We start from the raw sequence: 72,089 nt of genomic DNA on the forward strand, positions 1-72,089 counted from the left end.
ACAAACGCAGTAGGAAACAGAAGGGTAAACTGAGGCTCAAAAAGTCAGCAAATGTCAATGGGCCAATTTTATCCTACTAGAAAATTACTACAGTTAGTCATTCCCAAAAGTTGGACTCTGGACCAGTGTTGCTGAAAGTCAGTTTTGATCAGCATAGCAAAATGAACAAATAAGAGCAATGTAGTAAAAAGACATCATTAAGCTAGAGCTAAATTATTCATCTAATTTGTTATTATGAGATTATGTCCTTCCTACTTTTATCAATTTAAATGCCCTTTTATTAAAAAATAATATTTGAGCGTGGTCAATTTTTGTAATGTTTAATGTGTTTATTCAACAAAATTGGAAGTTGGCAAGTCTATGTCCACCTCCAATAATCTTCTGAAATGATACTGGTCCCATAGCCATAGCGTACAATGTGCAGGTGGTACAATGTAAAATACCAGGAGATGCCTTTTCATCAGTATGTGAGTTGGGTAGAGCCCAAACAATATCAGGCAACCCTGCTGTGAAAACTAAAGTCTGGGAATCACTGACTCTCAGAGCATTCCCTTCCCACTTATACCAGAATGTTAGCAAAACAAATAGAAAAAATGGAAATCTGACTATATTCTAGATAAATGTAAGTGCTTTTCAGTTCTGTTAAGGCTTTTAAATCTAAAACACACCCAGGAGTTAACACATACAACAAATATTTATAAATATCATAAATCTATGGACCACCTATATATGCCAGGTATCCTACAAACTGTCAGAAACATACGCATGAATACCATCTTTATCCTCAAGGTTCTCACAGTCTAATGGATAACCTACTTAATAGAAATATATACTTTATACAATTAATATAACCTCACTGATTTTCAAATTAGCCTTGTGAGGCAAGTATTATTCCCATTTTTTCAGATGAAGAAAATCTCAGATAAATGACAATATGATCTCCAAGCAAACAAGGGATAAAGCAGGAATTCACATTAAGCTCTTCTGGTGACCTCCCCAGTGTGAGTGTGTGTGTGATAGGGAGAGAGGCCGTGAGAAGTATTTGGATTATATGCCTAATATAATACCAGATACTGTTAGTACAAATCTACTGGCTTACACTGCTGTTGATGATTTCATGGGTGAAAAAAATTACGCAAATCCTCTGCTGCTGGTACAGTTCTAATTAATTACAGGTGCTTATTACTCTTCTGGATCTCAGCTCTCAGCCTCTAGACATATCCCCATTTTAATAACCCGGAGAATATTACAGTGAGAAATGCTACTGTCGGACTCCCTCCACCCCTCTCCCCACCCAAAATGATCTCTCTTCAGCACATCCCTGAGGATGGTGCCCAGGTAAGGGAGCTTACTACAGTAGTGTCCAACATAGGGTCTTAGAAGGAGTTGTAGTAAAACAGAAATAGTTGTTATTCTTGAGAACTTCATCAACTGGCAGAAGAAGGAAAAGCAATTGCAAACCTGAGGTCAGATTTCCTTATTCTTCTATCAAACTATCTAAATGTCAACATTTTAGTGCTGAAAAAAAAATTGAAAGAAAAACCATTAAGGAGAGTGTTGTTCAGTTAGATTTCATTTCCAGAACTATATTCCTATCAAGAAACAATCGGTTTTCTATAATAGAGCCATGTGCAAGCTAAGAGACTTCAGAAGGCAGAAAATGATCATGAGAGCTGAAATGATTGCTTCTCTGAGTGAAATGAGTGGCCTTTGATCTTTTCTCTTGTTCTAAGGCCATCATGGATGCCATCGGCCTCAAGATCTGTGAATCCATACATAGTATGTTTTGTTGTCATCGCAGTTGTGGCGATCCTGGCAGTGACCACAGGTTTACTTGTCCACTTTTTAGCTTTTGGTAAGTACCAGAAGATTGGATATACCACTCTTCAGATGAATTAACTAAATATACTTTCAGATTAAAAGTTTGGCATTCTCACTTTTATTGCCACTTCTATTTCTTAATACAACATAATTATATATTTATTCATATACCCCTGAATATATGTTCATGTCTATATTTTCTCTAATTCAGTAGTTTTTCTCTTCTTTTTCTTTTGGGCTTTTTTAGTATACTAAACAACATTAAACCCAGACAAGAATTATTCTAGCCAAGGGAAAAAACTCAATATTTTTCTGATGCTAGAGTTCACTTGTTTTGTTCTTTCATTAATACCATGATTTCCTTCTTCATTTAAAATTTGCAAAGGACCTTAAGTTTCAACATCTAAAAGTTGGATGTATCTAAATATTTGTTAATTCACGACCTGTCTCCCGAAAATAATCTTAGGAGCAGAACAATTATGATAGGAGATGAATTTGAAGTTAAGAAGTAGAAAGAGGTTAAAAACAAACTTTAAAAAGGATTCTGTTCCTTTTTTTCCTCTTAGTTTAATTTTTCATTACATCATAAAAGTAGGAAACAAAGAAATAATATAAAGAATGCATATACCCTGCTCATTCACAAACAATATCTCAGTGAATATTCTTTCAGATGTTTTAATGTAGATAAAATGTGCCATATTTCACTAGATAATATATGTTATAATCTGTTTCCTTTACCTGAAAAAACACTTTGAGTTTGTTTTTTTTTTTAAATTTTGCTATAGTCCTGTTAAATTATTTAAATCATTGGGGCAGGGTGGGGCAGAGTGTGAAGGCATATGGGTATGTATGAGTGTGGAGACTGAGCAAGAACAAATTTATTTATTCCAGTAACTAGGAATAATCTTTTCAGTCAATCTATAAAGTCATGGCTAAATTTTGCTTTTGACTACATTTTGCTATCAAATCACATAGAGACAAATATGTCCAAGGTGAATTACGGAAGAGTGAAAAGCAAACATCAAGTTTCAGATTAAACTAATGAATTTTCGCTCTTAACAGCACTGTATTGTCACACTTAAACACAAAGGGTGAAGCCTTAAATAAGTCCTCTTCAAAGTGTATACCAGTGACCACTTATGGCCCTAGAAAGACTTGTCCTTCTGCCACAAAGGACCACACAACCCTATCCCCATGATCTCAAATGCTTTCCCTGATTGAGGTATTTCTCTGCATAAATTATGTATGTGAATGATCAAATGGAAGCATGGAATTTTTTCCTGAGACAGGTTAGGTATGTCCATGTTCATAATGTTCCTAAGGTAAGGACAAGTATGTTTTAGGAATTTTTATTTCCTTCACATAGCTTAATATATCCATTGGAAGACGCTTTGTGATGCAAATAGTTCACATTGAACAACCAGATTAGCTTTCTTGTCAGAAGTTATTTTCTAGCTTAATCCAGAGAACCAATAAGTCACTAATCCCTCTAAAAAGAATAGTATTTGAAATAATTTTTAAAACTATTCAGAATTACTTTATTCCTTAATTATAAATGAATAATAGTGTATTATAGACATTAATATTTCCTGAATGAATAAATCTGTAATCACAAATCTCCCTATAGTAAGAATGAAAATTATGATACTACTGAACAATTTAACTTCTCAAATAATGCTGCTCTGATTTTTATGTATTTTTAACACAGCATTGCCAATCTTTTTAAAAACTGAAAGAAAAATAATTTTATTATAGTTACATTATATTAAGTTTAGAGTTTTCTTTCAAGGGAATCAAATATTTTTTAATTGTACAACATAGCCTCCCATAATCCTGTATAAAATACAGATTAAAGTACTTAGTAATGTGAGATTGATCCTGCCTTTTCTTTGTTTACAGGGGAAAAAGATTACTTTTACCGTAGCAGCTTTCAAATCCTAAATGTTCAATGTACTGATGAGCTACGTTCACCAATTACACAGAAATGTAGGTCTTTGAGTGAAAAAATTGAGTCTGAGGTAAGTTAATATTTGCATTTCCTCTTTATTATATCATAAAACAATTATGATAATAAACCTAATATTTTGTGATATATTTGCAACTCCTAGACGCTCTGCATATTCTCCTCCCCGAATGGTGAAAGATGTGTTTCATTGTGCTTTTTCCAAGTCAATTTGCTTGTACACTTGTTTTTATTCATATTTTCTTACATCATGAGTGAAAAGTTTTAGGTCATGAGTAAACATATTTTTTATGATTATGACTTCAAAGATTGGAAGTCTATTGTTTATGCAATTTGAGCATTTTTCCTACCCTCGAGATTGTCTTTTTAAATCCTTTTCATTTTGCCTTCTTTCCTTTTTTCTTATCCAACTAAACATACAGGTAGTAGGTGTTAAAATACATATTAACATAGTTTGGAGAATGTCATACTTTGGTTCAATGATCGACATAGAAAATATACAAAGAAAGCCTGGGCTCTCACTTGAAAAGGCCCCCAGGCTGCTTACCAGGAAACCTCACAAGCAGACCCTTAGCACTGGTTTATCATCACAGACCAGGGTTTGGCCTTCAGCCCTGCAGTCAGAGCTGAACAATCTCAGGGTTGCTCACTTACCCTTAACGTTTTCTAAGATTCCTAAGGTTATAAATTAATCCAATGGTTCTAAAACTTTAGCAAAATCACCTGGAAGGCTTATTAAAAATAGAGTTCTCGGCCCCAGTGTCAGAGTTTCTGATTCAGTATTTAGAATTTGCATTTCTAACAAGTTCCCAGGTGATGCTGATGCTATGGTCCAGGGACCACACTTTGGGAACCACTGAGTTAATCTATAATGAGAATTATCATGGCTGGGGGACTGAATCATCTACTTGTCTAACACCCTTTTCCCCTAGGGGCAAACTACACTAGGAGCCAAGTATTGAGAAAAGTGCTTGGTGAGCATTAAATTAGAGCAAGGGAAGTTAGTATATAATTTAAATGTTTAATCAGAATAAGCAGCTGAATCAGAATAATCTGGGAACAGAATCTAGGCCAGGAGGCAGTGGTAGGGTTAATATTGGGGAACATCAGTTTATTATGTCAGAAGTGGGAGCCTCCTGTTCCTTCAATAAACTTTTATTAAACATCAATACTGTCTAATGCTGTGGACATACAAAAAGTGGAGTAGATATTGGATCTGCCCTCATGGAGGTTAGTCTAACATGGGAGATTAAACAAGCTTACAGATATTTATAATATAAGGTATGCAGTGAGTATGTGACATGAGAGCAACACAGATGTAAGTCTGTGGTAAAAGGATAAATGATATCCAATTATGGAGATCAGAGACAGCGTCTTATAAAAGATGACTCTTTTCAGGTTAGCTTTAGAATGAGTAGGGCACACCACAGCTAAAATATGAGCCAAGGCATAGGGAGGAGAATGTGCTTAGCTAAAATGTTTGGGTTTTGTCTTGTAGAGAGAAAGTCTTGAGCTAGAGGCAGAATGATGCAAACAGGATCTGACAGATTCATGTTCCGAATATAAAAATTATACTATAAAGAGAAGAGCCTGCACACAGTAACGCTAGTTAGAAGCTCATTACTGTGGTCCAGAAGAAAGCCAAGGGGTTGAACCTTGAATTAGGGCATATTCCAGAAGATGTGGAAATGCACATAAAACTTCCATTTTAGGCTTACCAAAGCAATCCACCTCCCCAACTTCCTACTTTCTCTTCCCAACCTGCTCTTAAAAAATCAATAGGAATATTTATTTATATCATTTGCATCATGAGAGCCCATTGTTTAGACTTCAAACCAAGAGACATTCTTTTTTTTTTTTTTTAGTATTTAAAGAATATCCTTAAATTTATTCACATTTATTTAAAAATGCCAGTTTTTAAAAACTTTGGTACTTTGTCATTAGTAATGAATTACTTCACGACTGACTGCCCACACAGTTTAGACGTTGAAAGGTGCTGATTTATGCAATAATCGGTGCTTGGGTTAGTAATACTACTCTGAGGCTGGACCCCACAAATACACACACAAATACAAACTACACAGACAAATACAAAGAGCCTGTGAGTACCTCTGTCTCAGGCAGAGGGCAACATGCAAATCTGAACAGATTTTCTTGTGATTAACACTGCAAGAGACATTCTTAAATTTCTTGACGAAGACACTAGAGACAAACATCTCAGGAGGCCAGTCTGAGGACAGTTATTCATAATGAAGTCCTCACATCCACACAAAGACATCATGTAATGTTTCAGCTATTTACCCAGTCTAATAAAAGGGAGCAAACTGTAATTATGTATATTGAGAATCCCAGCTTCATTATAGGGAATTAGAACCCAACTATTTGTCATTAAAGCAAGATGCCAGAGACATCCTCAGCCCTAAAGAGGTCACTCAGTTCCTGCCAGACAGATCAGATATGTCAGGTCAGCGCATCCTTCATAGAGCATATGTAAAATTGCAAAAGACTGATATGGAGAGAAACGGCATAAGGCATAAAGCACAACGTACATATTCAGCAATGTGAAAAACATAAACTAAGTTTCTTTTCAAAAGTACTACCAGCACATTTGGAAGATATTCAGTAAGTCTTTAAAACCCAATCCCAATGACAAAAAAATTATACAATCTAATTTGTTATTCTTGAATTACTCTCAAAAGTGGTCTATAAAGTAAATTGTAATGTATAAAGTGTTATCAAAATGAAAATAATTTTAATATTGTCTTTTGTTGTAAAGATAATAAAAAAGTAGAAAAGTCAAGGCATTCAAGAAATATAAAGAGAAAGAAATATGCACAAAATCTCAATACTCATATATCCATTTTTAATATTTTGATGTTCCAAGTACTTTTCATGAAAACTGCATAATCATCCATGCACAAACACATATAATTTTCTGTCAATGGAATAAGACTATACATGCTTGTTTACTACCACTTTTTTCTCAAAAAATATGTCATAGAGGTATTTAAATATCAATGAAGAAATACTCCATTTTAAATAACTAAATAGTATTATAGTGCATAAAGGTACAATATTTTATTTACCCAGTCCTCTGTTGACAGATGTTCAAATTGTTTCCAGTTTTTCACTATTATATCCAATATTCTGATGACCAGTCTTGTTGATACATCCTTGCACACCTGAGTGATTATATTCTTGGGACATATTCCCAGAAGTAGAATTATCAGAATATAGGGTTTATGCTTTTATTTCTCTCTAGAGATTTTTAAATTTCTTCAATTTTAATAAAGATTTTATTTTAGAAGCATTTTAGATTTATAGAAAAGGTGCAAAGATAATATAGAGTTCTCATATACATCACACCCAGTTTCCTCTATGATTAACGTTTTATATTACAATAGTATATTTATTGCAATTAATGATCCAATATTAATACATTGTTATTAACCAAATTCTGTATTTTATTCAGATTTCCTTTGTTTTTACTTAATGTTCTTTTCCATTTCCTGATCCCATCCAGGATAGCAAATTACAGAGTTGTCATGTCTCCTTAGGCTCTTGTAGACTATGACAGTTCCCCAGATTTTCCTTGTTTTTGATAACCTTGACAGTTTTGAGGAATACTAGTCAGGTATTTTGTAGAAATGTCCCACAATTGGAGGCCTTCTGATGTTTTTTCTTACAGTTAGACTGGGGTTTGGGGTTTTAAGGAGGAAGACTATAGAGGAAAAGGGTCATTTTCATTACATCATATGAAGTGGGGTACATAATATCAACATGACTTACCACTGTTGACCTTGATCACCTGGCTGAAGTAGTGTTGGCCAGATTTCTACACTGTAAAGTTATTCCCTCCCTTTTCCATATTATACTCTTTGGAAGAAAGACACTATGTACAGGCCACACATAAGAAGTGGAGGAGTAACGAGTTATGCTTTGAATATTTAAAGAATATTTGAAATTCTTCTGTTTGTCTAGTTTCTCCATGTACTAATTCAACCATTTGTTTATATCAATATAGTGATCTATGCATTTTTAACATTTATTTTAATTTCTAGATTGCACTCCAGAAGTGCCCCAGTTTACATTCTTACCACCAGTATATAAGTATGCATAGGTATGCTTATTTCCCCTACAGCATTAACACTATGCATTGTAAACCTTATTAACTGTTGCTAATTCAATAGGTAAGAAGTGATATCTCACTATTATTTTGGTTTGCATTTCTTTGATTACTAGTAAGATTTAATCTGTCTCCCTATAGTAATAGGTCATTTTTATAATTTCATTTGTGAATTGCCTGGTCATGACCTTGCCCATTTTCTTACTGGAGCCTTTGTGTTTTTATATAAATCTAGGGAAAAAAATTCTTTCCTTGTTAAAATATTAAAATTTGCCTGTCATTCATTTGCATATATTTCTCTAACGAGATTTGACTTTCAACCTTGTTTATAATCTAGGGGGTTTTTTTTACTGCCATATAGATTTAATTTTTTAGGTAGCCAAAATTATCAATTTTATCTTTGATTCACCTGTAATTTATTTTGTAATAAGATAGAGATCCAGCTTTTTCCCCTAAAAGAGCTAGGTGGTGGTACCAAAACAGTATATTAAATAGTGCAATGGATTTATTTGTTGTGCCATCTTTATCATACACTAAATTCCTCCTTTTCTTTTTTCTGTACTCCCCTCTCTTTCACTGACTAGTCTTCGCCTGTACCAGTACCCAGCTATTTACTGTGGCTTTATAATTAAACATCTGGCAGAGAAAGATTCCCCTTGAAATTTGTTTGATGTATCATTTCTACAGTTAATCTCATTTATTCGTACTTCTGTAGAAACACTTTGGATAATACTCTAATGTAGTGCTTTATAGTTCATAAAGCACTTTTACATATATCATCTAACCTTCAACTCACAATGGGCATGTAATTTTTATAGATGGGTAAGTGAATACTGTGAGAGATTAAGAAACATGACAAAGGCCATTCAACTGGAAAGTGATAGAACAAAAATTCAAACCAAGGTCTCCTGATTTCACGTTCAAGAATCATACCACTTACCAGTGGTAACATGAGTACCATCATTATCCTTGTTCCATAGTCAGCAGTGTTAATTAATACTTAATGAGCAGTGGAATAATCCCAGAATTTCTATTATATTAAGCAATTCACTTTTCTGGTTCACAGTTTATTCATTAGTAAAATAAAATCATTGAACTAGATGATTTTTATAGTACATTCTACCTCAAAAAGTCTATGATTATGTGATTTTCACACAAGATATCCATGCCACCGAATCACCTGTTTTTCTCATCGTGCCTCTCTGGCCACTCCTTCTCCTCTGTATCTTTTATAGATTCACCCTCCTCTACACTAACATTAAATGTTGAAATTCCCCAACTCTTTGACCTATGCGCTCCTCTTCTCTCACATTATTTTCTATCTCTAGATGATCTCATCCATGACCATTACTTCTACCAACACTTATATACTAATGACTCATGCTGTCGTCAGCCCAGACTTTTCTTCTGTACTTCAGACCTTTTCCCCCAACTGCCAGCTTAATATCTCTACTTGGCTGTTGTAAAAACATCTCAAATATATTATGTCCCTAAATCAAACTCATGATCCCTCCACGCCATACTAGCCTTCTTCCCATAATCCTAACCCCATTGATGATAATACCATTTATTCAGTTTTCCAAACCAGAAACCTAGAATTCATCCTTGACATACTGCTCTATGTCATTCCAAATATCCAATCTATTACCAACCCCTGTAGGTTTTATCCCCTGTATTTCCCTCAGATCCATTCATTTCTCTCCGTATCTGCTACCACCATAACCATCCAAGCCATGACCTCTACACTGAAGTGCCAAAATAGCACCATAACTAATTTACGTTATTTTGTACCTAAAATTGTTTATCCACATGCAACCAGAGAGATTGTTCTCAAATTGCAAATCTGATTTTATTATCCTCTGATTTAAAACACTTCAGTGACTTCCCATTATGATGATAAAGACCAAATGCTTCACACACTAACAAGACTTTCATGGTCTGGCCTTTCTATATAACTCTAGCCTCCTTGCTTTCTAGGCTACAACTGTCCTGGCCTTTGATTCCTTAAACACAATCTGTTTGTTCCTACCTCAGGACTTTGTATGTGCCATTCACTCCACCTGTGAGGCTTTTCCTTTCTCTTCAACCAGCTAACTCTGATTCTTCCTGAAGATCTCAGTTTCATAAGCATTCCTCTGAGAAGCCTCTCTAATCTCACTGACTGGATCAAATCCCTCTACTATATTGCTGCACTTATCACAGTTATAATTCTGCTTAAGTGTGGATGATAATATGATTAGTGCGTATCTCCCCCATTAGATGTAAGCTCCATGATGGCAAGGACTGTCTATTTTCTCCACCAGTGTAACCCAGTGCTTGAAAGAGGGAGCGTGAAGCATAAGAGGTGCTCAAAAACTGTTGAATGAATGAAAAAATGAATAAGGTGATTTCGAAATAATGAGAGCATCTGTTTGCAAAATATGTGTATCAAAACTATGAGTGCATTCTGATTGAATGGGCCTCTCCAAATAAAACAAGGGACTTCAATCAGGATTCATACCTGGGATCAACTGAACCATTGAAACTCCCCTTTGGCATCAGGGGTGGTATTGCAACAGATATTGCAACAGATTCTGCAAACAACAATTGCCACATTTTTTCCAAAATATACCTAATGACTGTACCATGAAAAAAAACTAGGGCACAGGAAGAGAAAGACAGCAGTATCAATTTACAATTAATCTTATCACATCCCTTATACCATCAGGGCTTTTAGTACAGCCATTTAATAAGCACTGATTGCTGCCTAACGCCTAAAAGAGAATTTGGTACATAGCTGGCATTCAAATATTTGTTGAATGAATGAATAAATGATACATTCTATCTGTTGGTTCCTGTGCTAAGTGCTAGGGACACAAAATAAAGATGTCATTGCAGTCAGGATGAAGCCCACAATGGTCTCCAAGATGGAGTTGTCATACCAGGGAGGGATTCACAATAATTTTACTGGAGTCATGGAAGAAAATACTCAAATGTCACTCTACACGTGTTTTTCTCTTTTACGAAAAAATTTTTAAACAAGAAGAAAAAGAAAATAGGGAGAGAAGGAGTGAAGGAACAAATGAACAAACTTAGCTTTGTTACTATTTAACAAATGGATTGACACTGGCACCTTTGTTTGGTTTTATGTCAAGTAGTTCCACACAATGTGTGTGAAAATATCTTGAGGGATGGGGTGGGCAGTAACACAACAGAACTGACTGGGCATCAGCACACTTTTACCGGCTCTCGGTAGATTTAAATGATACACAGTTTCCACTAGATTTTAAAATTATATTATCTAGCTCTAAAAGTAAACTAAACCTCCCCAAAAATTAATATGAGGACCGAGAAGCATCCTGCAAAACATAAATAAATTTAAAAACCTGCAATTTGAAGATAACCCTCATATGAAGTAATGAATATGCGATATACAATAGTGAATAAGTAAATGAACAGTTAGGTAACATAAGAACTGGCTACAGCCATACTGCCAGGTTAAGCAATGCTTCTTAGAAGATGTTTAAACACACACACACACCCCCTGTCCCTTCAAGGTATAAGTGTGAGAAATTAACTGCTTTTTATTTTATTTTATTATTTTTTTTTTTTTGCGGTACGTGGGCCTCTCACTGTTGTGGCCTCTCCCGTTTCGGAGCGCAGGCTCCGGACACGCAGGCTCAGCGGCCACGGCTCATGGGCCCAGCCGCTCCGCGGCATGTGGGATCTTCCCAGACCGGGGCACGAACCCATATCCCCTGCATCGGCAGGCAGACTCTCAACCACTGCGCCACCCGGGAAGCCCTTAACTGCTTTTTAAATAAATAAGAGAAAACTTGGGAAATACATGTTTAACAATGTGTCCAGCATTAGGTGATTGAGTTCAGTTGTTTTGTTTTACTGAAAATTAAGGGCTTAGACATGCACACATAAAAATTTGGGAGACAAAAATTACCTACCATGTTTGGTTGATTTTGAACACATTTCTTAAAATATGTATATAAATATAATTAAACTCCTTTGATTTGATTTGAAAGGGTAGCCAATTGAAATCAGGAAAGATGGAAAGTCACTTGCTGAACTTCAACAAAACCCTTGCATGATTGGTGGGAATGACAACTTAGTGTCATGATTTGTTAAGTTCTGCCAATGAACTTCATGCATCTGGAGCCACATAATTGTGTGGAAACTTCTTCAGTGCTTCAGACCAAGTATTTAGATTAAACTTAGAATCATACCTTTGGGTCATTTTATCACAGTGTTTCAAAATTTATAAATTCTGGGCTTCCCTGGTGGCGCGGTGGTTGAGAGTCCACCTGCCGATGCAGGGGACATGGGTTTGTGCCCCAGTCCGGGAGGATCCCACATGCCGCGCAGCGGCTGGGCCCGTGAGCCATGGCCACTGAGCCTGCGTGTCCGGAGCCTGTGCTCCGCAATGGGAGAGGCCACAACAGTGAGAGGCCCACGTACCGCAAAAAATATATATATACATATTTGAAGAGTACTGTAGTAATAAATAGATTATATTGCCATATATTTTATCTTTTTCTTGAAAATTGAGTTTCCAGATCTTCTGATTAAACAGAAAAGAAAGTTTGTAACTGAAGGGTGACTGAAATCACAAAAACAACATTATTACTATTACTCAGCTCATGAATATTATGCACAAAACTGTACCTACTGAGAAATGTTATGAGGTAGGTATGTGAGAGATGCTTCCACCTCATCAGTTGTTCATGTAATTTCATCATTAAATACTAAAATACAAGACAAAACAAAAAATATACCTACCAAGTAAGAAGGTACTGAAAATAAGAAGGTGATTTACTTTCATGGGGTAGCTAATAAGATCTTTTCGCCCTCAAGATGAAAAATATGTGACAATTATAGACATTCTATGTGTAATGTCTTACCCTTCGTATGACCTCACCTATTAACCGGTTTAATGATGGTTACTTTGTTAGAATTTACCTAAATAATCTATATCTCACTTCAATTCTTATCGATTATGAATATTATTGAGGTTTGAGGATTCTAGGCTATTCTAGAATTCAAAGATAGTATTGTCAAGAGACCTTCAAGATGGCAGAGGAGTAAGACATGGAGATCACCTTCCTCCTCACAAATGCATCAAAAATACGTGTTCATGTGGAACAACTCCTACAGCACACCTACTGAACGCTGGCAGAAGACCTCAGACCTCCCAAAAGGCAAGAAACTCTCCATGTACCTGGGTAGGACAAAAGAAGAAAGAAAAAACAGAGAGAAAAGAATAGGGATGGAACCTGCACCTCTGGTAGGGAACTGTGAAGGAGGAAATGTTTCCACACACTAGGAAGCCCCTTCACTGGTGGAAAAGGGGGGAAGCTTCGGAGCTACCGAGAAGAGTGCAGCAACAGGGATGCAGAGGGAAAAGCGGACAGATTCCCGCACAGAGGATTGGTGTCAACCAGCACTCACCAGTCTGAGGGGCTTGTCTGCTTCAGCTGGGTATCAGGCATGAGCCTCTGAGGTGGGAGAGGCGAGCTCAGTACACTGGACCACCAGAGACCTCCCAGCCCCATATAATATCAACCGGTGAGAGTTCTCCCAGATATCTCTGCCTCAAAGCTAAGACCAAGCTTCACTCAATGACCACCAAGATCCAGTGCTGGACACCCCATGCCAAACAACTAGCAAGACAGGAACACAACTCCACCCATTAGCAGACAGGCTGCCTAAAATCATAATAAGTTCACAGATAACCAAAAACACACCACCGGACGAGGGCCTGACCACCAGAAAACAAGATCCAGCCTCATCCACCAGAACACAGGCACCAGTCCCCTCCACCAGGAAGCCTACAAAACCAACTAAACCAACATTACCCACTGCGGGCAGACACCAAAAACAACAGGGACTACGAACATGCAGGGTGCGGAAAGGAGACCACAAACACAGTAAGTTAAGTAAGATGGGAAGACAGAGAAATATGCAGCAGATGAAGAAGCAAAGTAAAAACCGACTTAAACAAATGAATGAAGAGGAAATGAAAAAGAATTCAGAATAATGATAGTAAAGATGATCCAAAATCTTGGAAATAGAATGGAGAAAATAAAAGAAATGTTTAACAAGGACCTAGAAGAACTAAAGAGCAAACAAACAATGATGAACAACACAAAAAATGAAATTAAAAATTCTCTGGAAGGAATCAATAGTAGAATAACTGAGGCAGAATAATGGATAAGTGACCCAGAAGATAAAATAGTGGAAATAATTACAGCAGAGAAGAATAAAGTAAAAAGAGTGAAAAGAATCGAGGATAGTCTCAGAGACCTCTGGGACAACATCAAATGCACCAACATTCGAATTATAAGGGTCCCAAAAAGAAGAAGAGAAAAAGTAAGGGACTGAGAAAATATCTTAAGAAATTAGAGTTGAAAACTTCCCTAATACAGGAAAGGAAATAGTCAAGTCCAAGAAGTGCAGAGAGTCCCATACAGGATAAATCCAAGGAGAAACACACCGAGACACATATTAATCAAACTATCAAACATTAAATACAAAGAAAAAAATATTAAAAGCAGCAAGGGAAAAGCAACAAATACCATACAAGGGAATCCCCATAAGGTTAACAGCTGATCTTTCAGCAGAAACTCTGCAAGACAGAAAGGAGTGGCAGGACATATTTAAAGTGATGAAAGGGAAGAACCTACAACCAAGATTACTCTCCCCAGCAAGGATATCATTCAGTTTTGACGGACAAATTAAAACCTTTACAGAGAAGCAAAAGCTAAGAGAATTCAGCACAACCAAGCCAGCTTTACAACAAATGCTGAAGGAACTTCTCTGGGCAGGAAACACAAGAGAAGGAAAAGACCTACAATAACAAACCCAAAACAATTAAGAAAATGGTAATAGGAACATACATATCGATAATTACCTTAAATGTAAATGGATTAAATGCTCCAACCAAAAGACATAGACTGGCTGAATGGATACAAAAACAAGACCCATATATATGCTGTCTACAAGACACGCACTTCAGACCTAGGGATACATACAAACTGAAAGTGAGGGGATGGAAAAAGATATTCCATGCAAATGGAAATCAAAAAAAAGCTGGAGCAGCAATTCTCACATTAGACAAAATAGACTTTAAAATAAAGACTATTACAAGAGACAAAGAAGGACACTACATAATGATCAAGGGATCGATCCAAGAAGAAGATATAACAATTGTAAATATTTATGCACCCAACATAGGAGCACCTCAATACATAAGGCAAATGCTAACAGCCATAAAAGGGGAAAATGACAGTAACACAATCATAGTAGGGGACTTTACCACCACACATTCACCAATAGACATATCATCCAAAATGAAAATAAATAAGGAAACACAAGCTTTAAATGATACATTAAGCAAGATGGACTTAATTGACATTTAGAGGACATTCCATCCAAAAACAACAGAATACACATTTTTCTCAAGTGCTCATGGAACATTCTCCAGGATAGATCATATCTTGGGTCACAAATCAAGCCTTGGTAAATTTAAGAAAATTGAAATCGTATCAAGTATCTTTTCCAACCACAACGCTATGAGACTAGATATCAATTACAGGAAAAAAACTGTAAAAAATACAAACACATGGAGGCTAGACAATACACTACTAAATAACCAAGAGATCACTAAGAAATCAAAGAGGAAATCAAAAAATACCTAGAAACAAATGACAATGAAAACACAATGGCCCAAAACCTATGGGATGCAGCAAAAGCAGTTCTAAGAGGGAAGTTTATAGCAATACAATCCTACCTCGAGAAACAAGAAAATTCTCAAAAAAAACCAACCTAAACTTACACCTAAAGCAGGTAGAGAAAGAAGAACAAAATAACCCCAAAGTTAGCAGAAGGGAAGAAATCATAAACATCAGATCAGAAATAAATGAAAAAGAAATGAAGGAAACGATAGCAAAAATCAATAAAACAAAAAGCTGGTTCTTTGAGAAGATAAAGGAAATTGGTAAACCATTAGCCAGACTCATCAAGAAAAAAAGAGAGAAGACTCAAATCAATAGAATTAGAAATGAAAAAGGAGAAGTAACAACTGACACTGCAGAAATACAAAGGATCATGAGAGATTAATACAAGCAACTATATGCCAATAAAATGGACAACCTGGAAGAAATAGACAAATTCTTAGAAAAGCACAACCATCCAAGACTGAACTAGGAAGAAACAGAAAATATAAACAAACCAATCACAAGCACTGAATTTGAAACTGTATTAAAAATCTTCCAGCAAACAAAAGCCCAGGAATGGATGGCTTCACAGGTGAATTCTATCAAACATTTAAAGAAGAGCTAACACCTAACCTTCTCAAACTCTTCCAAAATATAGCAGAAGGAGGAACACTACCAAACTCATTCTACGAGGCCACCATCACCCTGATACCAAAACCAGACAAGGATTTCACAGAAAAATAAAACTCCAGGCTAATATCTCTGATGAACATAGATGCAAAAATCCTCCACAAAATACTAGCATACAGAATCCAACAGCACATTAAAAGGGTCATACACCATGATCAAGTGTATCAAGGTCATACACCATGATCATACACCTGGGATCAAGAATCCCAGGAATGCAAGGATTCTTCAATATACACAAATCAATCAATGTGATATGATGCCACATGAACAAATTAAAGGATATAAACCACATAATCTCAATGGATACAGAAAAACCTTTCGACAAAATTCAACACCTATTTATGATAAAAGCTCCCCAGAAAGTAGGCATAGAGGGAAACTCTATGCACATGCACATATGGTCACCTTATCTTTGAGAAAAGAGGCAAGAATATACAATGGAGAAAAGACAGTCTCTTCAATGAGCGGTGCTTGGAAAACTGGACAGCTACATGTAAAATAATAAAATTAGAACACTTCCTAACAACATACCCAAAAATAAACTCAAAACGGATTAAAGACCTAAATGTAAAGCCAGACTCTACTAAACTCTTTGAGGAAAACATAGGCAGAACACTCTTTGACATAAATCACAGCAAAGTCCTTTTTGACCCACCTCCTAGATAAATGGAAATAAAAACAAAAATAAACAAATAAGACCTAGTGAAACTTAAAAGCTTTTGCACAGCAAAGGAACCCATAAAGAAGATGAAAAGACAACCCTCAGAATGGGAGAAAATATTTGCAAATGAAGCAGATGAGAAAGGATTAATATCCAAAATATACAAGCAGCTCATGCATCTCAATATGAAAAAAACAAGCCAATCCAAAAATGGGCAGAAGACCTAAATAGATATTTCTCCAAAGAAGATATATAGATTGCCAACAAACACATGAAAAGATGCTCAACATCATTAATCATTAGAGAAATGCAAATCAAAACTACAATGGGGGGGTTTCCATGGTGGCGCAGTGGTTGAGAGTCCGCCTGCCGATGCAGGGGACACGGGTTCGTGCCCTGCTGGTCCGGGAAGATCCCACATGCCGTGGAGCAACTAGGCCAGTGAGCCACGACTACTGAGCCTGCGCGTCTGGAGCCTGTGCTCCGCAACAAGAGAGGCCGCGATAGTGAGAGGCCCGCACACCGTGTTGATGAGTGGCCCCCGCTTGCCACAACTAGAGAAAGCCCTTGCACAGAAACAAAGACCCAACACAGCAAAAATAAATAGCTAAATTAGTAAATTCCTACCCCCAACATCTTCTTAAAAAAAAAAAACAAAAAAAAAACCTACATTGAGGTATCACCTCACACCAGTCAGAATGGCCATCATCGAAAACTCTACACACAATAAATGCTGGAGAAGATGTGGAGAAAAGGGAACCCTCTTGCACTGTTGGTGGGAATGTAAATTGATACAGTCACTATGGAGAACAGTATGGAGGTTCCTTAAAAAGCTAAAAATAGAGCTACCTTATGACCCAGCAATCCCACTACTGGGCATATACTCTGAGAAAACCATAATTCAAAAAGAGTCATGGACCACAATGTTCATTGCAGCACTACTTACAATAGCCAGGACATGGAAGCAACCTAAGTGTCTATTGACAGATGAATGGATAAAGAAGATGTGGCACATATGTATAGTAGAATATTACTCAGCCGTAAAAAGAAATGAAATTGAGTTATCTGTAGTGAGGTGGATGGACCCAGAGCCTGTTACACAGAGTGAAGTAAGTCAGAAAGAGAAAAACAATTACCATATGCTAACACATATACATGGAATCTAAAAAAAAAAAAAAAAAAAAATGGTTCAGAAGAACCTAGGGGCAGGACAGGAATAAAGACGCAGATGTAGAGAATGGACTTGAGGACACAGGGAGGGGGAAGGGTAAGCTTGGACGAAGTGAGAGAGTGGCATGGACATATATACACTACCAAATGTAAAACAGGTAGCTAGGGGGAAACAGCTGCATAACGCAGGGAGATCAGCTCCGTGTTTGTGACCACCTAGAGGGGTGAGATAAGGAGGGTGGGATGGAGACGCAAGAGGGAGGAGATATGGGGATATACGTATATGTATAGCTGATTCACAGAAGAAACTAACACAGCACTGTAAAGCAATTATACTCCAATGAAGACATTAAAAAAACCCCACAAAGACAGTATTGTCACCCTCATTCAGGAGGGAAATATAAAATAGTTCTTTTTTCTTTGTTTACTTGATTTTTTGTCCATTGTAATAAAAGGGTCAATAATACAGGTTACAAAATCAAAGAAGTATGAAAGCAAACTCATCCAACCCATTAAAGAAGAATCAATAATAAGTTTGAAGGGAGTGAAAAAGCCCAAAGGTTACATGTAAAGCTCACTGAAAGTAGATGCATAGCCTCTGGGAGTTGCAGTAGCCAACTGTGTACAGAACAATTTTTTAAACACACTTTGGACTGTTTTCCTTTTACAGATGAAGAAACTGAGAGGAAGAAAGTTTAAAAGATTTGTTCAAGTTCTCATAGCAAGCTAACTTTTCCCTGTCCCCTATCTACTATACTTTCCACTCTCCTATTGGCTTCCTCTTCAGGCATCTGCTCACTGATTTTCTACCAAGTATTTGATAAGTTCTAATTAAAGAGACTACAAAATTTTCACCCACTCTATGAAATATGGATTCTTATCCATAGGTCTCTCCTTTTATCCTTGTATATGGATATCAACCAATTAATCAACTTGCTTTCTTTATGTTGCTTATTACCTTAGTCCTCACTAAATTACACCAATATTTTCCACATAACAAAAATGTCATAATTAAATTATATTTTTAACATTTTGGTCCAGTGTAGCCCATGCTGATGCAATACCAAATCATGAATTAAAATATAATTACAAGAGACATCTAAATTTTAGCAATTCCTTCAGTTTTAGGTCAGTTCCTTTTACTTCTGCTAAAGTCAAGTAATATTAAAGATAAATCAGTTTATTAAACTCTCTCCTACAATATAACACATTAATAAACACATTAAAACCTATCCTTCTACATAGTTAACTAAAATACTCACCAAATGATTGCATTCTATAATTCTAGATCATAGAATTTTGAGTGACTTTTTTTCTTCTTAACACTTACTAGTACTTCTTGAATTTTTTAAAAAGGAAATTATTTTGAAAAACTAACAGCCTCATAACTCTTAAAAATGTTTAACACCTCTAGAAAGAAAAAAAGTTACTTTGTCTCACAACTGGTTGGTCTGATACCAGCCTAAAGAACGGATACTGAAAAAATAAATGCAGTGTAATAGAGATTGCATAAACTTTACAGTCTCAAGAAGAATTGGCTTCAAATCCTGGCTTAATGTAATATTCAACATGCTACTTAATTTCCCCATCTTCACCTTTTCATGTTCACCCCCACCTTGGTCCAACCTCACAGTACAAGCCAACAGAATCCACTCGCCATTATGAAAGCTCAGTACCTCTCACCCTGCATCTTGGCAGAACTGTTCCAGTCACAGAATCACTCAGTACTAGTTTACTGTGAAGCTAAACCTTATACCTCAAGAGGACCATCCTTGCTGGCATTGAGCAATGATTCAGGGGGAAAGTTAAAGTTAGGTCAGGAAATACCAACTGATGCTAGAAATAACTTATGTTGCTTAGGCATTAATCAGAAACAATAAGGAAAAGATTGCCCTTTACTTCTTTTCCTCTTTCTCATCAAGCTCTCCATTGCTGCTCATTTTAATCTGGTTTTACCCATTTAAGAACAGTTGTTGCAGGATCACACACTGTAAATTGTATCAGTGGACTCACCTAGCATTGGGTTGGCTCATGCGCCCACCTCTTTGGGAACAGCCACCAAATCACGTAACGTGGGCTCTCATTGAGCAAAACATCTGCTATGTTTAGAACGGCTTCTAGCGAAGATGCATCCTGTCCATTATCATCTTTGTGTAATAGATGAAGAAACAGGCACTGCATCAGAAGGTTATTAACCTGCCTAAATCACTCCCATGTGTTCTGAGATGGAACTGAACTAAACTGAACTCTCTATTCCTCATTAACATAGTCAACTCCCCATTAACAACCATGTTGCAAGGTTGGGCAGAAAGAGGAAACAGAGAAAGAATGGTAATTACAGAGAGGTTGTTTTTTCCTTTCTTTCTACAGATTACTAAAACATTCAAAGAGTCAAATTTAAGAAGACAGTTCATCAGAGCTCATGTTGTCAGACTGAGGTGAGTGGAACTACAACAAAAAATATCTATAAGCATAGATACAACTTGGTGCATTTGATTTTGTTCACAGCATAGATAATGAATGAGACATTCACAAAATGTGTTGCAATATTATGAAAATAGTATCATGGAAAGTTTAAAAACCAATGCCAAAAAACAAAACATGTCACATACGATCTACTTACTAATCTAAATAACCATATTACTTCAGTTCTTGGTGGGAAAAGGAGGAAAGGGTAGAGAGAGAGTTGGGTGAAGGTACAGCAACAGGGTTATTCTATTATATAACTCCAGGGGATACTATTCACAATGCAGTCTATGTAGCAAACAATGCCTTGTGGAGATGTGCAATGTTGTGGTCCTGGGCACGATTGGAACAATAAACCAACACCAAAAATGGCTTTTTGGGTTTTGTCTGCCTGGAATGCTATAATATAAAGGATGCTGTGGCCAAATACAGATGTGTCTGCTATGAATTAATAATAGGCGAAGTAGGGCTTCCCTGGTGGCGCAGTGGTTGAGAGTTCGCCTGCCGATGCAGGGGACACGGGTTCATGCCCCGGTCCGGGAAGATCCCACATGCCGCGGAGCGGCTGGGCCCGTGAGCCATGGCCGCTGAGCCCGCGCGTCCGCAGCCTGTGCTCCGCAATGGGAGAGACCACGACAGTGAGAGGCCTGCATACCGCAAAAAAATAAATAAGTAAATAAATAACAGGCGAAGTAGCAGCACACAAGCTAGTTATTTGCCATTCTTACTTTAGTTGAATATGGACTTATCCTTGTGATGTGATGTGATATTCCTACCAACTAAAAGAGCCACCCTTACTGACCCTACCATAAATATCTCAAATGTCCATATTGCTCAATCCTTCAAATAATATACAAAAGCTCTTCAGAGGGAGAGAAATTATACTATTTCTTTCTCAAATACTAATACCACGAGAAAATTAATTTTTCTTATTCTCGGAAGAGTCACCTAGTTAAGTACCCAGGAGCATAGAGCTCTGGTCAGTTAAGTTTTGCTGAGGAGTTCAAGAAGTAAGAAGAATCCATAGGAAGAGCATTTTCCAAAATGCATTTCAGTCAGTTCAGTGCACATTTACCTTAGTACTTTCTTGAGAAATTCTCTGTACCAGCCACTAGCTTGCAATACTTGTAGGACTGAATCTGCATTTATTTCTCCTTTTGTTCACTTCCCACTTACTTCTCATTTCACTGCAGTCTGGCTTCTGACCTCACCACAAAATAGTAATTGCTCTTGCCAAGTTCAGCAATGACATCTGAATCACAAACTCCAAAGAAATTATATCAGTCCTCTTCTTGGACCTCTCAACAGTATTTAACACTGTTGAGTTTTCAATCCTTTTTGAAATAGCACCATCCCTTGGTTTCTATGACCCTATACACCCCTGATTTTCCTTTTATCTCTTAAGTTATTCCTTCTCAATTTTCTTTGTTAGTTCTTATTCCTTCTCTTCCTCAAGTGTTGTCAGACTGTGCTGTAAGCCTCTCATCTTCTCAGTTCACACTGAAGCTCCTTTTAGGGGCTTAACTGCCCCTATATGCTAATTATTATTAAAGTTGTATCTCTGGGCTAGTCCTCTCTTCTCATCTCGAGATGTGAATATACACAGCCATCTACTTGACATCATCATACGGCTATCTTGGACAACTCAACTTTAATAAGTCCAGACCAGAACCTATCATTTCTCCCCCACCAAATATGTTACTCTTCTAGTATTGCCTACCTCTATCAATGGTGTCACCTTCAACCCAGATGCTCAAGAAAGAAATATGAGTTATCTCTAAATTCCTCTCTCTCCCTCAACCCACACATCCATCCATCTAACCTTCACAATTCTATTTCTTAATTATGTTTAAGATCCATAACTTCAAACACACTGCCCTCAACCATCTCTCCTTGTCTATGAACAGCCTTCTAATGAGTCTCCTTTCCTGCAGTCTTGCTCCACTCCACATTCTACATAGCAACCAGAAAGATTTCTTGAAATGAAACGCTAAACATGGTTATTTGCTTAAAGTTCTTCTAACTGCTATTCCTTACCCTTATGATATGTCAAATATCATATATAAACATGTATAATATATGTGCATCAGATATATGTATTCTTGATATATATGTCTCCTTTTATATATATATATATATATATATATAAAACAAAGTTTACTAAACCTTCCTATATAGGGTTTTCTCCTAAAATCTCTATTTCTGGGGTAGTCTTTTACTACTCTCTACTTTGTTTTTTACTCACAAGTCCCACTAGACTGTTTTCAGTTCTTCACTCTCTCTAGCCTCAAGATCTTCTTATATAAGCTATTCCCTCTGTCTGAAATACACATCCACACACACACCACTTTTTCCCCTTCCCGTTCTGTTTTAAAATATACTGCATCAATAGAAAATTTGAGGTACAGTAAGGCCAACAAATCAGGAGATGATGACTTCTGAAAAGAGAGTTTGTTACTCACAGTTCCCACAAGGAAGGTACATGACTCTTATAGAGTTGTTATGAAGATCAAATAAATGAAGTATAGAACACAGTCCTGTTTGAGTATCTATTTACATGTTTATCATTCACTAAAGATACCTCTTCTTTGAATTGCATATTCATCTTTTCTGGTTTTTTTCTATGATTTGTCTTTTTCTTATTGATTTGTAGGAGTTCTGTGTCTATAGGAGGTACCAAACAATTGTTACTTTGAGTTGCAAATATATTCTCCCTATCTATAGCATTATCTTAACACTTTGTATATGCATCTTTTGTTGTAGAAAATCAGTTGCAAAAGGTCTTACTTAAGAAATCCTTTATCATCTTGTATATAAAGAAAATCTCCCATATTGACTAAAAATTTTAAATTTTTGCTGTTCCTATTCAAGTGCTTTGTTTGTGTGTGACATGAGGAAGATTTTTAATTTTTTACATGAGTTATTTTCCTTCAGGTTTGTGATACCACTTCTATAGTATATTGTCTACATATGTCTATGAGTCTGTTTCTGGATTCCTATTAGACTTAATTATATGTTCTGTTCCTTCCAATTAAGCTTAGTAATTATGTCATTCAAATAAAACCTAGCACTATGGATTTGCCTATTTCTCCTTGTTCAATATATTTTGAGCACATATTATCAAGCACCTATATGTTTAGAATTATTATATCTGCCTCATGAACTATTTCTTTTAGCAAGGTATTAATCCTTTTTATCACTAATTAATGTCTTTCAATCTTAAAATCTCTTATATCTGATACTATTATGCTACACTGACTTTCTTATGGTTCTTTTTACAACATACCTTATCTTCATTTTCAACATTCATATGTCCTTACAGGTTAGATTCTTCTCCTAAAACAAGAAGACAGCTAGATTACATTTTCAAATGCATTCTGACCATCTTTGCCTTTAACCAGAGAGTTTAGTCAGTTTCAATTTATTGTGATGACAGTTACATTTGGATTTATTTCCTCCATATTATCTTATGTTCTTCATCCTGGTTTTTCTAATGCTTTTTTCTACTATCTTGCCTTCTCTTGTATGACTGTATTTTCATTTTCTTTTTTTCGTTTACTAATTTACAAGTTCTACATTCCATTTATCTTATTTTAGTGATTATTCTTAAAAAATTCTTACAAACAAGGAGAGTTGGTTTAATCCACTACCCTTCTTCCAAATAATACAGGAAACTTGGAAATGTTATTCATATATTACTGATGTTTTAGTTCAACCTTATTTGTAACACCTGCAAATAAATCACTGTAATTATACTGTCAATATCATTTTATTAATTTTTTTAAGTAAACATTTTATTTTGGAATAATTTTAAGTTTACAGAAAGACAGTACAGAACGTTTCTACATACACTTCACCTAGCTTCCCCTAATGTTAACATCTTACATAACTATGGTACATCTGTCAAAAGTAAGAGATTAACATTGGTACATTATTAGACTTTGATTTACTTCGTTTTCACCAGTTCTTCCACTAATGTCCTTTTTCTCCATTTCAGGATCCAACCCAATATACCACATTACATTTAGGGTGTTTGTTTTTTTTAACATCTTTATTGCAGTATAATTGCTTTACAATGGTGTGTTAGTTTCTGCTGCATAACAAAGCGAATCAGCTATAGGCATATATATATCCCCATATCTCCTCCCTCTTGAGTCTCCCTCCCACCCTCCCTATCCCACCCCTGTAGCTGGTCACAAAGCACAAAGTTGATCTCCCTGAGTCATGCAGCTGCTTCCCACTAGCTATCTATTTTACATTTGGTAGTGTATATAGGTCAATGTTACTCTCTCACTTCGTCCCAGCTTACTCTTCCCCCTCCCCGTGTCCTCAAGTCCATTCTCTATGTCTCTGTCTTTATTCCTGTCCTGCCCCTAGGTTCTTCAGAACCTTTGTTGTTGTTTTTCTTTCTTAGATTCCATATATATGTGTTAGCATACGGTATTTGTTTTCCTCTTTCTGACTTACTTCACTCTGCATGATAGACTGGGTCCATCCACCTCACTATAAATAACCCAATTTTGTTTCTTTTTATGGCTGAGTAATATTCCATTGTTCATATGTGCCACATCTTCTTTATCCATTCATCTGTCAATAGACACTTAGGTTGCTTCCATGTCCTGGCTATTGTAAGTAGTGTTGCAATGAACACTGTGGTACATGACACTTTTTGAATTATGGTTTTCTCAGGGTATATGCCCAGTAGTGGGGTTACTGGGTCACATGGTAGTTCTATTTTTACTTTTTTAAGGAACTTCCATACTGTTCTCCACAGAGGCTGTATCAATTTACATTACCACCAACAGAGAAAGTGTTCCCTTTTCTCCACACCCTCTCCACCATTTATTGTTTATAAACTTTTTTATGATGCCATTCTGACCAGTGTGAGGTAATACCTTATTGTAGTTTTGATTTGCATTTCTCTAATGATTAGTGATGTTGAACATCTTTTCATGTCTTTGTTGGTAATCTATATATCTTCTTTGGAGAAATTTCTATTTAGGTCTTCTGCCCATTTTTGGATTGGGTTGTCATTTTTTGACATTGAGCTGCATGAGCTGCTTGCATATTTTGGAGATTAATCCTTTGTCAGTTGCTTCATTTGCAAATATCTTCTCCCATTCTGAAGGTTGTCTTTTCATCTCCTTTACGGTTTCCTTTGCTGTGCAAAAGCTTTTAAGTTTCATTAAGTCCCATTTGTTTATTTTTGTTTTTATTTCCATTTCTCTAGCAGCGGGGTCAAAAAGGATCTTGCTATGATTTATGACAAAGAGTGTTCTGCCTATGTTTTCCTCTAAGAGTTTAATAGAGTCTGGCCTTACATTTAGGTCTTTAATCCATTTTGAGTTTATTTTTGTGTACGGTGTTAGGAAGTGTTCTAATTTCATTTCTTTATGTGTAGCTGTCCAGTTTTCCCAGCACCACTTATTGAAGAGGCTGTCTTTTCTCCATTGCATATTTTTGCCTCCTTTATCAAAAATAAGGTGACCATATGTGCGTGGGTTTATCTCTGGACTTTCTATCCTGCTCCACTGAATTATATTTCTGTTTTTGTTCCAGTACCATACTGTAGTATTGTATGATTGATTACTGTAGCTTTGTAGTATAGTATGAAGTCCAGGAGCCTCATTCTTCCAGCTCTGTTTTTCTCTCTCAAGATTGCTTTGGCTATTCGGCGTCTTTTGTGTTTCCATACAAATTGTGAAATTTTTTGTTGTAGTTCTGTGAAGAATGCCATTGGTAGTTTGATAGGGATTGTATTGAATCTGTAGATTGTTTTCGGTAGTATAGTCATTTTCACAATGTTGATTCTTCCAATCCAAGAACATGGTATATCTCTCCATCTGTTTGTATCATCCTTCTTTCATCAGTGTCTTACAGTTTTCTGCATACAGATCTTTTGTCTCCTTGGGTAGGTTTATTCCTAGGTATTTTATTCTTTTTGTTGCAATGGTAAATGGGAGTGTTTCCTTAATTTCTCTTTCAGATATTTCACCATTAGAGTATAGGAATGCAAGAGGTTTCTGTGCATTACTTTTGTATCCTGCTACTCTACCAAATTCATTGATTAGCTCTAGTAGTTTTCTGGTAGCATCTTTAGGATTCTCTATGTATAGTATCATGTCATCTGCAAACAGTGACAATTTTACTTCTTCTTTTCCGGTTTGGATTCCTTTTATTTCTTTTTCTTCTCTGATGGCTGTGGCTAAAACTTACAAAACTATGTTGAATAATAGTGGTGAGAGTGGGCAACCTTGTCTTGCTCCTGATCTTAGAGGAAATGGTTTCAGTTTTTCACCATTGAGAACGATGTTGGCTGTGGGTTTTTCATATATGGCCTTTATTATGTTGAGGTAAGTTCCCTCTATGCCCACTTTCTGGAGAGTTTTTATCATAAATAAGTGTTGAATTTTGCCAAAAGCTTTATCTGCATATATTGAGATTATCATATGGTTTATATACTTCAATTTGTTAATATGGTGTATCACATTGATTTGCATATATTGAAGAATCCTTGCATCCCGGGGATAAACCCCACTTCATCATGGTGTATGATCCATTTAATGTGTTGTTGGATTCTGTTTGTTAGTATTTTGTTGAGGATTTTTGCATATAATGTTCATCAGAGATACTGACCTGGAATTTTCTTTTTTTGTGACATCTTTGTCTGGTTTTGGTATCAGGGTGATGGTGGCCTCGTAGAATGAGTTTGGGAGTGTTCTCCCTCTGCTATAGTTTGAAGAGTTTGAGAAGGATAGGTGTTAGCTCTTCTCTAAATGTTTGATAGAATTTGCCTGTGAAGCCATCTGGTACTGGGCTTTTGTTTCTTGGAAGATTGTTAATCACAGTTTCAATTTCAGTGCTTGTGATTGGTCAGTTTATATTTTCTATTTCTACCTGGTTCAGTCTTGGAAGGTTGTGCTTTTCTAAGAATTTGCCCATTTCTTCCTGGTTGTCCATTTTATTGGCAAAGAGTTGCTTGTAGTAATCTCTCATGATCCTTTGTATTTCTGCAGTGTCAGTTGTTACTTCTCCTTTTTCATTTCTAATTCTGTTGATTTGAGTCTTCTCCCTTTTTTTCTTGATGAGTCTAGCTAATGGCTTAACAATATTCTTTATCTTCTCAAAGAACCAGCTTTTTGTTTTACTGATCTTTGCTACCGTTTCCTTCATTTCTATTTCATTTTTTTCTGATTTGATCTTTATGATTTCTTTCCTTCTGCTAACTTTGGGGGTTTTTTGTCCTCCTTTCTCTAATTGCTTTAGGTGTAAGTTTAGGTTGTTTATTTGAGATGTTTGTTTCTTGAGGTACAATTGTATTGCTATAAACTTCTACCTTTGAACTACTTTGCTGCATCCCATAGGTTTTGGGCAGTCGTGTTTTCATTGTCATTTGTTTCTAGGTATTTTTTGATTTCCTCTTTGATTTCTTAGTGATCTCTAGGTTATTTAGTAGTGTATTGTTTAGCCTCCATGTGTTTGCATTTTTTATAGTTTTTTCCTGTAATTGATATCTAGTCTCATAGCGTTGTGGTTGGAAAAGATACTTGATATGATTTCACTTTTCTTAAATTTACCAAGGCTTGATTTGTGACCCAAGACATGATCTATCCTGGAGAATGTTCCATGAGCACTTGAGAAAAATGTGTATTCTGTTGTTTTTGGATGGAATGTCCTCTAAATGTCAATTAAGTCCATCTTGTTTAATGGATCATTTAAAGCTTGTGTTTTATTTATTTTCATTTTGGATGATCTGTCCATTGGTGAAAGTGGGGTGTTAAAGTCCCCATTATGATTGTGTTACTATTGATTTCCCCTTTTATGGCTGTTAGCATTTACCTTATGTATTGAGGTGCTCCTATGTTGGGTGCATAAATATTTACAATTGTTATATCTTCTTCTTGGATCGATCCGTTGATCATTATGTAGTGTTCTTTTTTGTTTCTTGTAATTGTCTTTATTTTAAAGTCTATTTTGTCTGATATAAGAAATGCTACTCCAGCTTTCTTTTCATTTCTATTTGCATGTAATATCTTTTTCCATCCCCTCACACTCAGTCTGTATGTGTCTGTAGGTTAAGTGGGTCTCTTGTAGACAGCATATATACAGGTCTTGTTTTTGTATCCATTCAGCCAGTCTATTTCTTTTGGTTGGAGCATTTAATCCATTTGCATTTAAGGTAATTATTGATATGTATGTTCCTATTACCATTTTCTTAATTGTTTTGGGTGTGTTTTTGTAGGTCTTTTCCTTCTCTTGTGTTTCCTGCCTAGAGAAGTTCCTTCAGCATTTGTTGTAAAACTGGTTTGGTGGTGCTGAATTCTCTTACCTTCTGCTTGTCTGTAAATGTTTTAATTTCTCCATCAAATCTGAATGAGATCCTTGCTGGGTAATCTTGGTTGTAGGTTTTTCCCCTTCATCACTTTAAATATGTCCCGCTACTCCCTTTGGGCTTGCAGAGTTTCTGCTGAAAGATCAGCTGTTAACCTTAGGGGGATTCCCTTGTATGTTATTTGTTGCTTTTCCCTTGCTGCCCTTAATATTTTTTCTTTGTATTTTTGAAAGTTTGATTAATATGTGTTTCAGAGTGTTTCTCCTTGGATTTATCCTGTATGGGACTCTCTGCACTTCCTGGACTTGATTGACTACTTCCTTTCCCATGTTAGGGAAGTTTTTGTCTATAATCTCTTCAAATATTTTCTCAGACACTTTCTTTTTCTCTTCTTCTTCTGAGACCCCTATAATTTGAATGTTAGTGTGTTTAATATTGTCCCAGAGGTCTCTGAGACTGGCCTTAATTCTTTTTTTTTTATTTTGCTCTGCAGCAGTTATTTCCACTCTTTTATCTTCCAGGTCACTTATCCATTCTTCTGCTTCAGTTATTGTGCTATTGATTCCTTCTAGAGTATTTTTAATTTCAGTAATTGTGTTGTTAATCACTGCTTGTTTGCCCCTTAGTTCTTCTAGATCCTTATAAAATGTTTCTTGTATTTTCTCCATTCTGTTTCCAAGATTTTGAATCATCCTTACTATCATTACTCTGAATTCTTTTTCAGGTAGGCTGCCTATTTCATAATCATTTATTTGTTCTATAGGTTTTTACCTTGTTCCTTCATCTGTAACATATTTTTCGTCTTTTTTTTGTTGTTGTTGTTTTTTTGATGGGTGGTGCTGTTTTCCTCTTTTTCTAGTTGTTTGGCCTCAGACCTCCAGCACTGGAGTTTGCAGACAGTTGGATATAGCCGGGGTTGGTGCTAAGATGAGGAACTCTGGGAGATCTCACTCCGATTAATATTCCCTGTGGTCTGAGGTTCTCTGTTAGTCCAGCGGTTTGGACTCGGAGCTACCACCACAGGAGCCTGGGCCTGACCTCTGGCCTGGGAACCAAGTTCCCACAAGCTTTGTGGCACAGTAGAAAAAAAAAAAAAAGCAAGAAAAAAGAAAAAAAGGAGCAGTACAATATCAAAGAATAAAAAACAAAATAAAATTAGAAAGATAAAAAATATATTAGGAAAAATAAAACTATAATGGAAACAACTGCAACAAGGTAAAATAAGACCACAACAGAAAAAAGGAAACAAAAAGTGGGCGGGGGAAGCAAGCCAGACGGAGAGAACAATAACAAAGTTTAAAGAATAAGATAAAGTTCGAAAAATAAAATATTTATTAGGAACAATAAAAATATAAAAGAATCAACAATAATGAATCAACACGGTAAATCAGAACCCCAATCTAAAAGAGGAAAAAAGAAAAAAAAAAAAAAAGAAAAAAGCCTTGGCTATGGGGGTGGAGTTTAGGTGGGGTGGAACTTAGGCAGGAGCGGCGTTCAGTGTGGGGCAGGACCTAGGCGGGTGGGGGGGTGACGTTTTGGCGTGGGGCGGGGCCTAGGCTCAGGACCCACGTAGCTGGAAAAAGTCCTGGGGGTGGGGCCTAGGCAGGGCAGAATTCAAGCATGGGGGCACAGGGGGTCTCTGCTTAGGACCTCTGTGGAATGGGAGAAGCAGCACGTGGAAAGGAGGGCCTCCAGAGTGTGGGGTTCCAGAGTTTAGAGGTAGGTCCCTGGGTGAGGGTGTGTGGGTGGGGTTTAGGCCCAGTGCGTTGGAGGGGGTCTCAGAGGGGGTCTCCCAGTGTAGAGGTGAGGCCCTGGGTGGGGGTGTAGGAGCAGGGCTTGGGCGCTGCGCAGCAGGAGGGAGGCTCCGAGAGCAGAGGATTAGGCCGGGGAGCCCAACAGGCTCCCCAGCTGCTCAGCTGACAGGGGAAGCACTGGCTGTGTTCCCTTCTGTTCCTTCACACCACTCCCTAATCATCTCCCCCAGGGTCTCCCCCATTGCCGCTGGACCCCTAACCATGGGTGGGTCCTGCTGGATGTAGGAACTCCTCCCCTCCCCCAGCCATCCCTCAGGGGTTCCAGTCCCATAGGTCTGGGCTTTACTTTTGCTCCCCCTTCCCTCCCTCCCACTCCCTCAGGACCACATGGCTAAAGGGGGCCTCCGTGGGCAGAGGATCAGGCTTGGGATCTCAGCAGGTTCCTGGGGGCCCACGTGGGCACGGGAAACCTGGCCATGCTCCCTTTTGATCCTCTGCCCTCTCAATGGTTCCCCAATTTCCCCCTTTTCCCCTCCCCCAGCCGCCCCTCAGGGGCACCAGTCCCATCCTGCCTCCACTTCTCCTCCCCCTTCACTCCCCCCAGGCCCCACGTCCTACCCAGTGCCTGGGGATTCCTACCGTCCCCTTAGGTGTCCACAGTACCCCACCAGTGCCTGGTAGGTGCCCCAGTTGTGCGAGACGCAAATTCCACGTCCTCCTAGTACACCATCTTGACTCCGCCCCCGTCAATGTCTTTTTAGATTACAAGTTTACCATTTTCTTTGTTTCCTATGTCTTCTTGTACCTAACAAACAACCTTCTTCTGGGTTCAATTTCCTTCTTACTGAAGTACTTCCTTCATAAATTCTTTAACAAGAGTACATGAACAATAAACCACACTTTTGTTTAGTTTTGTTTTTGTTGTTATGCGTGAAAGGTCCTTATTTTAGCCTCATTCTTGAATAATACTTTAGTGTGGATATAAAATTCCAAGTTGATAGCAATTTTCTCTCAGCATTTTGAAAATACAATTATATACTGCCTTTTATCACTGCTATTAAGAAATTATCCTTCACTCAAAACTTTCTTTGGTAGCTAGCTTTTTCTCTATTGTTTGAAAATCTTCCATTTGCCCTTGGAGTTCAGAGTTTTATTATGATGTATCTGTGTGTGTGTTTTGTTTTATTGAGTATGCTTCAGACTCATCTCGATCTGAAGCTTAATGTCTTTATTAATTCCGGATAATTCTCATTATCTCTTGTAATACTGCTGCTCCTTTATTTTTCTGTGCTCTTCTTTAACATTTCACTAAGTAAACTTTGAGATGTCTCCTGTCTCTTAGCCTCTATTTGATCTTTTTCATACCTTTATCTATGTTACATTCTGTGTGATTTCATCTCTTTCAGTTAACCAGTTTCTCTTCAACTTTGTCTACTATTCTGTGTAACTCATCCATCAAGTTTTCATTTCAATTAAAAAGTATGTTTGACTATGTTTACCTGTCTGTTTTGAAAAAGTACTATACTTTTCTTATATTTATAATTCCCCTTTAATGTCATTTGTCATTTCAAATTTACTTACCTGAATATCTGTTAATTTTATTATGTGGACTTTTTGAGGATGCTCTTCTTATTCTGATTTTAGCTCATGATGTATTGTTTACCATTGAGGTTGTATGCTTATCTTTAATCCCACTTTGTTGTTGGGATCCTATGCAATCTGGATTTAACATACATACTCCAAAGCATTTGCTTCTATCAGATACTCTAGGAGGATTGGCATCACATGGACCATTTTTTGGTTAATTTCTTAAAGTGTCTGGGACCATGCAGGTGGTATTAATGTAAATCCAAAACTTTCATGAAGTCAGGTTCATGATTATGAATTCTCAGGAGAACTTTTTTTCCATCCAGACCTGGACCTCTGAGACAACTAAACTTTTTTTTCTTTTATGATGTGAGTTCTTCTTCTTTCTAAACTATGCTTTCACTGAATGCCTAGTTCTTTGAGAAACCTAGCCTTATTCTGGAACCTCATGTCCGTCTCCCTATTTTTTTACTAGCCCAAGACCTCATCTCCAGTGTCTATTAATGCTGAAACACAAAACAATTGCAATTCTAATGCTTACCATGTAATATTCATATTCTTTTATTTTTAGTCTTCTAAGATTTCCCTTATTTTCACAGGAGCCCAACTTTGCATTTCAAATAGAATTTATTATATTTTCGCTAGCATTTCTGGTTGTTTTATATGAAAAGCTTCTTTAAATTATTTAGGTTTTCATGTTGCTAGAAATGTAAGATGTAATTATTTATTCAGTGTCTGCTTCTTCATCTAAACTGCCCTATTCATGAGAATGGCAACTGTGAATCTTGGTCATAGCTAATTTCTGAAACTAAGAATAACGCCCAGCACAAAAAGGTGTTTATTTAGTATTTATCTAGTAAATATTAAATTAATATCTGGGGTGAATATTATGGCAAAATTAGCAATTGAGATGAGAGGAGGCAGCCTAGAGTATGAGAGCATCAAAACCAAATGTGCCTAATGCACATTCATTTTCAGAAAAGGAGAGTGCCAATATTAGGTGGAGGAAGTGATTTACATGGCAATTTACATGGAAGGATATGGATATTATATCGATTTTAGAGAATTATAACCTTTAGCCAAATTATCAAGGTTCTTGTGAGAAATATCAACAGTTAATCGAAACAGAGATAAAAATCTTAACGTATGACTACAGAAGTTAAAATGTGCTTTTGTAGCCAGATAAGGGGGTGTAGGTACCAGAAAATTAACTTGAGCCTATAAGTCACATAAACTTGGAAGTTCATCTCTTTATAAGTTTGTTTAATGAGATGAGTGGGGTTTTTTGAAGATCTGTGAAGTCTAACCATAGCTAATACAGCATACTTACTGTATGCTATGTACTCTTCCCAAAAGTCTTACAATATGTTAATTCATATAATCTTCATAATAACCCATTTTAATGTGAGGATACAGGTACAGAAAGATTAAGAAACAAAAAACTTACCTAAAGTCCAACAGTAAATGGCAGAGCTGGTGTTCAAACTCTGCCATTCTGACTTTAAAACAAGCTATCCTGAATGGTGGGTACAGTGTACTATGCACTGAAATCTAGTGTTTGTGGGGTAGCATTGTGATATATCATTACATACAGAAACACTGTTATGTGAATCTGTTCTAATGTTAAATTTCTTAAGTAATGTTTTTAATGCTTAATCAAGAAGAGTATATAAAAAGAATGACAGAAAATTATCATAATTATACATTTTTAAAAATATCTTTATGGTTTTTCAGGCAAAGTGGTAATGATGTGATAGGCGATATTGTCATGAAATTTAAATTCGCCAGGAATAGCAATGAACCATCAGTAAAAAGGAAAATTGAGTCTGTTTTACACCAAATGCTGAATGACCCTGGAAACTTGGCAATGAACACAACTGACTTAACACGCAAGTATCATTTTTTTAGCCATTTCATTTCAATATATCTCTCTACCAGTTCTAATTCATGTTTCGATTTAATGAGAGACTGACTTTTTTCCCTTGGAATTAAACTTTATGAAAACAATGTATTATGAAGCTAACTATAATATATAGCTCTCCAATATAAAATATTCTAAAGTTTTAAAGAATCATTTAGCATTCATTTAGTAAGTTTTATTTGCTAAAAATTCTTTCTTATTTTTCCCTCTCCATCCTCCTTGTAAGGGATGTTGCTGTCAGATGTTCAATTTGTAGGTATGTTATAAGAATGGTAAATAGCTGTTTGAGGTCAGAGAACAATTTAATTAAGGATCTATCTCCCTGAGAACAGAGCATGCAATTGGAAGGTGTCTGGTAAATACTTGTAGAATAAAGAAGTAAATTAGAAGATTTAACAATATCCCTACCTCCTCTCTGAAAATCCTCTCTACTTCTGTCTAGAATGGAATCTATTTCCATTGTTTTTCATCCCTATTGCTATCACTCTGGTCTAAGCCAACATAATTTCTTACTTGAACTACAGCACTAGCCTCCAAGCTACTCTGCTTCTATACTTTCTTGGCCCTTTCCAATGTATTGTACACATACTGATCAAGGAAATATTTTAAAATATAAATACAATCTTACTTAAAAGCTCCCATGGCTTCCCACAAAACAAAACAAAAATAAAAACAAAACATAAACACCACATGTAAGAAGAATACCATATTTCCTGGTTTACCCAGGACAGTCCTGGGTTCATGCCAATTGACCAAGAACCATTATTAATATTAGCCTTTACGTTTTCTGGTTTGGACAATAAATGATATGGTGATCTCATCTAAAGCACTGTATGATCTGGTTCATACTTACCCCTCTAGCCATTTATTATACCATTCTCTTCCTCATTCACCACAATCTGGCCACACCTTCACTTTCTCTGTTTGCAAAAATTCTCTCCTTCTTGCCTCAGGGCCTTTGCATACATTATTCCAGTTTCTTATAACACAGGTTAGATCACCCCCTTGCATCTGTCAAGTATCATCTGAATCATTTCTTTCTAATGTAAGTCTTTTCTAACTTCCAGTACTAAATTATTTACCTCTGTCATACACACCTTCATTTTCCTTCACAGCGTTTATCACAATTGAAACTACAATATTATTTCTGTGTCTTCATCCTACTCTGTAAGTTTTCTAAAGGCAAGGACCAGTCTGCCTTGTTCATCCTACTGTCCTTCTACTACCCAGTGTCTAGCACATAATAAGTACTCCATTAATATTTTTGCATGACTTTAAAAAAAAAAGGAATTACTTAATATATGCATAGAATTTAAGGACACTCCTTCAACTCTGTCATGTACTGCTAGCTTAAGAAACCATGATTCCCCTCATAATAAGCTCACAATTAAGGGATTTTGGTGGCTCCCACATTGGACTGGTAGTTAATCAGCAAATACCTGTTATAGTTTTACTAGTTGTTAAAATATTGAAATTCTTTCCTGTCTGTTGGTAAATAACCACTGCACCAGGCCTACAAAGGTGCCTCCCCAACCCCTCCAAATTCTCCCACCCCTCTCCTCCCCTTGCAACTACAGCATTAATGCTTAGCACAGCAAGGACTTCCAAGACACTGATCCAGCTCCATGGGTGGCTGTGTCCTTCCTGACTAGCTGATGCTCATGCATTACAGTTTGTTAATCCTCACAACAACCACATGTTATAGATCCTTCTATTGTCCCCACTCAGAAAAGATAGATAATTGCCCAGGGCATACAGGCAGCATGTAGGGGAGCCAGTATTGAAATAAAGTCTTTCTTGCTCAAAGAATGAAAAGGAATGGTCAGTTCTTTTTATTTCCTTTCTCCAAAAGGATGTCTGCCTCCTCTAACACTTACAAAGCAGGTGTGATACCCAAGCCCTGTGAAACTTCTGGCAGCAAAAAAGTTTGTTTAAGTTGACTTTAGAGAACATGAACACCTGTCTGAGAGGTTTATATTTATCTTATAGGAAATAAGAAGCTGATTTCTCATTAAAAGATTTCAAGCAGAGAAGAATATACTCTGATATGATCTACATTTTTAGAAATGTCAGTCTGGTAAAGTAGAGGTGGATGCATTAAAAAGGGAAAAAGTGGAGGCAGGGAATAGGTGTCAAATGATGAAAGCATGAACTAAAGTAGTAGCCAAAGGGAGGGGGAAGATGGTGCTAATGCAAAGGATCGTTAGAGGGTAGAAGGTACAAAATCTGGAAAGCAATAAGATGTGGGAAATGATGAGAAAGGAGGAATTAGAGACCATTTCAGATTTCTAGCTATTGGTGGAAGTGGTGTCATTTACTAAAGGAGGAAATATACGTAGCAAATTTGGAGTAAAATTTGGTGACATTGAGTTTGAGATGGCTGTAGGACATGCAGAGAAAACTGTTCTATAAGTAGACATTAAACTGGAATATACAAACTGTCACCATCTGGCACCAACATATTTTCCTTTCTGTGCTCTCCCACCACTTCCCTACATGCAACACTTGTATTAGCTCTACTGACTTTATTGCTCCACAAACATCTTACACCTCCATGCATTTGTGCCCACTATATCTCTCATCTGGAATGCCTTTTCACCTCTTGCCTGCCTGAAAAACTCCTTTTAGGTATTCAAAATACAACTCAAATGTTATTTTCATCATGATAACATCTGTGAACCAGAATCACTAGTAACTCTCTCCTTTATCCTCTCTACTTTACACTTAAATTTATTTGAATGATTTCTTGATCAATTTCTACCTATAAATTATGTGATGGCAGACCCCCTATATTTTGTTATACCTGCAGTACTACAAATAGTATCAGTAAAGTAATACAGATATACTTATATGTACATAAATATATATTAGAAAAAAATGAAAAATTAACTTCTCTTATAGCATTTACTACATTGTATCTCCATGACTATGTTGCTGTCTTCCCAAGTAAACTGAGTGACTTGAGAGCAGAAATATCTTTTAAATAACTTTTAACTATCTTTTAAGCGCTTGATGAGAAATTAAAGCACAAACTTTAGTGTGCAAACAATAAATTGAGGGAATATTATAAACAGTTTTCTGAAGCCCATGACTCAGATTCTTTCAGCAGGTCTGGATGGAGTCAAGGAGTCTATTTTAGCAGTCCTCTAAATGATTCTGATTATGGTTGTCTGAGGACTACACGTTAAGAAATTAAGGTCAAATGGTATACAGTCCTTTTTGTATTGATCTTACTCTCTCTCTCTTTTTTAACACCAGAAATAACTCACCAGGACACAGAAGATATTTTAACTCAAGGTAAGCTTTTAAATTACTTTGTAAATGTGGTTTACCAAAATAAAAAGAGTAAATGTTCAAGTGATTTGTAGCCTTTGCCAAGGCAGTGTCCATTGAGATGGTATCTTTATTCTTAGTTCACTCGTGTGGGTTGTTGTTGAGATAAGATATTGCTGATTCTGTTGGCCTATGAAGTGATGTTTAAGTTTTCCCCTCCTTTTAGAAGGAAGAAGTAGCAATGCCATTCCACCACTCTGTATCAAGTTTGGTCTCATTAAGGTTTTCTTGGCAGCTTTGGGAAGTTTCTCCTGCCCTGGTTCCATGGCAGCATTTCAGTAGACTTGCAAATTATGTTTAGTTGCATCATTTATATGCCTTCTCCTAACCACCAGAATAGCTTGCTTTGTTGTGGATTTAAGTTAATCATAAACTATAATAAAAAAAATTACAAAAAGCAATATGAGTTTTATGTCTATAACATATTAGAAAAGTCACTGCTTTCCAATGTCCTTAGGTATACTCTCAGGCTAGGATAGCAGAAATATAGCCCTTAGAAAACAGCAGTTTACTTCTCTGGCTAATAAAAGGTAGTTAGAAATTAGTTCAATATATCTTGATAGCTGGCCTATCTCACATACTTAAGTGATGTTATAAGTTAATGCTTCTTCCTCTGTGGGTGTTTTTCAACTTCACTATATATTTAATTCATGCTTCTTTTTCATTAACATGTGCTTAAATAATTTACTAGAGAATTTGGTTGGAGAATGTAGCAAAGGAACCTATATTCCATGTGTATTCTTACTGGAAGTCTAGTCCTCCTCTATCTGGGAGATCTGGTAGAAAAAATGCCTTTGGATGGTGTCCTATTGAAGCAATGTCACTACTTCAGAGCTGGTCCAGCAATAGAAACTGTTGGTGGTGATTTACCAACACTATTACCAACAACAGTAATAGACTAAACAAGAGAAAATAAACCATGGGAGTGGGAGTTAAGAGGAGTTGAGTGATCCAGCCCACTCCAGCCTGTTTCAGCTTTGACCATTAGAGAGTCATGGGCTCTCTTAAAATATTTAAATAAACCTCATCTAGATACTTAGAAACCTTCAGATACCCTCGAGAATATTCTGTGGACCTAAAGTAACTCCTTTTCCAGGGCACATTTGGTGAGATAGAGTCAGTTACAGATGTGGACTGAATTGCCCACAATGAACTGAATTACCACTATAGAATCTTCATGATGAGAGCAGTTTCCCTCCAACTTCATTGTGCACATGAATCACTTGTTAAAATACAGCTTCTAGTAAGTTCTGAGAACCTAATGCCCAGCTTGGTGACTACAGTTAGTAATATGGTATTGTACACTTGAAAGTTGCTGAGAGCAGATCATAAGTATTCCCGTCACACTTACACACACACACAAAAAAGAGAACTATGTGAGGTGTTAGATGTGTTAAATACCTTGAACTTGGTAATCATTCTACAATGTATATGTATATGTATATCAAATCATCGCACTGTATACTTTAAATATATATACATTGTATCAATATTTGTCAATTATTCCTTAATAAAGTTGGAGGGAAAAAAAATGCAGCTTTTGATTTGTTCCCTGATGTGGGTCTGTGAGTCAACATTTTTTTTTTTGTCATCGCTGTTCATCTTTACTGTGGGACAACTGACAAATAAAATTACAAGATATTTAAAGTGTACAATGTCATGATTTGATACATGTATACATTATGAAAAGATTCCCCTCATCCAGCTAATTAACACATTCATCACCTCATGTATTTATCACCTCCCTCCTTTTTTATGTTTTTAGCGAGAACTCAGCAAATTTGCTACTCTCAGCAAATTTCAATTATACAATACACTGTTGTCAACTATAGTCACTATGTTATACATTAGATTCTCAGACCTTATTCATCTTACAGCTGAAAGTTTATACCCTTTTACCAAACTCTCCCTATTTCTCCAACCCGCTGGCCACCACTTTCTACTGTATCTAGGAGTTCAACTTTAATTTCCACATATAGGTGATACCATGCAGTATTTGTCTTTGTCTGGAAAATTCCCTTAGCACAATACCCTACAGTTTCATCCATGTTGCTGCAAGTGACAGGATTTCCTTCTTTTTTAAGGCTGAATAACATTCCTGTGTGTGTGTGCACGCTTGTGTGCATGCTTATGTGCACATATATACCACTATTTCTTGATCCACTTATCTACTGACAGACACTTAGGTTGTTTCTACACAGAGCCAACATTTCTAACAAGTTCCTAGGGGAGGCCCGTGCTGCAGATCCACAGACCACACTTTGAGTAGCAAGGCTACTGAGAAGATGGAAATTTCCCAGAGAACCTGTGGCCTGAACTGGTGCCTCCAGCACTGACCTATCTTAACCCCCACTCATGAGGAATTCCAGAGAACTCTGAAGCTGCTCCAGAATTTGAAACCTCCATGCCAATTAAGTTCAGCAATGTTCTCTAAAAATGCAGTCTATAGGCAACAGTCACATAAGTACTCTAAAAATATAACATATTGATCATGCTTTTGGAAAGCCTAGCATGTCGTGGGAAAGAATACATAAGAGACATAAAAGTCATAAATGATGGTGAAATTCTTAAAACATCTGCCAAGTGTAAGAATCATGATCTTCTCAGCACATTAATTCCCTTTTCCCATTAGAATGTGGGGTCCGTCCAGACCTAATATCATTGTCTGCTGAGAGAATCATAGGAGGCACTAAAGCTAAGGAAGGAGACTGGCCATGGCAAGTCAGTTTACAGTGGAGTAATCTTCACCACTGCGGAGGTGTCTTCATCAGTAAAGAGTGGATCCTGACAGCAGCTCACTGCTTCAGAAGGTAAGACCACAGTTAACTACCCATCTTGGCATACCTTAGTTGTCTCAATTAATAGTTACATCTGTGTTAGAGGGTATCAATCAATCACATTTTATGCATAAAAAAATTGATTAGCGATATTAAATAACTTGCCCTGAATAACACTGCCAATATGCGACACAGCCAAGATTCAAATCTAAATTCAACTGATTCCAAAACCATGCTCTTATTCATTTGCTGAAAGAAAGGAAAGGAAGGGAGGGAGGGAGGGAGGCTGACAGGGAAGAAAGAAAGAAGAGTATCTTTTAAAATCTTCACTATAAAGACATTGAGGCAAAAGAAGTTTAACATAAAAATTCATGTATTTTCTTGTTGTCAAATATTTTTTGTTTAGAATTTTTAACTAGCATTTACTCCTTTGCAAGCTACTGTACCTCATGAAAGTATCTCCTGGATATATAATTTCTATTTTCCGTATAACTCCACTATCTAAACTCCACAAAACCCTCAAATTATTTGGTTACATTTGGCTTTTATTCAACCTTAAAAGCATGTTGCATTAATCAACCTTCCAATTCATAGATCCTTATTTTCATCAGTTCATACAAGACCTTTCTCTCCTTTTATTTTTCTCCTGTCATACCTGTATTCCACTACTACTACCTTCCCTGCCCCCATAGGCCTCACACAAATATTTGACATGTCTTTAAATATGCAGTTACCTGCAAAACCTTTGGGGGGGGTGTGTGTGTGTCTTATATAAGTGGCATTGTGTATAAGTCTCATATTTCCTTACTGTTTCCTTACTGTTTTTGCTCAATCCTGGGAATTTTAATCTGGTCCACCACTGCATCCACCATATCCCTTCATCCAGCTAGGTTGCTCCAACTTCCCACTGCCACAAAGAGCAGCACATATACACTTTCTCTCATGCCTTCATATGTGCCTCTCTATAAACCTTCAAGAATTTCTCTGACATACATACCCAGAAGTATATATACAGTGTGCTAAATACACTACAATGCTTTCCAGAATTTTACATCTTCACATGTAATGCAAAAGAGTTCAAACTTCTTTCTCACCAACACAATACTATTCTTTTTCAATTTTTTGTCATTCTTATGAATATACATTAGATGCTCATTATTGTTATAATTTCCATTTCTCTGCTTATTAGTGAGTTTGAGTATCTTTTCATATGTCTACTGGCTGTTTGGGCTTCTCCCATGAAATGCCTATTAATATTTTTTGCTCATTGTATAATGGTTTCTCCCTCCATTTATTGCTGGTTTACAGACTTCTGTATATTCTACAAAAATTTTAGATATTAAACGTTGCAAGTCTTTTCTCATTCATCTGATAAATATGTCTATGGTACAGTTAATTTTTTCAGTTTTTTATGTCTTTTATTTTTTATTCTACATACTTTTTATTGAAGTATAGTTGATACACAATATTATATACTATAGGTGTACAGTATAGTAATTCACAATTTTTAAAGGTTATACTCCATTTATTATAAAATGTTGGCTATATTCCCTGCATTGTACCATATCCTTGTAGCTTATTTATTTTATATATAATAGTTTGTACCTCTTAATCCCCTAGACCTATCTTGCCCCTACCCCCTCTCTCTCCCTCTAGTAACCATTAGTTTGTTCTCTATATATGATACACTTAATTTTGATCTCATGAAATTCATCCATTCTTAACTGTATGGTTTGTATTTTGGGAGTTTGGCTAAAAAATCCCTATTCCTAGGTCAGCAAGATAATGCCTTATATTTTTTTTATATTAGTGCTCGCTCTCTCTCTCTCTCTCGCTTTCTCTCTCTCTCTCTCTGTATCAATACATACACACACACACACCCCAAAATCTTCAAGAAGCATCACACTTAGTACAGAAAAATCATTCATCAATTAGTAAGACAAGGAGCCCCTTATCATCACTACTATTTAAATGGAACTTCTGGCTAAAGGAAAGGAAAAAAATAACAGTTGGAAGGAAAGAGTTAAAACTAAAGTGAACATTATTTCAGACTTCTTAGTTGCTTGAATGGAAGGATGTAGAAAAGGGAGAAATCAAAGAAAAGTTTTGTGTTATACTAGTGTTCATCAAAGTGTCAGTATATCTTTATTGGAATAATGGAACACCAGGACGTTCATCACCCCAAGATATGTTTTCTAAAATATTTCTGTTTCTTTAGACAGATGATCACTCATTGTGCCAGTAAAGAATTACAGAAATAGATCACAAAGAAATGTTGGTCGAATACTTTCTAGATTGGGGGTGGAGGGGACAAACACAAAAACCAAATATTTGAAATTCTCACAAGTTCTCTATTCAAATAACATGTTTTCATATTTTTAGCCGCTCTGATACTCTTCAATGGACTGTCACCTTTGGTATTTCCACAATATTTCCTAAAGAGAGAAGAGGAATAAGGACTATTTTAATCCATAACAATTATAAACCTGGAACTCATGAAAATGATATTGCACTTCTACAACTTGATAGAGAAGTCACCTTTACCAGAAATATCCATACAGTGTGCCTCCCAGATGCTAGCCAGAATATTCTACCTGGTTCCCCTGCTTATGTAACAGGATGGGGCTCTCAAAGATACAGCGGTGAGTATCTCAGGAAAAAATAAAACAAAAACAACAGCAATATCTCCTGGTACTTGCTAGTACGCATTTTTTTTTAATTAAGGAACACCTGAAGGGTAGGTTCTATGGACAGAACCATGCTACAGTCTGGTCATCCTAAGATCTAACTAGAGTTCCTTCAGCAAATCAAAGCAATGTCCCTAGAAACTATACAGAATTCTCACACACAGTAATACGAAAATGTAAAAGCAAGTGATACAGAAACATGAGTTCTTCCATGATCCAGAGACTCTACAGACTTGAATGGCTCCCCTATAAAGAAAATTTTTAAAATTTATAAGAGGATTTAGATAGGTATTCTCTAAGGGTTTTAAGGTATTCTGAAGTGAAAGAAATCCTGCCTTCAGAACAAGAAACTCTGTGTGTACATAAGTATTGTTCACACTTATTTATGAAGCAAATAAAATGAGAAAAAGAAATAAGGGTGACATGAAAGAGCAAATATAGCCAAGGGGAAAATGAGTATCGGCTAGGGAGTGGAAGGATAGCATTAACAATATCCATGGGTTTCTAACTATTTTGTAGATCATGTCTCCAAGAAACAAAACTAAGGCTGAATTGTCCTAGAAAATATTTCATTGTGTTTTCATGGCCCAAAGTAATCTGGTGTAGTAAATAAAATCTGTGCCAATCACAAAAACGGCAGTGCCATATTGAAGGAATATCAATATAAAATAAATTCATTCTTTAGTCATGAAACAAGATTTGTTTCTCTTTTGTTACTATATTAAAGGTTAATTAATATTTAATTTTCTAATTCAAAGTTAGTCAGTGGATATTTCAAAATCTACTAGTCAATTTTAAGTAAGCAAATTTTTTCTCCCTCTTAAGGTCTAAGGGGCACTGTATCACAAACCTAAAGCAAAAAAAGAAAAAAACCACTCTATGTAAAGGGGTAATCCATCTCTACTATGGAAATCTTTGCTGAGAAAAAACTACTAGTACATTTTCAATAGCCTTCTTTGCTGAATAAGAGATAATGTTTGGAGTACAATTATTCCTTCCTATATTCACCATAGAATCATTAAGTTATCTACCCTGAAGTCCATTTTCATTCTGCTTTTATACTTAACAGGCAGCCCAGTTCCAGACCTACAACAAGCACGGGTCAATATAATAAGTAATAATGTATGTAATGCACCATCTAGTTATAATGGAACCATCCTGCCTGGAATGCTATGTGCTGGACTATCTCAAGGTGGAGTGGATGCATGCCAGGTAAGTTCAAGACAATGTTATCCACGTCATCAGCCAAGTTTATAAGCACTTACTAGCATGTCATATTGTGATAGACAGAAAGGTATCATTATAATACAGAGCCCTGATCCTCTAAAAATGTATGGTCTAGATTTTACAGATTCTTATATGAAGTTGATCTGTCATGAAACACTGATTCTGAGAAGCCAAGTTGCAAAGTGGTTAACTATCAAGCTCAAGAACGAGACAGACCCGGGTTTGAATTCCTTAACCTCTATTACCAATCCTTTCATCTATAAAATTGGGATAAGAATAGTATCTAACTTTTTAGGTACCACTAAAGATTAGATGGAGATTAAATATGTCAGGCACGCACTAAGCAAGAAAGCTCAGCTATCTCAACTATTTCTACTGTTGTTGTCAACCTAGACCATGATCAGTGACATCAATAACTTTCACCTCAACCTTCTACTATGAAGACTTAAATAAATCACTCATCTAAGAGTTGTAGATAATTGATTTTAAAAATATAAATAACACCTGAATATCAGCACCTTGAAGATAAAAAAATTATACAAAGAGCTTAGTTACCTGAGTCACCATAGCTCCCATAATTGTTAAATAGCACTAATGAAGGAAAAGAAAAAACTATTTAGATCTACTTTGTAATTTTCAACCAAATATAAAAACACTAACAATAAATATAAATTCTTACTCTAATGTAATTAGAATAAGATTTTTTTTGGAAGGTATGTTGCTATTTATTTATTTATTTTTAATAGATCTTTACTGTAGCATAAATGCTTCACAATAGTTAGTTTCTGTTGCACAACAAAGAGAGAGAATCAGCCATATGCATACACATGTCCCCATATCCCTTCCCTCTTGAGCCTCCCTCCCATCTTCCCTATCCCACCCTTCTAGGTCATCGCAAAGCACACAGCCGGTCTCCCTGTGCTATGCTGCTGCTTCCTACCAGCCAACTATTTTACATCTGGTAGTGTACATATGTTGATGTTACTCTCACTTCGGCCCAGCTTCGCCCTCCCACCCCATGTCATCAAGTCCATTCTCTATGTCTCTTTATTCCTGCCCTGCAACTAGGTTCACCGGTACTTTTTTTTTTTTAGATTCCATATATATGCATTAGCATACAGTATTTGTTTTTCTCTTAGAATAAGATTTTAATACTAAATTTTTAATTAAACTATCTAAACAACTGATGTGGTTATATTTTTTAATAGATTTTATTCCTATGTCTGAAACCCAACCCCATACAGCAACAGCAACAACTACTTAGTATCCAAAATTACATTTTTGGAATTAAGAAAAATCAATCTGTTTTCTTTTTTTTTTTTTTTTTTTTTTGGTACGTGGGCCTCTCACTGTTGTGGCCTCTCCTGTTGCAGAGCACAGGCTCCGGACGCACAGGCTCAGCGGCCATGGCTCACGGGCCCAGCTGCTCCGCGGCATGTGGGATCTTCCCAGACCAGGGCATGAACCCGTGTCCCCTGCATTGGCAGGCGGACTCTCAACCACTGCACCACCAGGGAAGCCCCAATCTGTCTTCTTGATGAATCTGCTACTGCTTTCCTGACTGAATCATAAGCAGAAAAATGAGGTTTATTCTTTCCTTAAACATTGCTGACTTTTATATTTAGTGCTTACATTCTTGAAAAAGAGGATAAGTAGTAGTTCTTACATAGTTTTGGCAAAGACCCCAATTCATTTCCCCAAAATGAAACATTTTTCTTGACTACAAGCTGTGTGGGGGTGGAGGGGAATTGTTTATCAATTTTCAAGACACTGTTAATTACCCACTGGTTTTTATTCACTTTAAGTGGAGATGTCTTGATGGTAGGGAATGCTTCTTGTTCCCCTTCCCACTTTCTTCTTTTCTATTGCTAGCCCTGTAACAACAAATTCTCAACTTTCATAGTAGTTTTACAAAGAATTCACCAATCAAGTAAGCAACAAACCTTTACACGATAATTTCAGATCTACTAAGAGCATTAATTAGAACTGACTTAAGAATATACATGAGATATAAAAGGGTGTTTATTCATGCTTTACTCATGATACACTTTACCTTCTGCATATACAGATTCTGCTCTTCCTCCAAGCTCAGTTCAGGCCATAACTCACCATGAAACTTTCCTGTGTGTTCCACTCTGGGTCTCACTGATTTTTAGCTGAAATACTATATATAATACATAGAGTTTATGCCTCAAAAAAATAGCACTTTACATAAGAGCTTATGAGATCCTGTTTGTTTTTGTTCATTTATTTTTTTTAATTGCATTATTTGCTTTTTATGTGCCAGACTCTGTGCTTACACAGTATCACCTGAACTCAGCAAGTCTATGGTCTAGAAGAGAGACCACAGGCTCAGATATCTGCCCAATCAGGCAGTGAAGCTGCCCAGATATAGGAAAAATTACATGTCCCACTTAGTTTAATATTTGCTTGCCCACTCTTGGTAAGACATTATGCAAAGAAATCTCTTACTATAGAAGAAGTAGAAGAAAAACACAATGATGGGAGAGTGCTGAGAACTGGTAAACTGGAGCACATGTGCAACATCTAAAGGAGGCAGATGCCAATCACCTCCATGCAGTGCTTGCTATCAAGGTGGTAATTCAGACACTAACCCTCCTCCCCATCTAAACCAGTAATTAAGTAGGCATGGAAGAACTAGCTACTATTAAGAGCAGTCAAATGAACAGCAAACTATTCTAGAAGCATACTTGGTAATAACAGCTGAGTTTTATTAGTACTATTTACCAGGCTATACTCAGATTGCTATGCATGTTAAACTCATTTAAACACATTAAAATATTATTTACAGATGAGGAAGCTGAGGTACAAAGGGCTATTAAGTAGCTTACTGAAAATCATATAGCTAGTAAGTAGAGGATTCAAACCTATGCTAACTCCAGAACCCACAGACTTAACCCATTATACAGCATGTAAGATATCCTAACTTTTCTCCCCAAATAGATTATTACATGCACAAATATTTAGTTGGTTGGCTTATTATTATAATTTGCTGGTAAGTATTTCATACGGAGTGTTTTACTCATTGCCATATAAATTTCTATTATTCACCAAAAGAATACTTTTTGATACACTGTATATCAAACACCATGCATTGTGCTATGAATAGGAAGATAAGTGAAATTTCTAAAAACTTATTCATTCAACAGACATTTTCTTAGCATTTCCTTTGGGCTAGAGGCTTAGCATATAGCAGTGTCCAGAATATGTATGCCCCCTTCCCTTATGGACCTTACAGTAAAGCCTGAAAAACAGACACTGAACAAGTATCATAAATGCAATGAGAGTTGCAGAGATGTGCAGCTGCTACAACTAGGGGAGCTAATCCAGTGGGAGTAAGTTCAAACAGGCACACAAATGTGCACGTACAAAATAATGAAGCAGCAGTGAAAGTACCCACAGGATGTGGGAATGCAGGCAGTGAAAAACTAATCTAGCCCAAAGCTGGAAGTGGTGACAGTGGGGAGGAAAGGTGCAGGTGAGGGATGGCCCCCTGAAGGAGGTGAGCCTGGAATGAGTAGCAGACTGGTGGAGTCTGGAAATATGCTTCTCATCTTCTCACAGTTGCTGAAAGAGCAACACGTGTACTTGGAAGATTTTGTTAATTTTCGCGTGACTTGGTATTTAGTATTTCAACAGGAAATGTCAGAATAACTTTACTGTCATACTGGATGTGACTTCTACTGCCATAGAAGTAAACTCAATACTTTGGCATTGTTTTCACACTTAAATAATCAATCTTTCTGTTTCCTTCAGGGGGACTCTGGTGGCCCACTAGTACAAGAAGACGCACGGCAGCTCTGGTTCCTCGTGGGGATAGTAAGCTGGGGGGATCAGTGTGCTCTGCCAGATAAGCCAGGGGTGTATACTCTAGTCACAGCCTACCGTGAATGGATAAACCAACACGCTGGAATCTAGTGCAATAAATAACATCTCTGTTGCAGAGTCTGAATGCAGTTGTGCCTGTCTAAAATTCTAAAACTTTTCAGCTGCAAAAAGAAACAAAGTGTTCTATTTTAACATTCTGTTACATAAATACTAAAGATTAAATACTATTTAACTTTTAGCTGTTACTATGGGTTTTATATTGCTCAAGAAAATTATATGAATGTTGCATGGTAATGTGCCAGGGGGAACACTGTAAACTAGTTATAGAGGTAACAATTATACTATACTTGTGATAACATAAATGCTAGTAGTGAGAGAAACAGATACCCTGAGAGTGGAAACTAAAGGAAACTGCACAAGTCTGCAAGGTCAGAGGAGTTTCCTCTGTGGAAGTCTCATCAAAGCTGATAAATGTGCAAAGTATACAAACTTGCAAAGAAAGAAGTTGTAGATAACATTTAAGACAGAACAGTATGAGAGAAAAAAAATACTATATTTTGAGAAAGGAAATTGAGTTATTTGTAGTGAGGTGGATGGACCTAGAGTCTGTCATACAGAGTGAAGTAAGTCAGAAAGAGAGAAACAAATGCCATATGCTAACACATATATATGGAATCTAAAAAAAACATGGTTCTGAAAAACCTAGGGGCAGAACAGGAATAAAAATGCAGATGTAGAGAATGGACTTGAGGACACGGGGAGGGTGAAGGGTAAGCTGGGACGAAGTGAGAGAGTGGCATGGACATATATACACTACCAAATGTAAAATAGATAGCTAGTGGGAAGAAGCCGCAAAGCACAGGGAGATCAGCTCGTTACCTTGTGTCTACCTAGAAGGGTGGGATAGAGAGGGTAGGAGGGAGACTCAAGAGGGAGGGGATATGGGGATATATGTATAATATAGCTGATTCACTTTGTTATACAGCAGCAACTAACACAACAATGTAAAAAGCAATTATACTCCAATAAAGATGTAAAAAAAAAAAGAAAAGAAAAATACTATTTTTTTAAATTTCTGGTTACTTAATATTTTATAGGAGGCGTTATGCCCTAAAAGTACAAGTACGAAGTCATTGTACAGTCCTACAGCAATCTTAATTACCCTGTAAGAACATGCTCCCATAGGAACTAACCAATGAATTTCAGGCATTTACGATCAAAGCTAGAATATTCACTCCTCACCAGAGACCCAAAGAATTATAATTTTCATGATAACTTTTATTTAAAATATTCTTTATCTATGTGAATGAGAGAATTTATCGCCTCCATGGGGGCGGGGGGGGGAATGGGAAGAGTTGGTTTGCAAAAAAAACCCAAAAAGTTAAATAGCTTAATTTCAATAAAATTATCTTAATGAAGAAACTTTTCTCTCTCTCCTTCTTTCTCTTTCTCCCTCTCTCCTGCCCTCCCTCCCTTAAACACACACACACACACACACACACACATGCACACACACACCAAAAGAACACAAATAAAATTTATTAACATTTAATGGCGCAGCAATTTATACAGTCTGAATTATGATTGTTACTGAATTTTTACGGGATTCTAGCAGAGTTAAAGTTTGCTTATGCATGATCATCTATGTGTCAGAACTTCCTCATTCTAAAAGCTAACTTATGACACCTGGGTATCAGAACAACTACATGCATTGTGATGAAAACGTCTTGTATTTCCTCATGTAAAATTGTGAAGAGACCTACACTGAAATCACTTACTTTGCAGAAGTTGAAAATTTAACCAACTCTGTGAAATGTACAAATAAATCATTGGTATACCTTACTTCAGATAAACTATTTTAAAATCATTTCTCTGCCTAAGTATTTACGGAAGTTATGACTTACGAAGGACAATCCAAAACAATTTATTTAACTGGTTCTCAAACAATAGAATGGCCAACTAGATTCTGAAGGCTTGGCACTTTCTGCTGCCTTATAATCAAGCTCTGTAACTAAGGCAAGCGTCCAGCTTGAAACTCCCTGGTTGCACCCTGTGAGGACAATATTAAACTGGCCATTCACAGTAAGCCTCAGGGGAGTGTGTTTGTGTATGGGTGTGTTGGTGTGTTTGTATGTGTGTGCATGTGCCTTCACATAATCATAAACATACTAGTTTATTTCTACACATTGAACGCTATATAAAGGAACATACTTATTCAGCAGAAAATAGAGCAAATTCAATTATTTATTGAAAATAAAATAGTAAATATTCATAGTTTTATGAAAAGATATTTGAACACCAGAAGAACACCTATTTTAAGAGATTTTTTTAAATGTTCTGATGAGGTCTATCTTCTTGATAGCTAAGTAACTCCATGAAAGCAATTTTGAATATTTATGGAAGGCATGGTGATTCATAAATCTTTTCAGTTCTTAAAAAAATCATTCTGGAAACTCTGGAAGAAACATTCTAGAACCTTAATTCAGTGCCAGGAAGAGTTATTAATACGAGGGAGAATCCTTTTCATCATAGAGAAAACACACAGATGAACCAATTTTTTTAAATGGCAAACAAAGTGAATATTTGATGTTCAAACTAAATACTCCTGAGTTTAAAATAGTCAACAGAGCTAATAAAAAGGGAATTATTCAAGAAAGTTTAGAGCAAGCAATTGACTGTTTCACTCCTGGGAAGTCTTAATTACAGAGTGTAGATCATTCATTTAGCAAATTTATTGAGCCCTGTATATTTCAGGCTCTCTACTATACTACTCTCTACTATACACTAATAAAACTAAGATAAACAAGACATAGTCCCTGCCTTTAAGACACTCAATATATTGTATGACAGAAATATAATATAACGGAGGCAATGATAAAGAGTAGGATATTTATTATAGGATAACAAAAAAAGGGGGTAGTTCTAGAAGACTCAGGGAAAATATAATAATATCAAAAGTGAGTCTTCCAGACCATCAATTTGCCATGAACAATACTAATTACTGTGTGGTTAGAGAGAAGGGAGCTAAGAACTCCTCAGGTTATTTATTTAAATATGTCACAAGCTCTCATTTATACAATTCAATTCCTATTTTCCTATTTGCTAAACATTAATCTTCAAACAGAGCCAAAATACAATTTTTTATGTCCACATAATCCAAATCTCAAAATCCAGTCCATTCTGCTTCTAATCAGTTTAATTAATCTCCTTTGGGGAAAACAGATCATCCCCACTCCCCTACATTTCTAGTGATTCATTTCTGTAAGAATCAGCTGTCTTTTGAAGGAACAGTTTTCTTATCATGAGAGATAATTAAGCAGAAGCTGGATAATAACCTGAAGAAATGTTTTAGAAGATTTCTGCAATGGGTCAGGCTTAAAAGCAGATTATTTCCATGGTGATTTCCAGACTAAGATTCTACCCATGATAAGCAAATAGTTTTGAGGGAGCATAACATCTGAGAAAAAGAAGAATTTCAGCATATTAGGATATCTGTTTGTTTAATCTGGTTCACAACCATGAAACAAATCATCAAGAGCAAAGAAATCAAACTGATCAAAATTCAAATTAAGTAGAAAACCATTCTGGAGAAAAAGAGAACTGAATGAAATGAGAAATTAATTCAAAAAGCAGACAGAGCTCAGGCATTTTCCTACCTCCAATCATACAACTTAGACTGAAATTACTTATGCAATAAAAATCTGTTGATATAATATTAATAAAGGTTTTCTCCCTGCAAAATTCATCCATCTAACCATTTTTTTACCCATTCATTTGTTTATCAATAGCTTTTGAGCACTGACAATCTGCCAGGCACTATTGTAGGCTAGCCAAGTCAACTTCAAGGAAAGAACAAGAAAGGCAGAGGAAGAAGCAAGTGTAAAAGTCCTGAGGTGACTACAAGTTTGTGGGTTTGAGGAACAGTAAGAAGTCAATGCGGCTAGAGCAAAACTAATATAAGAGAGACTAGTGTTAGAAGAGGTTGAAGAAATAAGCGTGGGGGCCATCTAAAGAAGTTTTTATTTTATTCTAAATGTGAAGGCAAAATTCTGAAGGGAAATTATATGATCAATTTTCTATTTTCTAAAGATTAAACTGGTGAAACCAAGGTTAATCATTAGTTAGATCCGTTAAACCTGTAACCTGCCTTCACTAATCAAGCTCCCTTTAATTGTTACTACAAAAACGTGCATGCCCTCCAAGTGGCATGTAACCTAAACAATAAGATGTTTGCCCAAGTTGTGTCCAGTTCAAGCTCCAGCCAATTAAGACTGGTTGGGACCACTGACCCTCCAACTGCGCATGCCTGAATGACCACTTGGTGACTTTTTAATGTCAGAGGGCTAGGTGTTCTGGCACCCTCAGAACATGCCAACCCCACCATTTTCTGACCATGAGTTCTGTGAAGAAGCCTGTAGCTTAGTTACACTTGTGTAGCACCATGATTACCTCACCTTTTTCTTATTTCCAATCATCTTTCCCCATGCTCCCCACACCTCAGACCACCCTGCTTCTTTATCCCATAAATATCCCAAGCCTCTCCCTCCTCCCTTTGGGGAGGCCGATTTGAGATTTTGTTCTCCCATCTCCTCACTTGGCTGTCTCATGAATATGAAACAGTCCCCCTAAAGCTGAGTTCCTCTGCTGAGTTTATGATTAACCTCTCTATCCAAAACTTGTTCCCTTTTTTGCCCCATACCTATTCCCCCTCAAGATTGAGAAGTATCAAAGAAAGCGGGGGATTGACACTGAGAAGGACCCTATGGGGTCCTCCTAGCACAAAAGTCTTACCATGTCCCCTCTGTTTCTTGCTCATAGGCCTTCCCTGATTTCCAAAGAGCAGATTCAAACAGTTACTAATTAGGGAGGTTAGGGAATACAGAAACAAAGAAAAGCAGCGAAGAGAAAACTGTGCAGTGATAAAGTAGAATACTAGTTCCTCCTCAAAGTACATACACAACAATCTGATACTTTTCTTTGAGTTCCTTGACAGGAACTAAAGCCCTCACCCAGGTGGAGGTTGGTAACTTCAGGCTGAGCATAAGCACATTGACCCCAGACCACTTAGAACCAGAAGGCTGATGACTGAGATTCATGGACCACCACCCTGATACCTCACCACCAACCAATCATGCATCCTGCAGCCCTCCCCCTAAATTTGTCTTTAAAAATTCTTCCCAGGGCTTCCCTGGTGGTGCAGTGGTTGAGAATCTGCCTGCTAATGCAGGGGGCGTGGGTTCGAGCCCTGGTCTGGGAGGATCCCACATGCCGTGGAGCAACTAGGCCCATGAGCCACAACTACTGAGCCTGCGTGTCTGGAGCCACAAAAAGAGAGGCCGCGATAGTGAGAGGCCCACGCACCGCAACGAAGAGTGGCCCCTGCTTGCCACAACTAGAGAAAGCCCTCGCACAGAAACAAAGATGCAACACAGCAAAAATAAATAAATTAAAAAAAAAAATTCTTCCCAGAAGACTACTGGGGAATTTGGGTATTTGGGGCATGAGCCTCCCATACTCCTTGCTTGGCCCTTGCAATAAACCTTTCTCTGCCTCAAATTCCAATGTGTCAGCTTGTTTGGTCTCACTGAGCATCAGGCACACAAACTTGAGTTCAACAACAAATACACCCTTTCTCTGCTGCAACCCTCTGCAGTCTCGACATTTGACTTGCTGTGCATCAGGCAAATGAACTTGGTTTGGTAACACTGGCTACCCTAAGAGAAAGAGCTACAAGAGGACAAAAGAAAGGAGATGAGTCAGAAGACTAATGCAGTAATCCAGGGAAAAGATGGGACTGACTTGGATTAAGGAGCTAACAAGACGGTGAAGATGGTGACAAATAGTGGAATTCAGAAAATATTTGTAGGGAGAAACAATAGGAATTTCTAATAGACTAGATTTAGGGACTGAGGGAAAGGAAGAGATCTAGGTTGACTCAAATTTTGGGCCTGAACCACTGAGATAGGAAATTTGGGAGGAGCAAGTTTGGGGTGTGGGGAAACTATAACAGTTTATTTCTGAATCTGTTACGTTTTGAAATTTGCAAGCAATAAGGTGAGGTAAACAACTATGAACGCACATCTGTAGCTCAGGGGAGGGATTGAGACCTGAAATATCTATCTGATGGCATTTACAATTTCAGGGAAGTAGGAGACAAAAGCCATAGTGGATGACTAGAAGAGGGAGTGGGAAATGTAGCTTTTAGAAAATATAAGGAAATATCTTAATGATCAAGATATATTTTGATATCTAAAGAAGATGAAAGAGTGATTTTAGTATCAGAACAAAACGGGATTTAAAGGAAAGTTAAATTTGATTTTATTAAAATTAAGAACTTTCTATTAAAAAGACACTATTAAGGAATAAAAAGGTAAAATGAGAGTGAGAAGATATTTGCAATACACATGACAAATACCTTGTATCTAGAATGTGTAGGGAATGACTACAGATCAAAAGGAAAAAGATAACTCAATAGAAAAATGGACAAATGATTGGAACAGGCATATCAGAACAAAAGAGAAATTTAAATGGCCAATAAATGTAAGACAAGGGGCTCAAGCTTATTAGAAATAAGGAAATGTAAAATAAAGCCACTGTAATATATCACAACTACACACTTACCAATGGATAAAAATGGAAAGTCTGAGGATATCAAGCACTGGTAAGGATGGAGGAGTGTAAATTGCTTTAACTTGGAAAAAAATTAGCATTATCAAATAAAGGATATCATATGCATATCCTATGATCTAGCAATTCTACTCCAAAGTGAATACTCTAGAAATGGGTGCACATGTGCAGGAATATTCAAAGCAGCATTATTCTTCATAGCCAAACAGTGAAACAACCAAATGTCCATCAACAATAAAATGAATAAATAAATCTTGTTATATTCATACAATGGAATACAATACAGCAACAAAAATGAATGGACTAGAGTCACACCTAACAACAAGGCTGAACTGTAAAAAACACAAAGTTAAACAAAAGAAGCCAGTCACTAAAGAATGCATACTATACTATTTGTTTAAAGGTCTACATTGTTTAGGAATTCATTCTTACTCATTAAAAGCTATTTTTTTAAAAAAGCAAGTAATTTATTACCAAAAAATACAAGACAATATTTACCTTTAGAGGAGAAGGGTGGAATTGTAATCACAAAGGGAAATGCTGGTTTGTTAGTAAACTTCAATGGATATATGCTTTATAGCAAGCCATTAAGTTGTACGTTTATGTTTTACATGCTTTCCCATATGTGTATTGTTTCTCACATCTCTGATGGAGAACATCTGTGGGCATTCCAAACATGGTGAGGGGAAGCAATCTATAATTCTCAGGTCATTCAGGAAAGAATCTTTGAAGAAAATATATGAAACTCTTTTTTTAAGGTATATATCATGACAGCAGAAAAAAAGCATTTTCTTTCTGTTCATGATCCACACTAATCTTTTAAAACTTGTTTTTATTTGAATTTTAAAGATCTAGCAGGATCGCCTATTAGTGTTAACATTGTTACTATACTTAAACATTTCTAATGTGCGTGGTACTATTCAAATATTCGATTCTCTTTCTTCCACAATTAATTTTCCTAAACTATAAGTTTTTGAGGGTAAAATAAAAAGATACATAAAATCCCATTTTGTAACAAGAAGCCAGATCAAATGATTCAGAGTTAAATTATTCACGTTAAATGATTCAGGTTAAATAATTGTACTTGAAATAATAAAAATGGTTTAATAAAAGGTTGTGTGTTTTGTTTGTTTGTAAACAGAAGATTTCTTGAACATTTCATTCAGCTTGTACTAATACACCCCTTCCTTAAAATCTCACCGAACTCCTTATTATAATAAAAATGTTCTTCTGTTTTGGGCCTTAACTCTTATAAGAGTGGAGAATCCCAGCGACTTGATACATCCTCTGAACTCCCCCTAGCCACTGCCTCCAATAAAACTCCCTTGATGTAAGGAAAGAAAACTAAAGCTTCCATACATATCAATGCAATGAAAGCAGATGCTGAGAGGAAAGGTACAAAAGGTACTGGTAAAATCTTCTGGGTTTCAAGTGAGTCAGCCAGAAGTAGTGTTCTATTACAGTTTTTAAACTACTGTAGCTTTTTCTGAATTTTTAAACTTCCTTTCTAGTTCTAATGCTGTCCTAACTCAACACCTCTCATACTCATATGGGCCACTTGAAAAAAACCCTGCTTTTTGCTCTTTTTGTGATGATTTTATGCATCCTCACAGGGTAATTTCACTGACATTTTGTCGTCCTGAACAGGCTTAGGATGCAACCTTGTTTCTTTTCAACCTTAAATATATCACCTTCTCTCTACTTTTCACAGAGCAATTTTATGAGAAAGATATAAATTTGAATGAACTGTCAAAATCATAAGCAATAAAAATAGGATTATAAAGAACTCATCAACACTAGCTCCAAAGATGTTTATACCGCATACTTGGACGAATTAAAAAAAAAACACTTTAAAATTATCCTATAGATGTTAAGGTCTATATAATTATATTATTCTGGTTAAAAAAAAGAAATCTCCATTTGGTTTGTAGCACTTATCAGAAGAAGAAAACTTTCTTCTTCTAAAACTCTGAAGATTTTTACAATCCCTTCTCTAAAACTTTTCTCTATAGAAGACTTGTCAAGCATGTCTTATATAAATCTACTGTAACTTCATTATTTTTCCAAACCTGGCTCAGGAAACATCAATTGCAAAATGAAATGCCCTTAAGTTTAGGGCAACACTTACCCATGGTGTCGCCGGCAAAGCCCACTGGGGTCCCTGGGAAAAATTCGATGGAACCTAGGTGATAAGGTCTACCTTCTTTTGTGCTTAGTCTAGTTTCACTTGTCTATAGAAGCTGCGTCTAGAAGTCTTGCACCTAACACGCTGGGTTAGCACTCCCAGCATAGAAACGCTGTGCCGGACACTTCAGCGGCTGTACGCAGAAACACCACACACAGCACCCCAGTCCAAGATGGCGGCGGAGGTCTGTGTTTATAGCGGCTGTGCCCGCCCGGCGCTGTGATCTGGGCGTGAGCAGCACAGCTCCGCCCACCTCGCGAGAACTGCACCCACCTGAGAGAACTCTGCCAGCTTATGAGAATCCTATAAAGCAGCCCTGATGCCGGCCTGTCAGGGAGAACCGTTTACTCTAGAGCTGGAGCTCGAAACTCTTCTGTTCTTGGATCCTAGAATAGCGCTTTCCCTTGCTTCTGAACCAAACTCGGTCTCATTATGTTGATGAGTAAGACATCGGTCAGGAGGACCCTTGTTGGGGCCTGACTCCAAAGGGTCAGTAGCAATGGCGTGAGATTGAAATGAAGACTTCCTTTCTAGATACCCAGATGTAAGTGTGACTTTCATTTCTCTGTAGGTTCATATAATCTGTTAGATAAATGCCAGCTTAGAGATATAATTGTAGGGCTCAACTCAAGGCAAATTTTAAGGAAATTAGAATAACTCTTGCAGAGAAGGACCCCTCTAATTAGAGGGATTCTTCTACCCTGACTCAAAAATAAGATTTTTTTTATTATACTCTTCTAAAATACGTTCTTAAATTTTAAAACTAAAATTGAAAATTTTTAAATAATAATTTAAAATTGGACCAAATAAACAGGCTCATAAATGAGACAAAGAAAAAGGAGGAATAAGAGATAGAGGGCCTATAGTCTATGACAATATTCTCCAGGATAATGTTTGCCTCAAGCAGACTTGATATCCAACACTTAAAAGAAAATATTTACTAATATGTGAGTATATATTTCAAATTACTTACATACATATGGAAAAGTTTAATAGGATCCTACATTTTGACATATTGGATTTTAATTGTTCAAATAAGTTTTTAACATTTAAGAAAGCAAGATGTGTGTATGTATATTTACAGGTTAGGTTTCTTATAGAACTCAATAATAGTGAATGATATAATCATTGGGACTGAGGAAACAAAAATATATAGCAATTAACCTTATGACCAGTTTATGTCACAGGTTTCTCATGAGATTTACACAATCACACAGCAGATGCACACAGACTTTCCACAAAATTCTTTTCAATAGACTCTCAACCACTGAGCCACCAGGGAAGCCCCAAGTACTTTTTAAAGATTGAAATATCTTTATGTTTTATCCTTTGTGATTTTTCAAACTTTCCCTTCATTAAATATCTATTTGAAAACTAGACAGAAAAGTGCATAACATGTATTTTATACTTATTTTTAAAAGAGATCCATTTTATAAAGCAGAAACTAACACACCATTGTAAAGCAATTATACTCCAATAAAGATGTTTTTTTTTTAAAAAGAGAGAGATCCATTTTAAAATTTCACCTGAAATGTTAAAAATGGCTATACATGGGGGCTTCCCTGGTGGCGCAGTGGTTGAGAGTCCACCTGCCAATGCAGGGGACACGGGTTCATGCCCCGGTCCGGGAAGATCCCACATGCCGTGGAGGGGCTGGGCCCGTGAGCCATGGCTGCTGAGCCTGCACGTCCGGAGCCTGTGCTCCACAACGGGAGAGGCCACAACAGTGAGAGGCCCGCGTACTCCAAAAAAAAACAAAAAATGGCTATACATGAATAAGTCATAATTTTTTTAAATATACACTTTACAGGAATGTATTGTGTAAACGTTATAATAATGGAAAAGAATGAAAAGCTTTAAAAAAAATCAGTGACTGCTAATAATATCAATTTTCACTTTCTCATATTCTCTTCCAGTTCTCATCCAAATATATGTATAATTTTACATTTTGGTTCCCAAACTGGCCCCTGTACACAGAAGGAAAGGACAGACTGAAGCAAGAGGCAGACCACCTCAGACTGGTAGGTGGCAATTTTAGTAAACAAGAGAACTCACACTCCAGGCTTGTCTTGGGTGGCCACAAGAAGAGCAGATCTCCACTCCTGTCCACCAAAATCTTTAAAGTTTACAGTATTTAGAGGACTTAACTGAGCTCAGTCACATATACAGTCCAGATGATCTCAGCAACACATTGCTCTCTCAAGGCTGAGTCCTTGAAAATGGCTCCCACTATGGGAATAGTGGGAAGAACATACATCCCAAGGACAGGAGAGGGGCAAGGAGCCTCCAGTTGCCCAGGTCAAGCTTGTGAGTCAGCTGGCAGTCATGTCCTTTCCATGACCTTCTCCAACAATACAGAACAATTTTGTATTCTGCCTTATTCACTTTATATTTTATCTTTAACATTAGTTTATGCTGTTTCATGATAATTATCAAAAGGTTTTAGGTTTTCACTTACTTTATATGTCAATGTGTCCATTAATATTTACTTAAAAATTAGTTTTTAAATAATTCTTATCTAAATCCAATGATTGATTAGTTGATTTTTAATGATAGCTTTTAAAGTGGACACAGATTTATAATAAGAAAAAAAGAGATACTTTTTGAAAGTGTTCTAGTATACATCATCACAAATGTTAGATATATAGAGAAGACACTTTCAAACACATAAAATTATGGCATTTAAAAAGAAACTTAGAGTTGTAACTTCCATATAGCCCCTTTCTATGGAATCTTTCTTATATATAATTTTTTAAAGCTATGACCCTATGTTTTTCCTTGATACTCATTGCTTAAAAACTAATACTTTTATGAAAACCCCCATTTTTTGCTTTTTAAAAAATTTTTATTGAAGTATAGTTGCTGCACAATATTATATAAGTTACAGGTGTACAATATAGTGATTTACAATTTTTTAATTAATTTTTATTGGAGTATGGTTGCTTTACATATTCACAATTTTTAAAAAGGTTATACTCCATTTATAGTTACTATAAAATATTGGCTATATTTTCTGTGTTGTACAATATATCCTTGCAGCTTATTTTACACATAATAGTTTGTACCTCTTAATCCCCTATCCCTGAATTGCCCCTCCCCCCTTTCCTCTCCTCGTTGGTAACCACTAGTTTGTTCTCTAATCTGTGAGTCTAATTCTTTTTTGTTATATCCACTAGTTTGTTTTTGTTTTTTTTTTTTGGCGGTACGCGGGCCTCTCACTGTTGTGGCCTTTCCTGTTGCGGAGCACAGGCTCCGGACGTGCAGGCTCAGTGGCTCTGGCTCACGGACCTAGCCGTCCGCGGCACGTGGGATCTTCCCGGACCAGGACACGAACCCATGTCCCCTGCATCGGCAGGCGGACTCTCAACCACTGTGCCACCAGGGAAGCCCTGTTGTATTTTTTATATTCCACATGTAGGTGATATCATACAGTATTTATCTTTCCCTGTCTGACTTATTTCACTTAGCATAATACCCTCCAAATCCATCCATGTTGTTGCAAATGGCAAAATTTCATTCTCTTTTACGGCTGAGTAGTGTTCCATTGTATATACATACCACATCTTCTTTATCCATTCATCTGTTGATGGATACTTAGGTTGCTTCCATATCTTGACAGTTGTAAATAATGCTACTATGAACATTGGGGTGCATGAATCTTTTCAAATTAGTGTGAAAACCCCTTTTAGTATAACTTAAAATCTGCCCTTTAAAGCTCATACTCAAACGTGCTTCTTTAGCTGGTATGATATTTTCTTGCCATAAACTCAAGTATACCCCCCAGAAAAGTAATTTTCTTAATTATTTCTCTTTCAAACTCCCATTCTGCCTAATGACTGCAGCTGTACACTCTATTTTTGGTAGATTTAGCCAATTCAGGCTTTTCTTAGGCAGTCTGGGGTTTTCTCAAGCGAGTTACCATACTCCTCCCTGTTCTCTAAGTTCCAGGTGACCCAGCTTACATAGTGTCAAAGCACTGGGTTGAGGGGGCTGATCTACAGTCATAATCTGTCCAGACTGTCACCTCACTGGCGCAATCTACAGGTCAGTCAGCTTTCTCACACGTTCATTTCTACACAGTGCTTAGAAGCATAGAATAAATAGACTATTATCCCCCACTCTTCTCAGTCACCATCACGCTCATCAAGCCTACCTCAGGATCTCACGGCCTCAATACACTGTGAAGTCTCTCTATTCAAGGGCTTAAGCACCATGATGGCACAAAGAACTCAGGAAGGTGCAAGATCCCATGACTTTATGAACTTCAAATGATTAAGCAGTATATTTTGAGAAGCTCACATGGAAAAAGTAGGGACTGACCTAATCTTAAAGGATGAATAGATTTACATAGACAAGCATGTAAGAAGAGCATACTAGATATTTTGAAGAAAAGTACAAAAGCCTAGCCTGGAATGCTCAAATAAATACAATTAAAGTAGAAATTGTTAAAGAATGCAAATGTTTCTGATCCAGGTCCTATTAATAATTGATACGAGAACCACCGTGATGGTTTTTCATTCTGATACAAATATCATTACTCTGATGACCTTTACCTTTACATGTTTGGGAGGAAAAAAAGAGGGGAAGCACAGTTTAGAACAATGATTCTACTTGACCATATAAGTTTGAATCTCTTTAACAAAGACTGTTACCCAAGGAAGCCTTCTCTCCCAGCATAACTGGATTTTCCCTTACTTCTGGTCCCTGGCCTCTGGCAAATTCATTTTCTTCCAAGTGGCTAAACATTAGAATGTGTCAAATCTAGTCTCCACAGCACTATCTAAACTTGCTGCTAAGAACAAGAATGCTGTCTAAAAATTTGAAAAATTACTGGTTAAACCCATGTATACTTTTAATAAAAAATCAACACCCTTTGGGTTTCAGGGAATGAAAAATTCTTTAATGAGTGCTAGTATTAGGGTAGCAGTAAAAATTTCAGGGAGGAATTCAGAAAGGATGATATGAGTCAAAGGAGACAAGAGTTATGTGTTGGAGAGCATTCAGATTCTGGTGGAGGGTGAGAACTTGGAGAGCCATTGGTCTTCCACCAAAAAGCAATAAAAAAACTGCCACAATCTAGGGAATAAGAAGGGCAGCTGCTCTCTTTAGATTCACAAAATGCAAAACTAAATAAAGGCTGACTGTCCTTCTCAAACCACGTAAACTTATTGTTTCCTCAGTCACAACAACTGAGAGTTTTAACTTGGGTCATATGATTATTATTTATGGAACAGCATATATACAGCTCATGTTTTACTAATGTACAAATAGGAAATTCTCAGAAAGTACTTTGAAGATAAAAAGTTGTATGAGTGCTAAGTATTATCATTACACCATTATCATAAAACACATAAAAGTCACAGTATCTTGTAAGCTAAATGGGTGGAGAATGACTGTGCTGCACAGCACTCGGGGAGATGATGGCAAAGGGACAACCTCTGTGGAGAGAGCAGGCATGGACACCACCACAGAACAGGTAGGCTTAATGGGCTGGGCAGCAGGAGGGCTTGCCCTTGCTCCTCAGGGAAATTTTCTGAAGGGACCAAATTCATTAAAGTAGCTTCATTTGTATTTTATAGTCTCAAAAAATGAACTTTATATGGAAGAAGGAACAATGTATATTCTAAATAAAAGAAAAATAAGAATGATTGATTGATAAATTTTAATCATTAGAGTCTGTTTTGCTTGTTAGTTTTTGTGAGAAATATTTCCATCACAATTAAAACATTCATGAGAAGTATATGTATAAATTGCTGAAATTTCTGAAGTAAAATTGGGGCATTCTACTTTTTAAAAGATAATTTCACTTTGAAAATTGAAAGAACACAAGATAGTTATATGTATCTATTCTTTTTTTTTTTTGGATCTATTCTTGATGTGTGTTGATACAGAGACATTAATATTTATGTTTATAATATGCTATTTTACCTATAGGAAGTGGTACATAAAAGTTTAGGTGTTAATGTTAATCACTGAAACATCACAGTGCTTCACTGCTATACATTTTTACTGGTGTGATTTAATATTTCAGTTGGAAACAAGAACAAAAAAAATTTATTGCTTTCCATTAGCAGTGCCACATGCTTAGACAGCAACTGGCCCGAAAGTTAAAGAAATGTGCTGACTGGTTCCATGGCACACAGATGGACAAATAATTTTTGACTCTTAAGCTAATCAAATTAGCACACAAAGATAAATGTTCATGTACAAATTACAGTCCTTCCTGTCACTCCAAAATGCACACCTTGATAGACACATTGGGCCTGACCCATGTTTTTAACAATTTTTAAACAACTTTTCTGGTTTTGATCTTGCCAACATCTAGATTCTAGGTGAACAGTTTAATATTGGGCAGAATATAACTTATTCAATAATCAGTCACTTTATACGTTCACATAAATATTTAACTATAAGAGTACCCCTGAAATCTTTTCCATTAAATGGTGACTGTTAATTCCTATGATTTAATTAACAAAAATTCTAGTAAAAAATGTTTGGCCTTGTCTCTAATTAATGTGTTTTATTTCCACGTAAACTTGCTCAGTTCGTTAGGCTTCATAAATGATATATGAGAAATAATATATAGACAGACCCTGATTTCATACTTTCAAGGAAATAATTTTTATGTAAAACTCATCAGCAAGCCACACTTTCTAAAACTGCTAAATCAATCTCAATATCATTATTACACCTTACCATTATTACATCTTACCTTTATCACACCTGAATGGCTTCAAGATACACTTGGTGAATAAATAAAACTTTGGAAAATTAACGCATGTTGCAGAAATAAAAACAAGTTTTTCTATTCCTCATGTCAACTCCCACCTAAGACCCAATTTCTGTTGAATAAGTAGTCTATTTTTCAACTGACAATCACATAATAACACTTTGAGAAAGTGGAATTTAAATGTCTCACATTGTTCTTAGAAAATAAAGAATCTGGATGTTTACAAAGTTTACTTTTTCTTTTCAATTTAGGGATACACACACACACACACACACACACCACTCACACAGAGGATAACTACTTTCCAAATCAATAAAATCCTTTGTAAGTAGGAAGAACATCTGCATCTTTGAAAACTCAGGTGAGAATGACAGAAATACACACTTAGTTCATTTGCCTTTAGAATTAAGTTTTATTCACTAACCATAATTTTGCATTTGTGAATCAAGATAGTTTCATTTGCCTTTAGAATTAAGTTTTATTCACTAACCATAATTTTGCATTTGTGAATCAAGATAGTTAAGTCACTGTAGTGATCTTAGATTTTGGCTGTAAGATAAGTAAGAGTTGCAAGTTAGAGTGCCCTATATGATTTACTTTTCCTTCAGGAGACCAGGAAAGAATCCTAATCCAAATTCAAACCCTAACCCTAAATATGCTGCTGATAACCAAAGGAGAAATCTCTACCTAGAATGTTTGTCTTCCCTAGATTTGAAAGGTTCTAAAGAGAAAATATTGTCCTACAATTTCCACTTTTTTTAAATAAGGAAACAGGAATGGGTGATTTGCAAAATCCCTGCCATCTCCAAAGGGCCATGCATCTCTCATTTTAGGAAATTTACACTGAAGAGAAGTTTGAAGTCAAACAATCTCTCTAGTAAACAAGTTGTTGTTTACAAGAATCACTTTTTTGTCACCTTATAGACAAATAAGGAGAAACAATAAATTAAATGTATCTGAATCTATAGGTTAAACTGTTGTAAAATTGACAATATAAAATTTTTTTGATCTACAAAAGCAGCATCTTTATATAGCTCAATCTGTTAGAAAAACACAGTTGAGATAAATAGAAAATATACTCCAAGTATTTGCCACATCAAATTTCACACTCCATTTATCACATTTTCATTGAAGTTTATTCCATGGCAAGCTGTATTGAAGAAAACACAGAGATATATACCTTTGGGTATGGAAGAGGTTGCTTTAGTATAATATACTAATCTACAAGAATTTAAGTTATGAGGGTTTTACCATACCATTTAGTCTTTTCTTTTTCCAAAAACTTTATATTATACATTGTTCTAGATTCAGTAAGTGAATTGGTCCAATTGAAAAGTGTTTTCCTCTAAACTTTTACATAGTGAGGTGTCCTTTAGGGTTTTTTATTTTATTATAGATCAAAAGAGTTCATGAACATCATACTTCCATGGAAATATTGAGATATTAATTTTTATGTGCAGGATGCAAACATAACTTTGACAAACAATATTTAAATAGTCAAAGTCAGTTTTCTTTTTAAGTAAAAGGAAATTTCTAAAAAGCTTAAGATTTGGAAATGTATCTGCTCTGGGGATCTAGTAAATATTTCTTCAGGGAATATTACCTTTCAGGGAATGACTGTTAACTAAAAACTAAATTTTCTGATAGATATTTGACTCTGTTTGCAAATAAAAATCAAACTAACATTAAGTGTTTTTAAACCAATCAACATTTAGCATAGTCATTTCAGTGAATGTTGATATATATATCAGATACATTTTTCACACACACAAACATACAAGCATACCTGGAATATTGTATGTATGGGTATAAAATATATAATATAAATAAAATATGTATATTATGTTAGTAATATAAATATGAAATATTTATATTAATATATATAAAACAAACATAAAATACAAAAATATGTTATGGACTGAACTGTGTCCCCTCAAAATTCATATATTGAAGTCCTGACCTAATACCTCAAAATGTGATTGTATTTGGAGATAGGGTCTCCAAAGACACATTAGGTTATGAGGAGGTCATTAGGTGGGCCCTAACCCAATGTGACTTGTGTCTGTATAAGAAGAGGAAACTAGGACACAGACATGTATAAAGAGAAGACTATGTATAGACATAAGGAGAAAAATTCATCTATAAGCCAAAGAGAGAGGCCTCAGAAGAAACCAAACCTGCTGAAACCTTGATCTCAGACTTCTAGCCTCCAGATGACTTCTGAAGGCTGTTTTGATTAAGGCATTAAAAAGGCAGACTTGAGTCCTAAAATACTCATAGTTACTTTAAAGCTAAATAGCCTAAATATACCAGTAAAAGACATATATTAACAGAATGGATTGAAAAACATAATCCAGTCATATGTTGTCTACAAGAAACTCACTTCAAATATAACAATATAGGCAGATTAACTGTAAAAGAATGGCAAAAAGGCCTATCATGTAATATTATTTAAAACATTACTCAAAGGAAAGTAGGAGTGGCTAAATTAATATCAGATAAAGAAGTAGACTTCAGAGCAAAGAAAATTACCAGAATGGGACATTGTATAATGATAAAAGAGTCAATCAACCAAGACGACATACCAACCCTAAAAGTGTATGTACCAAACAGAGAAGCAAAATATGTGAAGAAAAGAAACTGAAAGGAGAAATTCAGAAGTCAAAACTACAGTTGTAGACTTCAACACCTCTCTCTCAATTGTTGAATATCTATGCAGAAAAACAAGATATAGAATAAACAATGCCAACATCAACAGGAGCTAGTCAACATTCATAGAAAACTCCAACAACAGCAGGACACATTCTTTTTAAGGACCCATAGAACATATGCCAAGATATATTCAGTGCCATAAAACAAACCTCAACAAATTTAAAAGAATTTAAAAATCATATATAGCATGTCTTTCAACCACAGTGGAGTTCAACTAGAAGTCAACAAGGAAAAGGAGTATCTGAAAACACTTGGAAACTCAACAACACATTTCTAAGTAATCCAGAACTCGAAGAGAAATTCTAAAAGGGTGTTTTAAAAATACATGGAATGAAAATGAAAATAAAACACATGAAATTTGTAAAACACAGCTAAAACAGTGGTGAGATGGAAATTTATAGCATTAAAAGCATGCATTAGCAAAGAGAAAAAGTCTCAAATCAATAATTTAGGCTCCCAGGGAGCTTCCCTGGTGATGCATTGTTTAACAATCCACCTGCCAATGCAGGGGACGTGGGTCTGAGCCCTTGTCCAGGAAGATCCCACATGCCACGGAGCAACTAAGCCCGTGAACCACAACTACTGAGCCTGCGCTCTAGAGCCCACGAGCCACAACTACTGAGCCCACATGCTGCAGCTACTGAAGCCTGCACACCTAGAGCCCGTGCTCCACAAGAGAAGCCACCGCAATGAGAAGCCCACACACCGCAACTAAGAGTAGCCCCCACTCCCCGCAACTAGAGAAAGCCCGTGTGCAGCAATGAAGACCCAACGCAGCCAAAAATAAACAAAATAAAATTTTTATAATAATAATTTAAGTTCCCACTGCAAGAACTTAGGAAAAGAAGAGTAAAGGAAACCCAAAGCAAGCAGAAAGATGGAAATAACAAAGATAAGCACAGAAATTAATGAGATGAAAAAAGAAAACAATGGTTCTTAGAAAAAAATCAATAAAATTAGCAAATCTCTGGAAAACTGACAAAGGAAAAAATGAAAAAACACAAATTACCAATATCAGGAATGAAACAGGGGATATAGGTACACGTAGACATCAAAAGGATAAGGGAATACTACCAACAACTCTACACACATAAATTTGACAATTTAGACAAAATGGACCAATTCTTTGAAAAACACAAACTATCCCAACTCAAACAATATGAAATAAATCATTGGAATAGACTCATAGTTATTAAGGAAACTGAAATTGCAATTTAAAAACACACACACACACAAAATCCAGTGAGGTTTATGCCAGAGTTGCAAGGCTGGTTCAATATTTTTTTTAAAAGCAATATAATCCACCATATTAACAAACTAAAGTAGAAACGTTACATATCATTGGATGTAAAAAGGTATTTGACAAGATTCAACACTGTTTCATGACAAAAACTCTAGGGAAAATAGGAATAGAGAGAAACTCTCAACTTGAAAAAAAATCTACAAAAAACTTAAAATAATGGTGAAAGACTAAATGCTACCCCACTAATATCAGGCACAGGACAAAAATGTCCACTCTCATGACTCTTTTTTTTTTTTTTTTTTGCAGTACACGGGCCTCTCACTGCTGTGGCCTCTCCCGTTGCGGAGCACAGGCTCCGGACGCACAGCCTCAGCAGCCATGGCTTACGGGCCCAGCCACTCCGTGGCATGTGGGATCTTCCCGGACAGGGGCACAAACCCGTGTCCCCTGCATCGGCAGGTGGACTCTCAACCACTGCGCCACCAGGGAAGCCCATGACTCTTATTTAACATAGTGATGAAGTTCTGGTCAGAGCAATCAGATAAGTAAAGAAAATTAAAAGCTTACAGATTGGATAGTAAGAAATAAAACTGAGCCTATTTGCCAATAGGACCAATAGGACATGATTGTCTACATAGAAAATCCCAAGGAATCTGAAAAAAAAATAAAAAGCAACTTCCTAGAACTAAAAAGTGAGCCCAACAAGTCACAGGATGCAAGATAAACTGCAAAAATTAATCGTATTTCTATATAATAGCAATGAACAATGGACTTCTAAATCAAAACATAATACTATTTACAATTGCTTTAAAAAAGAGCGAGAGAAAGAACTTAAGTGTAAATCTAACAAAATATTTATAGGATTTGTATGCTTAAAACTGCACAACACTGATGAAAGAAATCAAAGACGAGCTAATTAAATGGAAAGACATGCTATGTGGATTAGAAGACAGCATAGTAAAGATGTTAATTATCTCCAAATTGATATAGTGTTTTACAGCAAAGCCTATCAAAATCAAAGCAAGATTTTTATTTATATATACACAAGATTATCTAAAGTTTATGTGGAAAAGCAAAGAAACTAGAAAGCTAAAAAAATTTTCACAAAGAAGATAGTGTGGGAGGAATAGTTCTACCTGATTTTAAGACTTAATATATAACTACAGTAATGGAGATTATGTGGTATTGGAGGAAAAAAAGACACATAGATCAATGGAACAGAAGAGAACTCAGAAATAGACCCATATAAATATGCCCAACTGATTTTTTGACAAGAATACAAAAGCAATTCAATGGAGGAAAGATAGACTTTTCAGCAAATGGGGCTGGAGCAACTAGCAATCCGAAGGAACAAATTAACCTCAACCTAAATTTCTTACCTCATGTAAAAATTAATTCTAAATGGATCATAGCATAAAATGTACAAAATTTTTATGAAAAAATATAAGACAATCTAGGTCAAGGCAGACTTCTTAGATTTGACACCAAAAGTGTGGTCCATGAGAGAAAAATTTGAGAAATTGGCCTTCATCAAAATTAAAAACTTTTGCTTTGTGAAAAGACTGTTAGGAAGGTGAAAAGACAAGCTACAAACTGGGGGGAAATTATTTGCAAAACACAGATTCTACAAAGGACTAGTATCTAGAATATACAAAGAATTCTCAAAACTCAACAGTTAAAAAGAACAATCCAATTATTAAACAGACAAAAGATATAAACAGACATTTCAGAGGATAGACATATAACAAATTAGCACACATGTAAAGATGTTCAACACCATTAGTCAATGCAAATTAAAACTACGGGGTACCTCTCTATACCTATCAAAATTGTTAAAGTTAAAAATCATGATAAATGTTGACATGGATGCAGAGGAACTGGATCACGTATGCATTGCTGGTGGAAATATAAAATGTTGCATCCACTCTGGAAAACAGTTTGGCAGTTTCTTAAAATTTAAACATACAACTACCATATGTCTCAGCAATTACACCTCCAGACATTTATTCCAAACATGAGGACATGTTTGTGCAAAAACATCTATGTATATAGCACCTTTATTCCTAACAGCCAAGAAGTGGAGATAGTCCAGATGTCCTTCAGTGAGTAAATGATTAAACAAACTATAGTACATCTATACTATGACTTACTTCTTAACATAACTGTTTTAAAAAAGAACTATTGATACATGCAACAACCTGAATGAATTGACAAAGAATTCTGCTGAGTGAAAAAGCAAAATCCAAAAAGGTTTCATATTTATATAACATTCTTGAAATTATAGAAAAGGAGAAAAAATTAGTGGTTACCAGGTTTAAGGAGGGCAATGGTACTGGAGGCAAGTGAGTGCGACTATAAAAAAGGGCAACATGAAGAACCCTTGTGATGGAAATCTTGTTATCTTAGTTTCTTGGTTAGTTTTCTTGGCTGTATCAATGTAAATATCCTGGTTATGATATCATATATAGTTTTGCAATTTGTTACCATTGGGGGAAACTGGGTAAAATATATGAGGGATCTCTCTGTATTATTTCTTACAACTGCATGAGAGTCTAATTTTCACAAAATGTTAATTTATTTTTTTTAATTAATTTATTTATTTTTTGCTGTGTTGGGTCTTCGCTGCTGCACACAGCCTTTCTCTAGGGGCAGCGAGCAGGGGCTACTTTTCGTTCCAGTGCGAGGGCTTGTTGCAGTGGCCTCTCCTGTTGCAAAGCATGGACTCTAGGCACGCGGGCTTCAGTAGTTGTGGCATGCAGGCTCAGTAGCTGTGGCTTGCAGGCTCTAGAGTGCAGGCTCAGTAGCTGTGGCACACAGGCTTAGTTGCTCTGCAGCATGTGGGATCTTCCCAAACCAGGGATCCAACTGGTGTCCCCTGCATTGGCAGGCGGATTCTTAACCACTGCGCCACCAGGGAAGTCCACAACATTTTAATTTAAAATATTTGAAAAATATACAAACTTCTCTTAGTAGAACATTCTGACACAACTGACCCAGTACTTTCAATAAGTCAATGTCACAAAAAAATTAAAAAGGAAAGCAGAGTATGAAAGGTATTCTAGATTAAAAGAGACATAAGAGAAATAATAACCAAATGCAATGTGAGGGTTTTGATCTGATTTGTGTTCAACAACAACAACAAAATTTGTAAAAGACATTTTGAGGACATTTTAAGGACAAAAAGGGATGTTTGAATATGAACTTGGTATTAGAGTATATTAAAGAATTATTGCTAATTTCATTAGAGATGATCATTTTTTAAATGCCCTTATTTTTTAGATGGAAAAAATCTAAAATGATTTTTCCATTGTGAATATCATAAGGCAATTATTTTCCTGGAACTATTTTTAAATGCTTCAGAAAAATAGATGAAATCTTGCAAAATGTTCAACTTTTAAATCTATGTGATTAATAAACAAAAGTTTATTAAGCTATTTTCTCTACTTTTATGCATATTTAAAATTTTCCATAATAAAATAAAATTTCTCTTGATCCCATTTCCTTCACCATGTATATATTCCCATTTCTTTACACCCCTTTTTCAGCAAAATCTTTGAAAGAGTGGTCAGTGGTCACTGTCTCTAGCTCCTCTACTTCCATTCTCTTTCAAACCATCTCTAACCATTCTCATGCCCCTTCCACTCCTAAAATTTCTTGCATCAAGGTCACCATTTACCTCCATAATGCTAATCCAATGATCAATTTTCAGTGCTCAGTTGCTCATCTTGTTTATGAGCCATCAGCAACATCTGACACAGTTGATCCCCTTCACAAATCTTGGTACACTTCTATGGGCTCCCAGGACACCATTTTTTCTTGGTTTTCCTCCTACCCTCACTGGTTGCTTCCTCTCAGTGTCCTTTGCTTGGTCTTCCTCTTCTCCCTGATCTCTTAATATGGGAGTGTCCCAGTGATCATCTCTTGGTCTTCTTCTCTAGCTACACTTGCTCCCTTGGTAATCTCATCTAGTCCCAGAGCATAATCTCTATGTTGAAGAACGCCAAATGTACATCACCAGCCCAGACCTCTATCCAAAATTCCAGACTTGTATATCCAACCTGCATCTTCACTTGGATGAATGACTAGTGAACATCTAAAACATAAAACTGAAATAATAATCATCCCCTCAAAACCTGCTATATCAGCAACCTTCCCATCTCAGATGAAGACAACTCCCTCCCTCAAGTCCTCAAGCTAAAGAACTGGAAACCATCTTTGACACCTCTTTTCCATTCACATTCCACCAATTCATCAGGAACTCCTATCAACTCTGTATTCAAAATATATCCAAACTTCAAACACTTTTCATTTCCTCCACCTCCACCACTCTGGTCCAAGCCAACATCATTTTGTGCTTCAATGATCAGAATCAATTCTTATCTTGTCACTCTGCTTCCACCCTTGTACTGTATAATTTACTTTCCAAAAAGCAGTCAGAGGGATCGCATTAAGAAATTAGGCCAAATCATCATAGTCTTCCACTCAAAGACTTCCAAAGCTCACATTTAACTCAGAGGGAAAA

The 72,089-nt window shown here is 36.4% G+C and overlaps 1 protein-coding gene across 1 annotated transcript; it reads left to right on the plus strand.

Moving 5' to 3' along the window:
- Positions 1–1,299: 1,299 nt before the first annotated feature.
- Positions 1,300–48,704, plus strand: TMPRSS11D (transmembrane serine protease 11D). Its single transcript, XM_029234701.1, has 10 exons — positions 1,300–1,338; positions 1,705–1,855; positions 3,721–3,839; positions 20,508–20,575; positions 34,011–34,165; positions 37,456–37,494; positions 40,163–40,340; positions 42,690–42,949; positions 44,064–44,206; positions 47,999–48,704. Exons 1-10 carry the CDS (start codon positions 1,300–1,302, stop codon positions 48,158–48,160), a joined length of 1,314 nt encoding a protein of 437 aa, XP_029090534.1. The 3' UTR covers positions 48,161–48,704.
- Positions 48,705–72,089: the final 23,385 nt, after the last annotated feature.

This window comes from Monodon monoceros, unplaced genomic scaffold, assembly GCF_005190385.1.
Source record: "Monodon monoceros isolate NGI ecotype Baffin Bay Population unplaced genomic scaffold, NGI_Narwhal_1 Super_Scaffold_20, whole genome shotgun sequence".
Lineage (NCBI taxonomy): Eukaryota > Metazoa > Chordata > Mammalia > Artiodactyla > Monodontidae > Monodon > Monodon monoceros.

Coding starts and splice junctions, on each gene's coding strand:
- TMPRSS11D (XM_029234701.1), top strand. CDS start 1,300: ATGATCTCTCTTCAGCACATCCCTGAGGATGGTGCCCAG. Junction 1,339..1,704: donor TCCCTGAGGATGGTGCCCAG/GTAAGGGAGCTT, acceptor GAGTGAAATGAG/TGGCCTTTGATCTTTTCTCT. Junction 37,495..40,162: donor AGAAGATATTTTAACTCAAG/GTAAGCTTTTAA, acceptor TTTTCCCATTAG/AATGTGGGGTCCGTCCAGAC.